At 43.9% G+C, this 72,089-nt stretch overlaps 1 protein-coding gene and 1 pseudogene across 1 annotated transcript; both read right to left on the reverse strand.

Moving 5' to 3' along the window:
• Positions 1–17,856: 17,856 nt before the first annotated feature.
• Positions 17,857–26,316, reverse strand: LOC147998700 (igE-binding protein-like; annotated as a pseudogene).
• Positions 26,317–33,292: 6,976 nt separating this feature from the next.
• Positions 33,293–33,823, reverse strand: LOC147998701 (double homeobox protein 1-like). Its single transcript, XM_087598784.1, has one exon. It carries the CDS (start codon positions 33,821–33,823, stop codon positions 33,293–33,295), a length of 531 nt encoding a protein of 176 aa, XP_087454910.1.
• Positions 33,824–72,089: the final 38,266 nt, after the last annotated feature.

A 72,089-nucleotide genomic window follows, 5' to 3' on the forward strand; every position in this document is an offset into this window, starting at 1 on the left:
TCTCTGCCTTTCCTCCTGCTTTAATCCCTGGCCCAACATCCATTAATGAAGGCATTGATCACCACAGGTAAGACAAATATAAATAAAATCTTTAGGCCCCCCATTGATGTTTATCATGATGTACAGATAAAGACAAACAATACCAGTCTCAATTTGGGAATCCTGTGCTCCAACATATGAGTGCTGGTTTACAGCTATATACTATAGCACTACATATATAAATAGAAATCTGAAGATGAAATAGATGTCCTGGTGAAAAATTAAGGTAAGTCAATTTCTTGGGAGAAAAGATTTATAGGGTGAGTATGCTTCTTTATTTCCGTGCATTTTTATTTATATCCTGATGTTTGTTTTCCCTCCCTCTTCTCCTCTCAATCTTACTTCCAAAATCCCTTCTTACCATGCCTACACACATTCTGTTTCTCTCCAGAAAAGGCCTGCTTTCCTGTATCAACCTGCCATGACAGGTTTTTGGCACTCCAGACAGAGTCACAGGTGAGCTCCCCCTCAGAGCATGGATTTTAAGGTGAACCAGTCAAGGGTTGTTCATTCCCACAATATCTTTACCAACTTTAACCAGCACATTCTTGTAAGCAAGACAAATTGAAGATTGAAGGTTTTATGGCTGGCTTGGTGTTCAATACCTCCACTGCAAATTTTGGCTGGTTACTGGAGATAACCAGTTCAGGGTTTACATACTCATTCCTAAGACTCTTAGACAGAGTTACCCTCATGGATACCTGAGAGTTTCCATTGCCCTAGGATTCAAAATTGTCTCAGAGGTGAGCAAAGCTCCCATTCCAATGATCTCTTTCAGTAATCTCTCCCTCAGTCCTCCCCACACCTGATCCTTCCTGTTCCAGTCCCCAAACCTATACATACGCAGCTCACTTTCCTCATGGACCTGGTCTGTCTATTTTGGTTCCTCTTCTTAGTGAGAATCATGTGTCCCCAGTGGTGTCATCCTTGTTACTTAGGTCCTTTGGGTATTTGGATAATAATATGGTTATTACTTTAAGGATAATATAAACTTACAAGTGACTAATACCTTCTTTATTAGTGTTCATTCTTTTGCTGGCAAGTTTCATGTTGGTGTTGTTTTTAACAGTTGACTTATGCATCATTCTGTAAATTTAAAATATTTCATTCATCCATCTTTCCATTGAGGGGAAATATAAGTAGTTTCCAGTTTCGGGGTATTATGAATAAAACTGCTTTGAACAAGGTGAACAAGTGTCCTGATGGTATTATAGAGTGTTATTTGTGTATATACATAGTAATGGTATACCTGGTCTTGAGGTAAATAAATTCCCAATTTTTTGAGAACATGCCATATTGATTTCCAAAGCGACAATCACTAACATATATAGGATCCAATTTCTCTTAATATCTATTAGATGGTTTGCCAGAGATTATTATCTTATCCTTATTTTGACCCTGTCCTCTTCCTCCAACCATTTTGAATCTTTATGCCCATGAATTTATGGTTTGTTACAAGTGTTCATATTGAAAATTTTGTGAAACCAGTTTCTCCTTATTTGTATTGATATGTGCTATCTCTGACCTTCAAGTTATAACTAATGCCAGATGAACTTTGATTGTTTCAATTCCTCATACCAGTTGTGACTGCTACTATCCGTAAGACTATCATCCATAAGTTGCTGACTGATGGACCATTTGCTTTTAACCTCACCTCTTTGATTTATCAGCTTTCTGCACAAGGCAGTGTTTCTACACTTAGGTTATTTATAAGAATACTTTCCCATGTTTTTTTTGCTTCAAAATTAAGTGAAAATTCATTTTTAGATTGAGAGGATGCTTGTTACAATAAAAACTTTGATTTAAATATGGAAATGCTCTCAGGTATATTTATTTCCTTCTATTTTAGAAATTGGTAATTATTTGTGTTAATGTATTTGTGATATATCACATATTTAATTGGAGTATGAATTCTTGATAAGGCATTTTACTCAAAGCAAAATTATACTATGCCCTTAGTATTGTTTTGAAATGTTTCATGTACTTGAGAATTTGGCAGCTTGCTTTGGATACTTTTGAATTTTTTTTCCTAAAAGACACAGAGATAATATTTGTCTCTGATATAGTTGCATCACAATGAATGCAAAATGGAAGATGCAGCAGTACAAGAGTCTCTGTCAGAAAATACAAAAATAAAGCAGACACAAATGTTGCAGAATAGAAGTGTAGTGGTACAGATGAACTTGGGTAGATCTTACAAGGCAATGGACTATCAACATTTTCTGAGTCTACTTGGAGAATAAATATGAACTAAATATCATGAAGATGCATCTATGTATGAACACATTCAGGCTTATGTTTCCCCTGTGAGAATGAAGGAATATCTTCCCCCACTGTACCTTTCTTCCCTTAGGAAAGATATAAGATTCTGACAGATTTGACTGTGAATATCTGCAGTTGAATACTGACATAAAAACTTTAATACATACATTTTAAAATCCATCTTGAAAAAATTGAAGTTATTTAAATCACTCTTTTAGCAAAGTCTTCCAATCCATTTGCGGTGTTTCTAAAGTCTGATGCTTCATCAACAAGAGCCTATTAGTATGCAAGAATAAGCAGCACTCAAAACAATACACTACCTTTCAAACATTTAATTAGAAGTCTACTTTAGACAAGATAGTTCCTGTCCAGAAGGCTTAAGCTCATACAAGCTTTATAAATAATAGCCAGAAATTGGAAAAAGCCTACATTTCCCCTCAATGGAAAGATGGATAAAGAAAATGTGCCAAATTTATAGAAAGAAGCATAAGTCAACTGTGAAAAACAACAACAACAAATTTGCCAGCAAAAGAATGGACACAGATAAAGAACATATTAGTCATTTATAAATGGATATTACCCTTAAAGAAAAGCACAACCATGATTTGTGTGTAGCAGAGAGGGGGCAGACTTCGCCATTTAAGTGTAAATGAATTTGCCATTAATGGAAGGACTATATTGCTATATGTGATAGGTAGTGCGGTTTGCAGGTGTGTGTTTTACCTATATGGAGGCGATACCAAACCAGTACTCACAACTCCAAACCTAAAGACATATCCCTCAAATACATATATGACTAAGAGTAAGATGTACTAGATAAATCATCCATTACTCTCATCTAGAGTGAGATGCAGCTTGGGTATTGTGTCCATTTGCTACCTTGTATCTTCCAGATCCAAAGGACTGGGGCATGCTTCTCAACTTGGACTTCAGTCAGCAGCTGAACAGGGAGGGTTGAGGAGGGCCACTGTTGCTTGCTTGAGTGAGAGGCTGTGCTTAGCCTGGTCTTTTTGACTGTGCTGACACTATCTGCAGAAAGTGGATGGGTCGCTTGAACTTGAGGTTTCCATGGCCACACAATCCTGGGCAGACAGTTACAAAAGATTTCCTGACACCCTTGTGCTCCTTGCCACCAGAACTTCCATCCAGATCCAGAGAGAGAGGCTCATGATCCTCCACTTGGCCTACTTCCATCAGTTCATAAAGGAGGAGCTCTGGAGGGACTGAGCTTGTTGCTTGAGTATATGTCTCTGCTTGGCAAGTTCTTCTGGCTGTGCCATTGGGGATGGTGGGATTCTTTGCAGAAGGTGGGTAGTTCACTAGAGCTCGAGTACTCCATGTCCATAATCCTGCAGCAGCAAGTGGAAACAAGATATCCTGGATTGCCTCATGATCCCTGCTACTGAGAACTCCACTTGCCATATCCGGCACTGGTGAAGCAGGCACATCTTGATCTGGAGCGCGGGCTCGCCTAACTCTTCTGTTCTGAAACAATATGGGATCGTGTCCTCGGGCAAACCTGTACTCTGGCCCAGCTCCTCCCTGGTAGCAAAGCCTGGCAACCGGTTCCTCTCAAAGGCTTGCACTAGGATCCTGCGCTGTTGCAAGTTGAGTCAAGTGTGAGGCCTTCTGCTGTCCGAGGGCATGCTGCTACCTTGTGACATGGAGCCAAACCCTTCCTCGAGCTGTTGGGAGGCTAGCAGAATGGAACCTCTGCTGGACCGCTTTGGGCCGTGCCTCACCTCTCCATTGCAACTTCTTCGGTTCTGAAACCACACTCGGATGCGGGACACAGGGAGCTGTATTTGTCTGGCCAATTCCTGCCTGTCCCAGAAGCTCGGGTATTGGTTCTTGCTGAAAGCTGACAGCAGGGCCTACTTTTGCCAGGCCTGCCAAACCGTGTTCCTGAGCCAGGATTCCCACAGCACACAGCTGCTAACCACATGGCTTCCAGCTTCCCTGCTCCTAAAGATGCGATGCCAGGAGTCCTCAAGCTGGAGAATATAGTAAGGACCGCTACAGAACAAGCGCAAGCATCACCAAATGCCAGCCGTAGTGTTGGAACACCTGCCCTTAAATAACTCTGCCTCTGCTTCCGGAGCTACGCCCACTCGAGAGGAGCCTTGGGCTACAGTCGACCTCCAGACCCTTGAATCAAGGTCAAGCCATGAAGCTCTACACCTGCCACGCCTCACACCTGAGAACAGGAGACCCAGAACAAGAACTCAAGAAACCTATCAGACTCAGCAAACTCTCTCCCAAAGTCTCGCAGTCCCTTGCATGCCATTCTGGACACAGAACAAGGAAGCACAAAAAGTGTCCTAGGAATCAACGACCCAGCAGACAGATCGTCCAAGGACGGAGCACCATAGGTCCTTCCTGGCTTTGGGCAGATTTCCAGGAAATCGTGGAGGTGGTAAGCAGGCTTGAGAAGAGAAAGGGAGAATGGAGTCTGACTTAGGTGGTATCACTAGCCAATTGGAATCCGTTCAGATCTCATCCCATCTGGATCTACACAGGTTGGAAAGAGAAGACACCCAACTGAAGATCCCAACCACTTGTCCTGAGACCCAAGGACATCACTTCCAGGGCTCATGCAAGTCATGGCACTTCGTTCCTGCTTGTAGGGCTAGGTGGTAGTTGGGAGCAACAGAACTCTATTGAACCGAGAGAAGAGAATAGCACATGCAGAAAGAAAGTCTTTTACACAGGCAAATATGTGAAAGCCACAAAAGTTTATGTAGAGATTCGGGAATGCGTATTCCTGCATTTCCTGTCAAAGCAGTTGGGCAAGAATTTCAGGAATTCTGACAATTAACATGTTCCATGCAAACACAGGCACGAACACACACACACACACACACACACACACACACACACACAGACACGCACACACAAACACACACACATACACACACACAAATAACACAAATACAAATAACACACACACAACACAACCATACACACAGAGACACTCACACACGCACATGCAAAAACACACACACAAATAGCACCAATACAAATAACACACACACACAACATAAGCACACACACACAAACACACACACACACACAAGCACACACACAAACAGGGCCAGCAAATCTTACATGTGAATGTGTAACAAAAGACCAAGAACCTGTGCTGAAAGAACTGTATAAGCCCTATGCTCCTTGACGCATTGTGGCTGCATGCGGCCAAGGACAACTGACTACTTCTAGGCAATTGCAGTCTTCAGGTGGGTATGGAGGGACCTCACATTAGGGATTGCAGGGCCATGCTAGGCTAGGGAAACTCAAGGTTAAAAGACAGATACGGGAGATTGTTGGAGACACCTCACAGTGGGAGGAGGAAGGTAATCCGCTTGTCAGATTGAACCTGTGTCAATCCAGGAATGAGTTGTTCATGATACTTTGGTTGCACTCCATTTCCAGGATGATGTTTATTTACAGTTTTGTGGCCTTGCACACATTCTTCTTTAAGTTGACATTTTCCCCGCTTGTTTGCTTTAGCAAACAGTGCCATGTCTGCATTTAACACTGATCACCTTTCCTTGTTCTTTCCCTTTCAGACATCTCATTCCCTCCTCAGTGCCTTCCCAAGTCTTACCACACTTTGAATTGGGAAGCTCATGCCTAAACCAAACAGCCCATTCAAGCACCCATACAAACACACAAGCAAACAAGCAAGTAAACAAACAAAGAAACAATGCAAACCTTTATTGGATGCAGTGGGAAGTAGAACAAAGCAAGACAAAACAAAACAAAAGTAAACTAAACAAATGTGCCAGGAGTACATATAGAATGGGTGGTTTGTTAGTCATCTCACAGCTAAGCCTAAGGCATTGGTAAGAAGTGCAGCAGTTCTTAGTCCCAATGAAGAAGTCTTCATAACTCCTTCTGGTTTAGTGTCCTCAGATGTGTAGCCTATACCTGGTGACCCATGAGATTTCCTGGAGTCTGATGGAGCCAGTCCAATGGTGTTTCTGTCAGTTGGGCTTTTCATTAGGCCTCCGTGTTGTTTTAGGAGTCCCTGGTGACCTTGCCATCTGCCCCTTCAGCACAATCCCATTCTCAGAGCCCATTTCCTAGTCTCAGGGCCCTCAGGTAGGCACTCCACATGGAAAACCCACCTGCATTTCCTCCTTCTAGTAAGCAAGATGCCTTCCATCGAAAGCAGCCACTGTAATAGGGGTTTTGATGAATATACTTTTTGGGCTGTCTACATTCTCAAGTGTGGAATGCGGGTGTCTTCTGGATAGGAGCTTCCAGGCTGGGACTAGAGATTATCCAGCAGAGCCTCATATTCTTCTTGAAAGAGAGGAAGCTCAGGTGTTGTGTCCATTTGCTACCCTGCACCTTCCAGATATACAGGGCCTGGGGAGAGCGTCTCCACTCGAACTTCCATCAGCAGTTGATCCAGGAAGAGTTCCAGAGGGCCAGTGTTGCATCCTTGAGTGAGAGCCCGTTCTTGGCCTTGTCCTTCAGGCTCTGCCCACTGTGGGAGCTGAGACTCTGTGCAGAAAGTGGTTGGGTCTCTATAACGCGAGTATTCCTTGGAAACACAGTCTGTGGCAGCCAGTTGCAAGATGGTTTACTGGACACCCTCGTGCTCCTTGCCACCAGAATTTCCATCCAGATCCAGAGGGAATGACCCATGACCCTCCACTTGGTCTTCTTCCAGCAGTTCATCAAGGAGGAGTTCCAGAGGTCCTGCCTCGTATGTTTGAGTGGCTGTCTGTGATTGACCGGGTTCTTCGGGCAGTGCCACTTGGGGATGCTGGGACTCTTTGTGGAAGTGGGGCTGGTCACTGGAGCTGGAGTTCTCCATGGCCACACCTCGTGCAGCAGCCAGCGGTAACAGGATGTCCTGTGCTGCCTCATCCCTGCCACTGAGACCTCCAGTTGCCACATCCTGCACTTGTGAAGCAGGCACATCTTGATTTGGAGCGCGGGCTCGCCACGCTCTTCTGTTCTGAAACCATATGTGGTTCGTGTCCTCAGGCAAACCTGTCCTCTGGCCCAGCTCCTCCCTGGTAGCAAAGCCTGGCAAACGGTTGCTCTCAAAGGCTCGCACTAGGATCCTGCGCTGTTGCAAGTTGAGTGGAGTGCGAGGCCTTCTGCTGTCCGAGGGCATGCTGCTCCCTTGTGACCTGGAGACAAACCCTTCATCGACCTGTTGGGAGGCTAGCAGAATGGAGCCTCTGCTGGACCGCTTTGGGCGGTGCCTCACCTCTCCGGTGTGACTTCTTAAGTTCTGAAACCACACTCTGAGGCGGGACGCAGGGAGCTGTATTTGCCTGGCCAGTTCCTGCCTGTCCCAGAAGCTCGGGTTTTGGTTCTTGCTGAAAGTTGATAGCAGGGCTTTCTTTTGCCAGGCCTGCCAAACCGTCTTCCTCAGCCGGGATTCCCGCAGCACACAGCTGCTATCCACATTGCTTCCAGCTTCCATGCTCCTAAGGATTCGATGCCAGGAGTCCTCAAGCTGGAGAATATAGTCAGGACCGCTCCAGAGCAAGCACAAGCTTCAGCAATTGCCAGCCGTAGGGCTGGGACCCCTGCCCTTAAATACCTCTCTCTCTGCTCCCGGAGCTCCGCCCACTCGAGAGGAGCCGTGGGCTACAGTCGACCTTCAGACCCTTGAATCAAGGTCATGCCATGAAGCTCTACACCTGCCACGCCTCCCACCTGAGAACAGGAGACATGAAACAAGACCTCAAGAAACCTATGAGACTCAGCAAAGTCTCTCCCAAAGTCTTGCAGTCCCTTGCATGCCATTCTGGGCACAGAACAAGGAAGCACAAAAAATGTCCTAGGAATCAACCATCCAGCAGACAGATCGTCCAAGGACAGAGCACCATAGGTCCTTCCTGGCTCTGGGCAGAGTTTCCAGAAAATCCTGGAGGTGGTAGCAGGCTTCAGAAGAGGAAGGCAGAGTGGAGTCTGCCTTAGGTGGTATCACTAGCCAATTGGAATCTGTGCTGATCTCATCCCATCTGGATCCACATAGGTTGGAAAGTGAAGATACCCAACTGAGGATCCCAACTACTTTTCCTGATACACAAGGACATCACTTCAAGGGGTCATGCAATTCCTGGCACATCGTTCCTGCTTGTAGGGCTAGGTTGTTGTAGGGAGCAACAAAACTCTATTGAACAGAGAGAAGAGAATAGAACATGCAGAAACAAAGTCTTTTACACAGGCAAATAGGCCGAAAACCACAAAAGTTCATGTAGAGATTAGGGAATGCACATTCATGCATTTCCTGTCAGACCAGTTGGGCCAGAATTTCAGGATTTCTCACAATTAACATGTTCCATGCAAACACAGGCCCAAACAAACACACACAAACACACACACACACACACACACACACAAATAACACAAATACAAATAACACACACACACACAACAGAAGCAAACACAGACACACAGACACACACACTAGCACATGCAAACACACACACAAATAACACCAATACAAATAACACAGACACACACACAAACACACACACACAAACACACACACACACACACAAGCACACAAGCACACTCACAACCAGGGCCAGCAAATCATATATTTGAATGAGGAACAAAAGCCCAAGAACCTGTGGTGAAGGAACTGTATAAGCCCGATGCTCGTTAAAGCATTGTGGCTGCATGCACCCAAGGACAACTGCCTACTTCTAGGCAATTGCAGTCTTCAGGTGGGTACAGAGGGACCTCACATTAGGGATTGCAGGGCCATGCTAGGCTTGGGAAACTCAAGGTTAAAAGACGGATACAGGAGAGTGTTGGAGACACCTCACGTTGGGAGGAGGAAGGTACTCGGCTTGTCAGATTGAATCTGTGTCAATCCTGGAATGAGTTGTTCATGATACTTTGGTTGCACTCCATTTCCAGGATGATGTTTATTTACATATTTGTGGCCTTACACACATTCTTCTTTAAGTTGACATTTCCCCCGCTTGTTTGCTTTAGCAAACAGTGCCATGTCTGCATTGAACACTGATCAGCTTTCCTTGTTATTTCCCTTTCAGACCTCTCATCCCTCCTCACTGCCTTCCCAAGTCTTACCACCCTTTGAATTGGAAAGCTCATGCCTAAACCAAACAGCCAATTCTAGCACCCATTGAAACAAACAAGCAAACAAGCAAACAAACAAACAATGCAAATCTTTATTGGATTCAATGGGAAGTAGAACAAAGCAAGACAAAACAAAACAAAAGTAAACTAAACAAATGTGCCAGGAGTACATATAGAATGGGTGGTTTGTTAGTCATCTCACAGCTAAGCCTAAGGCATTGGTAAGAAGTGCAGCAGTTCTTAGTCCCAATGAAGAAGTCTTCATAACTCCTTCTGGTTTAGTGTCCTCAGATGTGTAGCCTATACCTGGTGACCCATGAGATTTCCTGGAGTCTGATGGAGCCAGTCCAATGGTGTTTCTGTCAGTTGGGCTTTTCATTAGGCCTCCGTGTTGTTTTAGGAGTCCCTGGTGACCTTGCCATCTGCCCCTTCAGCACAATCCCATTCTCAGAGCCCATTTCCTAGTCTCAGGGCCCTCATGTAGGCACTCCACATGGAAAACCCACCTGCATTTCCTCCTTCTAGTAAGCAAGATGCCTTCCATCGAAAGCAGCCACTGTAATAGGGGTTTTGATGAATATACTTTTTGGGCTGTCTACATTCTCAAGTGTGGAATGCGGGTGTCTTCTGGATAGGAGCTTCCAGGCTGGGACTAGAGATTATCCAGCAGAGCCTCATATTCTTCTTGAAAGAGAGGAAGCTCAGGTGTTGTGTCCATTTGCTACCCTGCACCTTCCAGATATACAGGGCCTGGGGAGAGCGTCTCCACTCGAACTTCCATCAGCAGTTGATCCAGGAAGAGTTCCAGAGGGCCAGTGTTGCATCCTTGAGTGAGAGCCCGTTCTTGGCCTTGTCCTTCAGGCTCTGCCCACTGTGGGAGCTGAGACTCTGTGCAGAAAGTGGTTGGGTCTCTATAACGCGAGTATTCCTTGGAAACACAGTCTGTGGCAGCCAGTTGCAAGATGGTTTACTGGACACCCTCGTGCTCCTTGCCACCAGAATTTCCATCCAGATCCAGAGGGAATGACCCATGACCCTCCCCTTGGTCTTCTTCCAGCAGTTCATCAAGGAGGAGTTCCAGAGGTCCTGCCTCGTATGTTTGAGTGGCTGTCTGTGATTGACCGGGTTCTTCGGGCAGTGCCAATTGGGGATGCTGGGACTCTTTGTGGAAGTGGGGCTGGTCGCTGGAGCTGGAGTTCTCCATGGCCACACCTCGTGCAGCAGCCAGCGGTAACAGGATGTCCTGTGCTGCCTCATCCCTGCCACTGAGACCTCCAGTTGCCACATCCTGCACTTGTGAAGCAGGCACATCTTGATTTGGAGCGCGGGCTCGCCACGCTCTTCTGTTCTGAAACCATATGTGGTTCGTGTCCTCAGGCAAACCTGTCCTCTGGCCCAGCTCCTCCCTGGTAGCAAAGCCTGGCAAACGGTTGCTCTCAAAGGCTCGCACTAGGATCCTGCGCTGTTGCAAGTTGAGTGGAGTGCGAGGCCTTCTGCTGTCCGAGGGCATGCTGCTCCCTTGTGACCTGGAGACAAACCCTTCATCGACCTGTTGGGAGGCTAGCAGAATGGAGCCTCTGCTGGACCGCTTTGGGCGGTGCCTCACCTCTCCGGTGTGACTTCTTAAGTTCTGAAACCACACTCTGAGGCGGGACGCAGGGAGCTGTATTTGCCTGGCCAGTTCCTGCCTGTCCCAGAAGCTCGGGTTTTGGTTCTTGCTGAAAGTTGATAGCAGGGCTTTCTTTTGCCAGGCCTGCCAAACCGTCTTCCTCAGCCGGGATTCCCGCAGCACACAGCTGCTATCCACATTGCTTCCAGCTTCCATGCTCCTAAGGATTCGATGCCAGGAGTCCTCAAGCTGGAGAATATAGTCAGGACCGCTCCAGAGCAAGCACAAGCTTCAGCAATTGCCAGCCGTAGGGCTGGGACCCCTGCCCTTAAATACCTCTCTCTCTGCTCCCGGAGCTCCGCCCACTCGAGAGGAGCCGTGGGCTACAGTCGACCTTCAGACCCTTGAATCAAGGTCATGCCATGAAGCTCTACACCTGCCACGCCTCCCACCTGAGAACAGGAGACATGAAACAAGACCTCAAGAAACCTATGAGACTCAGCAAAGTCTCTCCCAAAGTCTTGCAGTCCCTTGCATGCCATTCTGGGCACAGAACAAGGAAGCACAAAAAATGTCCTAGGAATCAACCATCCAGCAGACAGATCGTCCAAGGACAGAGCACCATAGGTCCTTCCTGGCTCTGGGCAGAGTTTCCAGAAAATCCTGGAGGTGGTAGCAGGCTTCAGAAGAGGAAGGCAGAGTGGAGTCTGCCTTAGGTGGTATCACTAGCCAATTGGAATCTGTGCTGATCTCATCCCATCTGGATCCACATAGGTTGGAAAGTGAAGATACCCAACTGAGGATCCCAACTACTTTTCCTGATACACAAGGACATCACTTCAAGGGGTCATGCAATTCCTGGCACATCGTTCCTGCTTGTAGGGCTAGGTTGTTGTAGGGAGCAACAAAACTCTATTGAACAGAGAGAAGAGAATAGAACATGCAGAAACAAAGTCTTTTACACAGGCAAATAGGCCGAAAACCACAAAAGTTCATGTAGAGATTAGGGAATGCACATTCATGCATTTCCTGTCAGACCAGTTGGGCCAGAATTTCAGGATTTCTCACAATTAACATGTTCCATGCAAACACAGGCCCAAACAAACACACACAAACACACACACACACACACACACACACAAATAACACAAATACAAATAACACACACACACAACAGAAGCAAACACAGACACACAGACACACACACTAGCACATGCAAACACACACACAAATAACACCAATACAAATAACACAGACACACACACAAACACACACACACAAACACACACACACACACACAAGCACACAAGCACACTCACAACCAGGGCCAGCAAATCATATATTTGAATGAGGAACAAAAGCCCAAGAACCTGTGGTGAAGGAACTGTATAAGCCCGATGCTCGTTAAAGCATTGTGGCTGCATGCACCCAAGGACAACTGCCTACTTCTAGGCAATTGCAGTCTTCAGGTGGGTACAGAGGGACCTCACATTAGGGATTGCAGGGCCATGCTAGGCTTGGGAAACTCAAGGTTAAAAGACGGATACAGGAGAGTGTTGGAGACACCTCACGTTGGGAGGAGGAAGGTACTCGGCTTGTCAGATTGAATCTGTGTCAATCCTGGAATGAGTTGTTCATGATACTTTGGTTGCACTCCATTTCCAGGATGATGTTTATTTACATATTTGTGGCCTTACACACATTCTTCTTTAAGTTGACATTTCCCCCGCTTGTTTGCTTTAGCAAACAGTGCCATGTCTGCATTGAACACTGATCAGCTTTCCTTGTTATTTCCCTTTCAGACCTCTCATCCCTCCTCACTGCCTTCCCAAGTCTTACCACCCTTTGAATTGGAAAGCTCATGCCTAAACCAAACAGCCAATTCTAGCACCCATTGAAACAAACAAGCAAACAAGCAAACAAACAAACAATGCAAATCTTTATTGGATTCAATGGGAAGTAGAACAAAGCAAGACAAAACAAAACAAAAGTAAACTAAACAAATGTGCCAGGAGTACATATAGAATGGGTGGTTTGTTAGTCATCTCACAGCTAAGCCTAAGGCATTGGTAAGAAGTGCAGCAGTTCTTAGTCCCAATGAAGAAGTCTTCATAACTCCTTCTGGTTTAGTGTCCTCAGATGTGTAGCCTATACCTGGTGACCCATGAGATTTCCTGGAGTCTGATGGAGCCAGTCCAATGGTGTTTCTGTCAGTTGGGCTTTTCATTAGGCCTCCGTGTTGTTTTAGGAGTCCCTGGTGACCTTGCCATCTGCCCCTTCAGCACAATCCCATTCTCAGAGCCCATTTCCTAGTCTCAGGGCCCTCATGTAGGCACTCCACATGGAAAACCCACCTGCATTTCCTCCTTCTAGTAAGCAAGATGCCTTCCATCGAAAGCAGCCACTGTAATAGGGGTTTTGATGAATATACTTTTTGGGCTGTCTACATTCTCAAGTGTGGAATGCGGGTGTCTTCTGGATAGGAGCTTCCAGGCTGGGACTAGAGATTATCCAGCAGAGCCTCATATTCTTCTTGAAAGAGAGGAAGCTCAGGTGTTGTGTCCATTTGCTACCCTGCACCTTCCAGATATACAGGGCCTGGGGAGAGCGTCTCCACTCGAACTTCCATCAGCAGTTGATCCAGGAAGAGTTCCAGAGGGCCAGTGTTGCATCCTTGAGTGAGAGCCCGTTCTTGGCCTTGTCCTTCAGGCTCTGCCCACTGTGGGAGCTGAGACTCTGTGCAGAAAGTGGTTGGGTCTCTATAACGCGAGTATTCCTTGGAAACACAGTCTGTGGCAGCCAGTTGCAAGATGGTTTACTGGACACCCTCGTGCTCCTTGCCACCAGAATTTCCATCCAGATCCAGAGGGAATGACCCATGACCCTCCCCTTGGTCTTCTTCCAGCAGTTCATCAAGGAGGAGTTCCAGAGGTCCTGCCTCGTATGTTTGAGTGGCTGTCTGTGATTGACCGGGTTCTTCGGGCAGTGCCAATTGGGGATGCTGGGACTCTTTGTGGAAGTGGGGCTGGTCGCTGGAGCTGGAGTTCTCCATGGCCACACCTCGTGCAGCAGCCAGCGGTAACAGGATGTCCTGTGCTGCCTCATCCCTGCCACTGAGACCTCCAGTTGCCACATCCTGCACTTGTGAAGCAGGCACATCTTGATTTGGAGCGCGGGCTCGCCACGCTCTTCTGTTCTGAAACCATATGTGGTTCGTGTCCTCAGGCAAACCTGTCCTCTGGCCCAGCTCCTCCCTGGTAGCAAAGCCTGGCAAACGGTTGCTCTCAAAGGCTCGCACTAGGATCCTGCGCTGTTGCAAGTTGAGTGGAGTGCGAGGCCTTCTGCTGTCCGAGGGCATGCTGCTCCCTTGTGACCTGGAGACAAACCCTTCATCGACCTGTTGGGAGGCTAGCAGAATGGAGCCTCTGCTGGACCGCTTTGGGCGGTGCCTCACCTCTCCGGTGTGACTTCTTAAGTTCTGAAACCACACTCTGAGGCGGGACGCAGGGAGCTGTATTTGCCTGGCCAGTTCCTGCCTGTCCCAGAAGCTCGGGTTTTGGTTCTTGCTGAAAGTTGATAGCAGGGCTTTCTTTTGCCAGGCCTGCCAAACCGTCTTCCTCAGCCGGGATTCCCGCAGCACACAGCTGCTATCCACATTGCTTCCAGCTTCCATGCTCCTAAGGATTCGATGCCAGGAGTCCTCAAGCTGGAGAATATAGTCAGGACCGCTCCAGAGCAAGCACAAGCTTCAGCAATTGCCAGCCGTAGGGCTGGGACCCCTGCCCTTAAATACCTCTCTCTCTGCTCCCGGAGCTCCGCCCACTCGAGAGGAGCCGTGGGCTACAGTCGACCTTCAGACCCTTGAATCAAGGTCATGCCATGAAGCTCTACACCTGCCACGCCTCCCACCTGAGAACAGGAGACATGAAACAAGACCTCAAGAAACCTATGAGACTCAGCAAAGTCTCTCCCAAAGTCTTGCAGTCCCTTGCATGCCATTCTGGGCACAGAACAAGGAAGCACAAAAAATGTCCTAGGAATCAACCATCCAGCAGACAGATCGTCCAAGGACAGAGCACCATAGGTCCTTCCTGGCTCTGGGCAGAGTTTCCAGAAAATCCTGGAGGTGGTAGCAGGCTTCAGAAGAGGAAGGCAGAGTGGAGTCTGCCTTAGGTGGTATCACTAGCCAATTGGAATCTGTGCTGATCTCATCCCATCTGGATCCACATAGGTTGGAAAGTGAAGATACCCAACTGAGGATCCCAACTACTTTTCCTGATACACAAGGACATCACTTCAAGGGGTCATGCAATTCCTGGCACATCGTTCCTGCTTGTAGGGCTAGGTTGTTGTAGGGAGCAACAAAACTCTATTGAACAGAGAGAAGAGAATAGAACATGCAGAAACAAAGTCTTTTACACAGGCAAATAGGCCGAAAACCACAAAAGTTCATGTAGAGATTAGGGAATGCACATTCATGCATTTCCTGTCAGACCAGTTGGGCCAGAATTTCAGGATTTCTCACAATTAACATGTTCCATGCAAACACAGGCCCAAACAAACACACACACACACACACACACACACACAAATAACACAAATACAAATAACACACACACACACAACAGAAGCAAACACAGACACACAGACACACACACTAGCACATGCAAACACACACACAAATAACACCAATACAAATAACACAGACACACACACAAACACACACACACAAACACACACACACACACACACAAGCACACAAGCACACTCACAACCAGGGCCAGCAAATCATATATTTGAATGAGGAACAAAAGCCCAAGAACCTGTGGTGAAGGAACTGTATAAGCCCGATGCTCGTTGAGGCATTGTGGCTGCATGCACCCAAGGACAACTGCCTACTTCTAGGCAATTGCAGTCTTCAGGTGGGTACAGAGGGACCTCACATTAGGGATTGCAGGGCCATGCTAGGCTTGGGAAACTCAAGGTTAAAAGACGGATACAGGAGAGTGTTGGAGACACCTCACGTTGGGAGGAGGAAGGTACTCGGCTTGTCAGATTGAATCTGTGTCAATCCTGGAATGAGTTGTTCATGATACTTTGGTTGCACTCCATTTCCAGGATGATGTTTATTTACATATTTGTGGCCTTACACACATTCTTCTTTAAGTTGACATTTCCCCCGCTTGTTTGCTTTAGCAAACAGTGCCATGTCTGCATTGAACACTGATCAGCTTTCCTTGTTATTTCCCTTTCAGACCTCTCATCCCTCCTCACTGCCTTCCCAAGTCTTACCACCCTTTGAATTGGAAAGCTCATGCCTAAACCAAACAGCCAATTCTAGCACCCATTGAAACAAACAAGCAAACAAGCAAACAAACAAACAATGCAAATCTTTATTGGATTCAATGGGAAGTAGAACAAAGCAAGACAAAACAAAACAAAAGTAAACTAAACAAATGTGCCAGGAGTACATATAGAATGGGTGGTTTGTTAGTCATCTCACAGCTAAGCCTAAGGCACTGGTAAGAAGTGCAGCAGTTCTTAGTCCCAAGGAAGAAGTGTTCATAACTCCTTCCTGGTTTAGTGTTCTGAGATGTGTAGCCTATACCTGGTGACCCATGAGATTTCCTGGAGTCTGATGGAGCCAGTCCAATGGTGTGTTCTGTCAGTTGGGCTTTTCATTAGGCCTCCTTGTTGTTTTAGGAGTCCCTGGTGACCTTGCCCTCTGCCCCTTCAGCACAATCCCATTCTCAGAGCCAATTTCCTAGTCTCAGGGCCCTCAGGTAGGCACTCCACATGGAAAACCCACCTGCATTTCCTCCTTCTAGTAAGCAAGATGCCTTCCATCGAAAGCAGCCACTGTAAAAGGGTTTTGATGTATATACGTTTTGGGCTGTCTACATTCTCAAGTGTGGAATGCGGGTGTCTTCTGGATATGAGCTTCCAGGCTGCGACTCAGAGAATATCCAGCAGAGCCTCATATTCTTCTTGAGAGAGAGGCAGCTCAAGTGTTGCGTCCATTTGCTGCCCTGCACCTTCCAGATGTACAGGGCCTGGGGAGAGCGTCTCCACTTGAACTTCCATCAGCAGTTGATCCAGGAAGAGATCCAGAGGGCCAGTGTTGCATCCTTGAGTGAGAGCCTGTTCTTGGCCTTGTCCTTCAGGCTGTGCCCATTGTGGTAGCTGAGACTCTCTGCAGAAATTGGTTGGGTCGCTATAACTCGAGGATTCCTTGGAAACACAGTCCGTGGCAGCCAGTTGCAAGATGATTTCCTGGACACCCTCGTGCTCCTTGCCACCAGAATTTCCATCCAGATCCAGATGGAATGACCCATGACCCTCCACTTGGTCTTCTTCCAGCAGTTCATCAAGGAGGAGTTCCACAGGTGCTGCCTCGTATGTTTGAGTGGCTGTCTGTGATTGGCCTGGTCCTTCGGGCAGTGCCACTTGGGGATGCTGGGACTCTTTGTGGAAGTGGGGCTGGTCGCTGGAGCTGGAGTTCTCCATGGCCACACCTCTTGCAGCAGCCAGCGGTAACAGGTTGCCCTGTGCTGCCTCATCCCTGCCACTGAGACCTCCAGTTGCCACATCCTGCACTTGTGTAGCAGGCACATCTTGATCTGGAGCGCGGGCTTGCCGCGCTCTTCTGTTCTGAAACCATATGTGGATGGTGTCCTCGGGCAAGCCTGTCCTCTGGCCAAACTCCTCCCCGGTAGCAAAGCCTGGCAAACGGTTGCTCTCAAAGGCTCGCACTAGGATCCTGCGCTGTTGCAAGTTGAGTGGAGTGCGAGGCTTTCTGCTGTCCGAGGGCATGCTCCTTCCTTGTGACCTGGAGACAAACCCTTCATCGAGCTGTTGGGAGGCTAGCAGAATGGAACCTCTGCTGGACTGCTTTTGGCCGTGCCTAACCTCTCCAGTGCAACTTCTTCGGTTCTGAAACCACACTCGGATGCGGGACGCAGGGAACTGTATTTGCCTGGCCAGTTCCTGCCTGTCCAGAAGCTCGGGTATTGGTTCTTGCTGAAAGCTGATAGCAGAGCCTTCTTTTGCCAGGCCTGCCAAACCGTCTTCCTGCGCCGGGATTCCCGCAGCACACAGCTGCTATCCACATTGCTTCCAATCCTTGCTCCTAAGGAATCGATGCCAGGAGTCCTCAAGCTGGAGAATATAGTCAGGACCCCTCCAGAACAAGAGCAAATTTCAGCAAATGCCAGCCTTAGGGCTGGGACCCCTGCCCTTAAATACCTCTCCCTCTGCTCCGGGAGCTCCGCCCACTGGAGAGGAGCCGTGGGCTACCGTCGACCTCCAGACCCTTGAATCAAGGTCATGCCACGAAGCTCTACACCTGCCACGCCTCCCACCAGAGACAGGAGACCGGGAACAAGACCTCAAGTAACCTATGAGACTCAGCACAGTCTCACCCAAGGTCTCGCAGTCCCTTGCATGCCATTCTGGACACAGAACAAGGAAGTACCAAAAATGTCCTAGGAATCAACCATCCAGCACACAGATCGTCCAAAGACGGAGCACCATAGGTCCTTCCTGGCTTTGGGCAGAGTTTCCAGGAAATCGTGGAGATGGCAAGCAGGCTTCAGAAGAGGAAGGCAGAGTGGATTCTGACTTAGGTGGTATCACTAGCCAATTGTAATCCATGCTGACCTCATCCCATCTGGATCCACACAGTTTGGAAAGAGAAGACACCCAACTGAAGATCCCAACCACTTGTCCTGAGTCCCAAGGACATCACTTCCAGGGGTCCTGCAAGTCATGGCACTTCGTTCCTGCTTGTAGGTCTAGGTGGTAGTTGGGAGCAACAAACTCTGTTCTCTATTGAACAGAGAGAAGAGAATAGCACATGAAGAAAGAAAGTCTTTTACACAGGCAAATATGCGAAAGCCACAAAAGTTCATGTAGAGATTCGGGAATGCGCATTCATGCATTTCCTGTCAGACCAGTTGGGCCAGAATTTCAGGAATTCTCACAATTAACATGTTCCATGCAAACACAGGCACAAACACACACACACACACACACACACACACACACACACACGCACAAAGACACACACACTTTCACCACACAAATAACACAAATACAAATAACACACACACAACAGAAGCACACACAGACACACAGACACTCACACATGCACATGCAAACACACACACAAATAACACAAATACAAATAACACACACACACACACACACACACACAGGTTTAAAAGAGAAGACAGTGCCCCACCCTACGTCTTGCCAGCAAGAACATGCCCGGGACACAAAGGATCCTTCTGCAGAAAAATCTTTTAATCCATCCTGAGAGCGAGAGCATAAGCTTACAATACGGAGACGCTGAGTGAGGGGAAAAACACCCCTCATATAGGAAACTATACTCGCCTAGGACGTGTCATTCTCTGGCTGATGCTGCCAAACATGTCAGATGATGTACCACAGCATACACGTCCCCCTGATTGAGGAATTTACCAGGCGCTTGCGTATTGCCCTATTACTAGGTGCATTCTGCCGGTTATCGGCGCCATCATACAATGGAGAATGTGAGGGCGGCCCTCCACATCTCCCCCTTTTCTGTTTTTAAGCAAATAGGACACCCATAAATAGGAGGGTGAAGGCTGGAGACATATCCTCGCACAAAGTTGGCGAACCTGTACAAGAGAGATACTCTTAAGCTGTTGTTGAGACCCAGGGCACTCCAGACCCGTCGCACTGCCTTTTTTTGAGGGAGGGAAAACTGGGGCACATACCCTCATGTAATATGACATGCCTTCCAGGGAGCGTGTTTGGTAGAACTTCCCTGTGCGATGCTAAGCTCATCATCCCTCATGGGCTGTTCAAGCCGGACACTCTAATCCTGTGCAATGAACCGAGGTTCTAGGAGTGCAAGAGCTGTCCAGCCGGCGACTTATGACTTGAGCATGGTCAACCAAATATCGGCTGACGGTCCTTGTTCAAGGGCTACAAGCGCCTGGGCGATCATAATTTTGTCCCTCTTTGTTTGAAATCTCAATTTGCAAAGCAACCAGAGGAGTAACACTAACCCGCAGCAGAGGACTGCTCCAAAATGTCCCACCCCCACCCATTCCTTAAAATAAGAGACTGCTGAGGTGATACAGGATGGCAATCCTTCTGTCAAAGACAGATCCAGTCGGGTGGAATTTACTGGAATGATGGCCGCTCTCAGTTCCCTAAGCATCTGCTCAAAATCTGAGGTCCAATTCTGTAACAAATGCTGTGAAAGGGTTTTAGACAAATTGGCAGCTATGGTAAATTGTTCATACTGTATAGATGTGACACAAAGGCCCGGGAGCTTTTGTTCACAGCCAAGCTGGGCCAGTTGCCATAGGATGTCTAGCTGCTCTTGGACCAGATCTATACGTTGGTTAACAAGCATGAGGCCTCCTTGTATCTGAGGATTAGCCGAGGCCTGTCTGTCCAGAGCCACAGAGATGGTAGCCGATAAATCATTGATAGTTTGGGTTGTCTGTACTGAGTTTGACAAGGCCAATGCCGAGGCAGTAACCGAGGCAGCAACTGCAGTTGTAGCAATAATGCCAACAATAATTGCAGAGATGCCAAAATCTCTCTTTCCTATAAATAAGGTCAGGGTCCCCGGAGTCTCAACAGGGACGGGGATAAAGCAAGGCATGCGGGTAACTACCGCTATGGAATATTGGCTAGCATACCAGCACAGGGCATAAAAACATGAACTGTCTGTACAATTCAATTTAGAAACTTTAGTGGTATTACTTATAATCCACACAAATGGCGGCCAGACACAAACTGGAGCAGGGTTAACCCCCGTGCTCCAGTAAGGTTTATATTTTATGTGAGTAGCTGTCCAGACAGAGGCTGAAGGGTGGATATTCCCCGTCCAGGAAAATGATAACCGTCCCTTTTCGCCCTTTCCTCCAAGTAGCATCGCCATGGGCCTAAGATCAGTGCAGCTACCATTAACGCCACAAAGCACCCATTGATCAAAGGGACTATTATTGGACTGTCTAGCATCAATGGTGGTGAAGTTCACTCCGCCTCCCAAATCAGGGGAGAAGGAAAAAAAAATTCTGGACTGCCCAGGCAGAGTCCCGGGACTGGCAACCAGTCCAAGGCAAAGTAAGTTCTTCATCCTGGGTTCCTCTACAAAAGGGTGACGGAGAGGGCAGGTGGAGGAGTTAATGTAAGGCCACCAACCATAGAGAACTTTGGCATTAGCCACAATGTCTTCCTCACCAGTTCCCCATGTGGCCTCCCTTAACCAAGAAGATAATGCAACATAATGCAAGGGAGATCAAAAGATGTTTTGTTCAATATGCCAAAACAAAGGCTGCCCTTAAGGGGAATAGTCCTATTTTCTTTTACTTGCTCTATATGGGAATCTAATGGTAAATAGGCTAGTCCCAATTCTTTGTTGGTAGTAAAGAAACGTGGAAACACTTGGGCATTATATCGGGAGGGGGAAGGTTGACATTATTCCCCACCATAGTTCATTCTGCCTTTCTATTGGCACTCCCTGTATCAGTATGAGGATCACCAGAGTTGTCATCTTCTTGGTCCTCTGTCTTGATATTCCGAGTAAGTCGTCCCAGAACCCAAACTGGATTTTCATTATCCTGTGGAAAAACACAAACAGCTCCCCTGGATCTTATCAAAACAGGATCTGGGCCCTTCCATTCATTTGTCAATACGTCCTTCCATTTGACTAATTCTTTTGTCCTTTTGGGCTCTGAGCAATGTCGCTCAGCCGCTGTTTGCCCAGCTTCATCAAGATTTTAAAAATTTAAGGTAAAAAGGGCCAAAGCAGTGGCCACTCGGGGTGTTGGGGGGAGTTCTATCATAATTCCCCCTCTTTGTTTTATTAAATATGATTTGAGCGTCCGATGAGCACGCTCTATGATTCCCTGTCCTTGAGTATTGTAGGGCAGGGCCATCAGATGGGTAACCTGCATCTGAGCACAAAACTGACGGAACTTTTGAGATGTATACACAGGGGCATTGTCAGTTTTTACACATCTTGGCTTTCCCCAAGCACTCCATGCTTCAAGGCAGTGCTGAATGACATGTGTTGTTTTTTCTCCTGTAAGTGGGGTGGCATGTAGAATGCCAGAACATGTATCTATAGATACATGCACATACTGTAATTTTCCAAAAGTAGAATTATGAGTAACATCCATTTGCCAGATTTGCAATGGCTGTATTCCTCTCGGGTTGACCCCGATGTGAGTAACTGGGAGGAACTGGCAGCACTGTTGATATTGGGTGACTATATCACGTGCCTCTTTTCTAGTTATAGAGAAGCGGCAGCATAAAGTTTCCGAGGTAACATGGAAATTGCCATGAAAGGTTTTAGCGGCCTCTAGAGGAGAGGTCAAGGCCACAGCTATAATTTTTGTGACTTTGTCAGCCATATCATTCCCTGAACTCATTGGACCAGGGAGTCCAGAATGGGCCCGTATATGAGTAATATAAACAGGGAATCTCCTATTTATTAAAATAATTTGGATTTTTTGGAAAATCTCTGCTACCTTGCTAGTTGTTTTAATTACGCTGGCGGTTTCAAGAATATTAACAGCATTGACCACATAGGAGGAATCTGAAACAATATTTAGAGGCATCTGGAATTTTTCATGGACCTCCATGACCACTAGGCATTCTACCACTTGGGGTGAGGTTTCAAAATATTGTCGTGAGAACACTTGGGAATTTACCACATATGCTCCCACCCCTGTTGTTGACCCATCCGTATACATTGTTATCCCTTCTTTTAACGGTCTGTGGGATGTGACGTGAGGGAAAACAACAGGTTGTGATCTAGCAAAACATAATAGAGGGTGTTTAGGATAATGATTATCTATCTTCCCTGTAAAGGATTTGAGCAACACTGCCCAATCATTGGAGGTAGTGGCTAGAGTTTGGACCTGATAGGGTGTATATGGGATAATCAAGGATTGGGGTAGAGTACCAAAATGACAGATGGCAGCTTTTAGGCCCTTAATAGCCAGATGTGCTACTGCGGCTGGATACCAAACAATAGTCTTCACAGGGGAAGCATGTGGATGGATCCATAATAGTGGACCTTGTTGCCATAAAACTGCAGTGGGCAAATCTTTGGTATCTAATACACAGAGTGAAAAAGGTAGAGACCAATCAATGCGTTGCAATTGGGCCTGTTTTATGGCATCTTCTACTTTTAGTAAGGCCTTGGTTGCAGCGGGAGTTAGCGCACAAGGGGAGGTAATGTGGCCGTCCCCTTCCAATATTTCAAACAAGGGTTTTAATTCCGCGGAGGGAATTTTTAAAAATGGTCTCAACCAGTTGATATCCCCCAAGAGCTTCTGAAAATCATTGAGAGTATGGAGGTGGTCTCTATGAATTTCCAATTTCTGGGGTATAACCTTATCAGGGAGAATGATGGATCCTAAAAAATGGCCTGTATCAGCAATTTGGACCTTCTCTGTAGCAATATGTGAATACCATTGTTTAAGGGTTTTTTGTAATAAGGGATAGGCTTGTTTAAGTAATTCTAAATCTTTATGACACATCAAGATGTCATCCATGAAATGAACCAACAATAAATTTTGATAGGTCTCCTTGACTGGTTTGAGGGCTTCCTGAACACATAATTGACACATTGTGGGGCTGTTGGTCATGCCCTGAGATAGGACCTTCCACTGGTATCTTTTATCAGGTTCAGTATGATTAATTGATGGGACAGTAAACGCAAATCTGGGCCTATCAGGGGGGTGAAGTGGAATAGAGAAAAAACAATCCTTAATATCTATTATTACCAAATTCCAATCTTTTGGTAGGGCTGAGAGTATAGGAAGGCCCGGCTGAATGGGTCCAAGGGATTCCATCTGATCGTTAATGGCCCTCAAATCATGGAGTAATCGCCATTTTCCTGTTTTTTTTTCTTATTACAAAAATTGGGGTGTTCCAAGGAGAGGTGGAGGGTTCCAAATGTCCCAATCTTAGATGCTCATCCACCAGTTCTACAGTGGCCCGTAGCTTCTCAGAGGTAAGTGGCCATTGAGGAACCCACTCCACATCCTCCATCTTCCAGGGTATGGGTCGTGCATGCCCCAATGGTGCCTAAGAAAAACCCAGGCCTTGTTTATGGGGGTTGGCGATCGGTTCAATGGGCATGAGACAGCCCTGTTCTAATCGCCCTAGGCCTTTCCCTTCCTTTTAGCCCATCCTTGACATCATGTGGGCCACTTGTGGGGGGTATTCATTAGATAAGGTTAGTCCCATGGTCTGCATAACATCTCTCCCCCAAAGATTAACAGGTAGGGGAAGTACATAGGGAACAAATTGTCCCTGTCGGCCATCGACAGTCATCCAAGTTAGAGTGGCAGAGCTGATCATAGGGCACGACTGGTAGCCTAAGCCTTGTAGCGAGTGAGAAGATCTTATGGTAGGCCATGATTGAGGCCACCATTTTGAGGAAATTATACTTTTATCAGCCTCAGTATCCAGTATGCCTTCAAATTTCTTTCCATTAATTTCTAAGCTCAATTTTTGGCGGTTGTTAAGATGAACTACCAAATATGCCGAATCATTACCAGTGGACCCCATGGGCCCCTTGGTATCCTGTATTGTGGCTTGGGAGCACAGAAGGAGTAATAACTGTGCTATTCTATCTCCTTCACTTATGGAAAAAACCCCATCGGGACTTGAACAAAGAATCTGAATATCAAGAGAGTGCTGAGCTTCAACAAGGCCTGGATGGACTATCAGTCCCTGTAGGGCGAGAGATCCTCTCCCAAGGACAAGGCCTATGGTTCCCGGGGGTAGAGGCCCCACAGTCTGATCAGGAATTGGCTGAATGCCCTTCTGGAGCATTAGAAAGAAGTCGGAGGTGGCACACAAGTCCAATTTTGTGTCACCTCTTGGGGAGCCTCCTCTGTCAGGGTCATGGCTTTCTGAAAGCGGTTCCCATATCTTTGAGGGCCCTGGGACCGGGGGCCCAACGATCCGTTTTTTGACATCTCATTAGGCTGAGCTTCTAAAGGAGGGAGCAGTTTGCCCTTAATATCCCTCACTGGTCAGGCCTATGGCAGCCCTTGCCACATCGGACACAGATAGTTGCAGGCCTCCTGTCTCCCTTGGTTATCCTACAGTCTCTTTTTAAATGGCCCACTTTTCCACATTGAAAACATGATCTTGTATCTGTCCCTTTAAAGGGGCGTCGCCGGGACTGGAGGATGGCGGCTGCCAGGCCTGCGTTAGTAAGGGGCCCGCCGAGTTCTCTGCAGACTCTGAGCCAATCCTGTAACCCTTTATTTTTTCTGGGGGCTATGGCTGCTCGGCACTCCTGGGTCGCTTGCTCAAAAGCGAGCTGTTCTATAAGCGGCTCCGCTTGCTCAGTGTCACCACATATTCGTCCTGCAGTCTCTGTCATTCTGGCTACAAAGCCTGAGAACGGTCCTTGGGGCCCCTGGATGATTCTAGTAAGTTGATTATCGACTCCTCCTCTCCTAGTGAGTGCTTTCCAGGTCTTAATGGCCGAGCTGGAGACTTGAACATAAGCTCCCCAATGGTAATTAGCTTGGTCCGCTGCGAAGCGGTCCTGTCCTGTCAAGAGTTCAAACATCCATTCCTGCTGCTCAAGCGTTAAAGCCGTGGCATTACCTCTGGCCTGTGTTTGAGCCGCCTCATACCAAAGCACCTTCCATTCCATATATTGGCCCATGTTAACGAGGGCCGCCTTTGCAATCATCTGCCAATCGGCGGGTGTCAAATAATTTAGGGCCAGGCTTTCAAGAATGGTTAGGGTGAAATTGGCTATAACTCCGTACTTTCTGACAGACTCCGCCAGCTCTTTTATTTGATTATATTCGACTGGGGCATGAACCTGCTCACCCTCCTGTGTGTCAAAGACAGGGAACGTCATGCGCAGCTTCCTTCTCACTCTTTCGGGGACTAAAGAGAATGCGCAAGAGCGCGCCTCATACGGAGGGGGCGCTGTTGGCGACTGCCATGGCAGGAGCTTTCTATTACTTCCCTTTCGTTCCTCGAGGTGTTATCTCTCTTCCATATCTAGCTGCTTCCTCATCTAACTCGGCCTCCTCCTCTGAATCTAAGATTCCATTCTCAGAGCTATCAGAACTGTTGAGGTTCAGCGCTTCTAGCTCTTTCACAGGGTATATGCTGGCTCCCCCTCCCGGTTGCTGTGTAGAGAGGGAAGTGCCGGAATCTGAAAGCTTTAACACTCCCTTGTCCGAGGACTTACCAGGAGGGCTCTTTTTCTTTCTCAGGACGTCCTTTCTCTTGCGCGCTCCCAACCTCTCACTACATTCGGTTTCTGACATGCTGTCTTGGACTACCTCAAGAACGGTCTGTCCTCCTACAACTGCTGCCTTACACACTTCACCTGCTAAGCAATTTTTGACTAGTTTCCATATGGCTTTAGTTCCTAGCCGCAGATCTTTATCCGCCAATTTTCTGTCTAGGTCCCTTTCAAGTTTGTCCCATGAGGTGATTGTAAACGAGCCTGAACAGGCAAACCAGGAAGCCACCCTGTCCACCTCCTTCACAAAGTTTTTAAGTGTTCTTCCTCCGATTTTAATGTCCCTCTACTTTAGCACCGTTTCCAAGGTCGTGATCACAGACTGTGAGGATCCCATGAGGGACCAAGAATGCCCGGCGGCTTATCTACGTCCGTCTGACAAGGCATGAGTAGAAACAGACACGCTGCTCTCTTATGTATGGGAGTCTTATGCGCACTTCCCGGACGGTGCCGCTTATTTACGGCGGCCTTATCGCGTCCCTGCTCCTCAACAGTAAAAGGGAGCTGTGCGAGAGACTGAGACGTGCCTCCTCCTGCTGTCATGTATTCATAACAGACCAACCACACCAAAATCTTCCTTTTAGCAGTGGAAATGGTGAAAACAGAACATAATAATAAGAAAGAGTAGGGTGGCTCCGAGAACAAATACCATAGCCTCAACAAATCCTTCCCAAGGTGGCGACAACCCCAGACCAAAGTCCAAGAAAGGCCTGCCTCTCCGAACGTGTTTACCTGCAGTTCTGAATCCTACTTGTCACCAAGGGGTCTCTGAAGGTGCTGACGATGACGAGGTCTTCTTCCTGGGTTTCAGCACCAATTGCCTCACACTACATCTCACCAGCAAGAACAAGAGCGGGACACGAAGGATCCCTCTGCAGAAAAAGTTTTAATGCACCTTGAGAGAGAGAGCATAAGATTACAATATGGAGACCCCCAGTGAGGGAAAAACCATCCCTTATATAGGAAACTATCCTCGCCTAGGATATGTCACTCTCTGGCTGGTCCCTGCCAAACAGGCCAGATGACTTACCACAGCATACGTGTCCCCCTGAGTGAGGAATTTACCAGGCGGTTGCGTATTGCCCATTTACTAGGTGCATCATGTCGGATATCGGCGCCATCACACAATGGAGAATGTGAGGGCGGCCCTCCACAAAGACACCCAACTGAGGATCCCAACCACTTGTCCTGAGACAAAAGGACATCACTTCCAGGGGTCATGCAAGTTATGGCACTTGTACCTGCTTGTAGGGCTAGGTGGAAGTTGGGAGCAACAGAACTCTATTGAACCGAGAGAAGAGAATAGCACATGCAGAAAGAAAGTCTTTTACACAGGCAAATAGGCCGAAAGCCACAAAAGTTCATGTAGAGATTCAGAAATACGCATTCATGCATTTCCTGTCAATCCAGATGGGCCAAAATTTCTGGAATTCACACAATTAACATGTCCCATGCAAACACAGGTGCAAACATACACGCACACACACACACACACACACACACACACGCAGGCACGCACGCGCACACACACACACACACATACACACACAAATAACACAAATACAAATAACACACACACAAGAGAAGCACACACAGACACACACGCACATGCAAACACACACACAAATAACACAAATACAAATAACACACACACACAAACACACACACACACACACACACACAAACACAAGCACACACACAATCAGGGCCAGCAAATCATACATGTGAATGTTCAACAAAAGACCAAGAATCTGTGCTGAAAGAAATGTATAAGCCCAAAGGTCGTTGAGGCATTCTGGCTGCATGCACCCAAGGACAACTGCCTAATTCTAGGCAATTACAGTCTTCAGGTGGGTACAGAGGGACCTCACATTAGGGACTGCAGGGCCGTGCTAGGCTTGGGAAACTCAAGGTTAAAAGACGGATACAGGAGAGTGTGGTAGACACCTCACAGTGGGAGGAGGAAGGTACTCGGCTTGTCAGATTGAATCTGTGTCAATCCTGGAATGAGTTGTTCATGATACTTTGGTTGCACTCCATTTCCAGGATGATGTTTATTTACAGTTTTGTGGCCTTACACACATTCTTCTTTAAGTTGACATTTCCCCCCCTTGTTTGCTTTAGCAAACAGTGCCATATCTGCATTGAACACTGATCAGCTTTCCTTGTTCTTTCCCTTTCAGACCTCTCATCCCTCCTCACTGCCTTCCCAAGTCTTACCACCCTTTAAATTGGAAAGCTCATGCCTAAACCAAACAGCCAATTCGAGTACCCATAGAAACAAACAAGCACAAAAGTAAACAAACTAACAAACAATGCAAATCTTTATTGGATTCAATGGGAAGTAGAACAAAGCAAGACAAAACAAAACAAAAGTAAACTAAACAAATGTGCCATGATTACATATAGAATGGGTGGGTTGTTAGTCATCTCACAGCTAAGCATAAGTCATTGGTAAGAAGAACAGCGGTTCTTAGTCCCAAGGAAGAAGTCTCAATACTCCTCCTGGTTTAGTGTTCTGAGATGTGTAGCCTATACCTGGTGACCCATGAGATTTCCTGGAGTCTGATGGAGCCAGTCCAGTGGTGTGTTCTGTCAGTTGGGCTTTTCATTAGGCCTCCTTGTTGTTTTAGGAGTCCCTGGTGACCTTGCCCTCTGCCCCTTCAGCACAATCCCATTCTCAGAGCCCATTTCCTAGTCTCAGGACCCTCACGTAGGCACTCCACATGGAAAACCCACCTGCATTTCCTTCTTCTAGTAAGCAAGATGCCTTCCATCGAAAGCAGCCACTGTAATAGGGGTTTTGATGCATATAATTTTTGGGCTGTCTACATTCTCAAGTGTGGATTGCAGGTGTCTTCTGGATAGGAGCTTCCAGGCTGAGACTCAGAGAATATCCAGCAGAGCCTCATATTCTTCTAGAGAGAGAGGCAGCTCAGGTTTTGTGTCCATTTGCTGCCCTGAACCTTCCAGATGCACAGGGCCTGGGGAGTGCGTCTCCCCTCGAACTTCCATCAGCAGTTGATCCAGAAAGAGTTCCAGAGGGCCCGTGTTGCATCCCTGAGTGAGAGCCTGTTCTTGGCCTTGTCCTTCAGGCTGTGCCCATTGTGGTAGCTGAGACTCTCTGCAGAAATTGGTTGGGTCGCTATAACTCGAGGATTCCTTGGAAACACAGTCCGTGGCAGCCAGTTGCAAGATGGTTTCCTGGACACCCTCGTGCTCCTTGCCACCTTAATTTCCATCCAGATGCAGAGGGAATGGCCCGTGATCCTCCACTTGGTCTTCTTCCAGCAGTTCATCAAGGAGGAGTTACAGAGGTCCTGCCTCATATGTTTGAGTGGCTGTCTGTGATTGGCCTGGTCCTTCGGGCAGTGCCACTTGGGGATGCTGGGACTCTTTGTGGAAGTGGGGCTGGTCGCTGGAGCTCGAGTTCTCCGTGCCCACACCTCCTGCAGCAGCCAGCGTTAACAAGATGTCCTGTCCTGCCTCATTCCTGCAACTGAGACCTCCAGGTGCCACATCCTGCACTTGTGAAGCAGGCACATCTTGATCTGGATCGCGGGCTCGCCGCACTCTTCTGTTCTGAAAACATATGTGGATCGTGTCCTCGGGCAAACCTGTCCTCTGGCCCAGCTCCTCCCTGGTAGCAAAGCCTGGCGACGGGTTCCTCTCAAAGGCTTGAACTAGGATCCTGTGCTGTTGCAAGTTGAGTCGAGTGTGAGGCCTTCTGCTGTCCGAGGGCATGCTGCTCCCTTGTGACCTGGAGCCAAACCCTTCCTCGAGCTGTTGGGAGGCTAGCGGAATGGAGCCTCTACTGGACTGCTTTGGGCCGTGCTTCACCTCTCCAGTGTGAATTCTTCGGTTCTGAAACCACACTCGGATGCGGGACGCAGGGAGCTGTATTTGCCTGGCCAGTTCCTGCCTGTCCCAGAAGCTAGGGTATTGGTTCTTGCTGAAAGCTGATAGCAGGGCCTTCTTTTGCTAGGCCTGTCAAACCGTCTTCCTGCGCCGTGATTCCCGCAGCACACAGCTGTTATCCACATTGCTTCCAGCTGCCATGTTCCTAAGGATTCGATGCCAGGAGTCCTCAAGCTGGAGAATATAGTCACGACCGCTCCAGAACAAGCGCAAGCTTCAGCAAATGCCAGCCGTAGGGCTGAGAACCCTGCCCTTAAATACCTCTGCCTCTGCTCCGGGAGCTCTGCCCACTCGAGAGGAGCCTTGGGCTACAGTCGACCTCCAGACCCTTGAATCAAGGTCATTCCACGAAGCTCTACACCTGTCATGCCTCCTACCTGAGAACAGGAGACCCGGAACAAGACCTCAAGAAACCTATCAGACTCAGCAAAGTCTCTCCCAAAGTCTTGCAGTCCCTTGCATGACATTCTGGACACAGAACAAGGAAGCACAAAAAATGTCCTAAGAATCAACCATCCAGCAGACAGATCGACCAAGGACGGAGCACCATAGGTCCTTCCTGGCTTTGGGCAGAGTTTCCAGGAAATCGTGGAGGTGGTAAGCAGGCTTCAGAAGAGAAAGGCAGAGTAGAGTCTGCATTAGGTGGTATCACTAGCCAATTGGAATCCGTGCTGATCTCATCCCATCTGGATCCACACAGGTTGGAAAGAGAAGACACCCAACTGAGGATCCCAACCACTTGTCCTGAGACCCAAGGACATCTCTTCCAGGGGTCATGCAAGTCATGGAACTTTGTTCCTGCTTGTAGGGCTAGGTGGTAGTTGGGAGAAACAAAACTCTATTGAACCGAGAGAAGAGAATAGCACATGCAGAAAGAAAAGTCTTTTACACAGGCAAATAGGCCGAAAACCACAAAAGTTCATGTAGAGATTCGGGAATGCGCATTCATGCATTTCCTGTCAATCCAGTTGGGCAGATTTTCAGGAATTCTCACAATTAACATGTTCCATGCAAACACAGGCGCAAACACACACACACACACACACACACACACACACACACGCAGGCACGCACGCACACACACAAACACACATAAACACACACAAATAACACAAATACAAAAAACACACACACAAAACAGAAGCACACACAGACACACAGACACTCACACACGCACATTCAAACACACACACCCAAATAACACAAATACAAATAACACAAACACACACACACACACACACACAAGCACACACACAACCAGGGCCAGTAAATCATACATGTGAATGTGTAACAAAAGACCAAGAACCTGTGCTGAAAGCACTGTATAAGCCCTATGCTCATTGAGGCATTGTGGCTGCATGCACCCAAGGACAACTATCTACTTCTAGGCAATTGCAGTCTTCAGGTGGGTACGGAGGGACCTCACATTAGGGATTGCAGGGCCGTGCTAGGCTTGGGAAACTCAAGGTTAAAAGACGGATACGGGAGAGTGTTGGAGACACCTCACAGTGGGAGGAGGAAGGTATTCGGCTTGTCAGATTGAATCTGTGTCAATCCTGGAATGAGTTGTTCATGATACTTTGGTTGCACTCCATTTCCAGGATGATGTTTATTTACAGTTTTGTGGCCTTACACACATTCTTCTTTAAGTTGACATTTCCCCCCCTTGTTTGCTTTAGCAAACAGTGCCATGTCTGCATTGAACACTGATCAGCTTTCCTTGTTCTTTCCCTTTCAGACCTCTCATCCCGACTCACTGCCTTCCCAAGTCTTACCACCCTTTGAATTGGAAAGCTCATGCCTAAACCAAACAGCCAATTCAAGCACCCATAGAAACACACAAGCAAACAAGCAAACAAACAAACAATGCAAATCTTTATTGGCTGAAATGGGAAGTACAACAAAGCAAGACAAAACAAAACAAAAGTAAACTAAACAAATGTGCCAGGATTACATATAGAATGGGTGGTTTGTTAGTCATCTCACAGCTAAGCATAAGGCATTGGTAAGAAGTGCAGCAGTTCTTAGTCCCAAGGAAGAAGTGTTCATAACTCCTTCCTGGTTTAGTGTTCTGAGATGTGTAGCCTATACCTGGTGACCCATGAGATTTCCTGGAGTCTGATGGAGCCAGTCCAATGGTGTGTTCTGTCAGTTGGGCTTTTCATTAGGCCTCCTTGTTGTTTTAGGAGTCCCTGGTGACCTTGCCCTCTGCCCCTTCAGCACAATCCCATTCTCAGAGCCAATTTCCTAGTCTCAGGGCCCTCAGGTAGGCACTCCACATGGAAAACCCACCTGCATTTCCTCCTTCTAGTAAGCAAGATGCCTTCCATCGAAAGCAGCCACTGTAAAAGGGTTTTGATGTATATACGTTTTGGGCTGTCTACATTCTCAAGTGTGGAATGCGGGTGTCTTCTGGATATGAGCTTCCAGGCTGGGACTCAGAGAATATCCAGCAGAGCCTCATATTCTTCTTGAGAGAGAGGCAGCTCAAGTGTTGCGTCCATTTGCTGCCCTGCACCTTCCAGATGTACAGGGCCTGGGGAGAGCGTCTCCACTCGAACTTCCATCAGCAGTTGATCCAGGAAGAGATCCAGAGGGCCAGTGTTGCATCCTTGAGTGAGAGCCTGTTCTTGGCCTTGTCCTTCAGGCTGTGCCCATTGTGGTAGCTGAGACTCTCTGCAGAAATTGGTTGGGTCGCTATAACTCGAGGATTCCTTGGAAACACAGTCCGTGGCAGCCAGTTGCAAGATGATTTCCTGGACACCCTCGTGCTCCTTGCCACCAGAATTTCCATCCAGATCCAGATGGAATGACCCATGACCCTCCACTTGGTCTTCTTCCAGCAGTTCATCAAGGAGGAGTTCCACAGGTGCTGCCTCGTATGTTTGAGTGGCTGTCTGTGATTGGCCTGGTCCTTCGGGCAGTGCCACTTGGGGATGCTGGGACTCTTTGTGGAAGTGGGGCTTGTCGCTGGAGCTCGAGTTCTCCATGCCAACACCTCTTGCAGCAGCCAGCGGTAACAAGATGTCCTGTGCTGCCTCATCCCTGCCACTGAGACCTCCAGTTGCCACATCCTGCACTTATGGAGCAGGCACATGTTGATCTGGAGCGCGGGCTTGCCGCGCTCTCCTGTTCTGAAACCATATGTGGATCGTGTCCTCGGGCAAACCTGTCCTCTGGCCCAGCTCCTCCCTGATAGCAAAGCCTGGTGGCGGGTTCCTCTCAAAGGCTCGCACTAGGATCCTGCGCTGTTGCAAGTTGAGTCGAATGCGAGGCCTTCTGCTGTCCGAGGGCATGCTGCTCCCTTGTGACCTGGAGCCAAACCCTTCCTCGAGCTGTTGGGATTCTAGCGAAATGGAGCCTCTACTGGACCGCTTTGGGCCGTGCCTCACCTCTCCAGTTCGTCTTCTTCGATTCTGAAACCACACTCGGATGCGGGAAGCAGGGAGCTGTATTTGCCTGGCCAGTTCCTGCCAGTCCCAGAAGCTAGGGTATTGGTTCTTGCTGAAAGCTGATAGCAGGGCCTTCTTTTGCCAGGCCTGCCAAACCGTCTTCCTGTGCCGGGATTCCCTCAGCACACAGCTGCTATCCACATTGCTTCCAGCTTCCATGCTCCTAAGCATTCGATGCCAGGAGTCCTCAAGCTGGAGAATATAGTCAGGACAGCTACAGAACAAGTGCAAGCTTCAGCAAATGCCAGCCGTAGCGCTGGGTCCCCTGCCCTTAAGTACCTCTACCTCTGCTCTGAGAGCTCTGCCCACTCGAGAGGAGCCGTGGGCTACAGTCGTCCTCCAGACTCTTGAATCAAGGTCATGACAGGAAGCTCTACACCTGCCATGCCTCCTACCTGAGAACAGGAGACCCGGAACAAGACCTCAAGAAACCGATCAGACTCAGCAAAGTCTCTCCCAAAGTCTCGCAGTCCCTTGCATGCCATTCTGGACACAGAACAAGGAAGCACAAAAAGTGTCCTAGGAATCAACCATCCAGCAGACAGATCGTCCAAAGACGGAGCACCATAGGTCTTTCCTGGCTTTGGGCAGAGTTTCCAGGAAATCGTGGAGGTGGTAAGCATGCTTCAGAAGAGGAAGGCAGAGTGGAGTCTGCCTTAGGTGGTATCAGTAGCCAATTGGAGTCCGTGCTGATCTCATCCCATCTGGATCCACACAGGTTGGTAAGAGAAGACACCCAACTGAGGATCCCAACCACTTGTCCTGAGACCCAAGGACATCACTTCCAGGGGTCATGCAAGTCATGGCACTTCGTTCCTGCTTGTAGGGCTTGGTGTAGTTGGGAGCAACAAAACTCTATTGAACCGAGAGAAGAGAATAGCACATGCAGAAAGAAAGTCTTTTACACAGGCAAATAGGTCGAAAGCCACAAATGTTCATGTAGAGATTTGGTAATGTGCATTCATGCATTTCCTGTCAAACCAGTTGGGCCAGGATTTCAGGAATTCTCACAATTAATATGTTCCATGCAAACATAGGCGCGCGCACGCACACACACACACACACACACACACACACACACACACACACCTACACACACCCACAAGCACACACACAAACAGGGCCAGCAATTCTTTCATATGAATGTGGAACAAAAGACCAAGAACCTGTCCTGACAGAACTGTATAAGCCCTATGCTCTTTGAGGCATTTTGGCTGCATGCACCCAAGGCCAACTGCCTAACTCTAGTCAACTGCACTGTTCAGGTGGGAATGGAGGTACCTCACATTTGGCATTTCAGGGTCGTGGTAGGCTCAGGAACTCAAGGTTTAATAGACCAATATGGGAGGATGCTGTGGACACCTCACAGTGGGAGGAGGAAGTTACTTGGATTGGCAGAATGATTCTGAGTCCGTTCTGAAATGCGTTGTTCATGATACCATGGTTGCACTCTATTTCCAGGATGATGTTTATTTCGAATTGTATGGCCTTACATATATTCTTCTTTAAGTTGACATTTTCCCTGCTTGTTTTTTTTAGCAAACAATGCCATCTCTGCTTTGAACACTGACCATCTTTCCTTGTTCTCTCCCTTTCAAACTTTCATCCCTCCTCATTCTCTTCCCACTTCTTACCACCCTTTTAATTGGAAAACTCATGCCTAAACTAAACAGCCAATCACCTACCCATTGATAAAACAACAAACAACAAACAAATTCACAGTGCAAATCTTAATTGAATGCCATGGGAAATAGAACAAAGCAAAACAAAACAAAACAAAAGTAAACTAAACCAAATGTCCTAGGAGTAGATATAGAAAGGGTGATGTGTTTATCATCTCACAGCTAAGCATAAGGCATTGGTAAGAAGAAGAGCTGTTCTTAAACCCAAGGAAGAAGGCTTCATTCCTCCTTCCCTCTGGTAGTGTCCTGTGATGTGTATACCTGGTTTTCCATGAGATTTCCTGGTGTCTGTTGGGGCTAGTCTAATGGTGTGTTCTGTCGTTTGGGCTTTTCATTAGGCCTCCTTGTTGTTTTAGGATTCCCTGGTGACCTTGCCCTCTGCCTCTGTAGCAGAAATGCATTCTCAGAGCCCATTTATTAGTCTCAGGGCCCTCAGGTAGGCACTCCACATGGAAAACCCACAGGCATCCCTCCTTCTATTAAGCAAGATGCCTTCTTTTGAAAGCAGCCACTGTAATAGGGGTTTGGTTGCATATACTTTCCTTGCTCTGTACATTCTCAAGTCTATAATCCTCAACTTCTGTATATGTGCCTCCATACTGGGATTCAGAGAATATCCAGCAGAACCTCATATTATTCTTGAGTGTTGTGTCCATTTGCTACCCTACACCTTCCAGATTCACAGGGCTTGGGGCACGTGTCTCCCTTCATATTTCCATCAGCACTTGACCAAGGAAGAATTCTAGAGGGCCTTTGTTGCTAGCTTGAGTGTGAGCCTGTCTTTGGCCTGTTCCTTTGGGTGGTGCCCATTGCAGTAACTGAGATTCTTTGCAGAAGCTGTATGGGTAGCTAGAACTCGAAGTTTGCATGCCATCACATTCATCAGAAACATGTTGCTAGAAAAATTTTTGACCCCCGCATGCTCTTTGCCACTAGATCTTTCATCTAGGTCTAGAGAGACTGGCTCTTGTTTCTCCGCTTGATCTTTCTCCAGCTTTTTATCAACAGACAGTCCAAAGGTCATGTGCTACTTTCTTGAGTGGTTGTCCCTGCTTTGTCTGGTCCAGAAGGCTGTGCCACTTGGGGCTGCTGGGACTCTTGGGGAAGGTGGGCTGGTTGCTAGAGTTTAGTTCTCCATGTCCATATCTCCTGCAGCACACAGTATAAGCAATCTGGCCTGTGCTGCCTTATGAGCCCTGACCTCCAATGGCCGATTCCTCTCCATAAGAATCCATCACCTCTTGTCCTTGAGGTTTGGTCCTGAACATTTGGGTTTGCCACTTTCTTCTGTCCTGAATCCAAATATGGGTCTTGTCTTCAGGGAAACCTATCCCCTTGTCCAGCTCCTCCCTTTTTGCAAAGCCTGGCAACGGGTGCCACTCAATGGTTTGCACTAGGATTCTGTGCTATTGCAGGCTGGGTCAAGTGTGTTGCCTTCTGCTGTGTGAGGGTATGCCTCTACTTTGTGCCCTGGAGCAGTTGGGAGGCTACTGGACTGGAGCCTCTGCTGTACAGCTTTGGGGCATGCCCCACCTGAATAGTGGGACTTCTTCGGTTCTGAAACCACACTTTTATTCAGAACTCAGGGAGCTCTATTTTCCTGGCTAGCTCCTGCCTGTCCCAGAAGCTCAGTTATTGGTTCTTGGTGAAAACTGATAGCAGGCCCCTCTTTTGGCATTCCTGCCATACTGTCCTCCTGTGGCAGGATTCCTGCAGCATGCAGCTGCCATCCACATTGCTTACATCTTCCATGCAGCCAAGGATGGGATGCCAGAATTCCTCAACCTAGTATCTCCTTATGTCAGCTCCAGTACTATTACAAGCTTCAGCAAGTGCCAGCAGTTGTGCTGTAATCCCGGCCCTTAAATACCTCTGCCTCTGCTCTGGGAGCTCTGCCCACTAGATACGAGCCATGGGCTTCAGCCTATTTTCAGACCCTCCAATTAATGTTATACCATGAAGTTACATTCCATCCAAGCCTGGCATCTGAGAACAGGAGACCCCAATGCAGACCTCAATCAATCTTTCAGACTCAGCATAGTCTCCACAATATTGTCCAGTCCCTTGAACACCATTCTTTATCCAGACCAGGAAGCAAAAAAATTTCCTAGGGATCAACCATCCCAGCAGTCATACCATTGAATGATGGAGCATGATAGGTCCTGGCATGTGGCAGAGTTACCAGGAAATCATGGAGGTGGTGAGCAGGCTTCAGAAGAGGAAGACAGATTGGAGTCTGCCTTAGGTGGTATCTCTAGCCAATTGGAATCCATGCTGATTTCATCCCATCTGCATCCACACAGGTTGGAAAGAGAAGACACCTAACTGAGGATCCCAACCACTTGTTCTGATACCCAAAGACTTCTCTTCTATGGGCCATACCTGAGATTCCACTTCTTTCCTGCTTGTCCAACTGGGTGGAATTTTGGAGCATCAAAATTCTATTGAACCAAGAGAAGAGAATACTGCATGGAGAAAGAAAGACTTTTACACAGGCAAATAGGTATAAACCCACATGAGTTCCAATAGTGATTCATGATGCACATTCATGTATTTCCATTATTACCAGTTAGGTCAAACTTTCTGGCAGTCTTTTACACACACACACAATTATCTTTTTACACACACACACATGCATTCACAGACACACACACACACACACACACACACAGAGAGAGAGAGAGAGAGAGAGAGAGAGAGAGAGAGAGAGAGACTCTTACATAGGCATATGGAACAAAAGACCAAGCACCTGTGTAGAACTCACTCATTCTAGATGAAAAAATGAGCTTAAATCTTTATTGCATAAAGAAAGAAATAGTTTGTAACAATTTAATGCTAAATTAATGCAACCCAAATTCATAAGAAAACACTTTGCTCCTTTTAATAAGACTTAGCCTGCCTTGTATTTGAGTCAGAAAGGAAAAATTCTGTTCAATTGAAAGTATAAGCATGCCTGCTCCTTCTGCTCTCTGCAATTCTTCCTTTTTGCCCCTTCCTCACTGCATTCTATGCATTGCTTTCTTAGATATTTTTGCTATTTCCTATAGGTTCTGAATTATTCCACTCTGTATTCTACTTCAAATCTTGCTCTCTCCTCCTGTTGTGAAGTCACAACAATGTTCTTATTCTCAACAACTTTTTACCCCATACTATGCCTCTACCACTACATTCTGGAGTTCCCTTCTGTCTCAAAGGGTTCTGTCTGAAATCTTCACCTCAGCTCAGTTCCTCATTCAACATGGTTCTTCTCAGCTCAGTTTTTACTCTTCTCTTTGTCCTCAGCACTTAAACACTTTTCAGCATTCATGATCACATGTTAAAAAGTTCATCACATGTTCATACCAAAAAAATGAAATCATAAACTTGAATATAAGTTTGCAATAGAAATTGTTTACATCCATGTGCATATCCATTAGGAGTAATCATCTCTCAAATATCCATCACCTATCACAGATCCTCAGGTTCTCGGAAGTTTCCAAACCATAACTAAGTGATTAGTGAAGGTTTGAATAGAGAAACCCAGTCAATACTTTGTCTTCTGTCCCAGAACCTATAATAAATCATCAGTTTCCTTCTTATGGCCTTTGGTTAATTGTTTTACAACCTCTTAGAATATGCTCTGAGAAGGAGAAGGTCTGTTTACTATCTCAGAGCAATTAACTGGTGACACTTGGGAGGTGAGAAGAGTTCTCATTGTGCTTTTGATGATCAAAAGAGGACCCATTATAACAGAGCTTAATAATCACTGATATAAATTCAGGCATTCCTATTGGATCATCATGAAGATTTAAGAAGTCATCTACCTGTCTTTCTAGCATCACTTCAAGACAGTACATCTTTGTGGATCTGCAGAAATCTGCTGCAAACAGGTGTGCTCATACATAGTCTGGCTATGCTATGAGGACAAGACATAGCTTCACCTGTTCTTGGATCAAAATTCAACACCAAACAACCCCTGAGACCCTAGAAGTACAAAGAGCCTATTGTGAATTGGCATAGCATCCTACTAGAAAGATATACCAAATCATGAGGAAGGGAGTAAGTCAGTACCGGGATCGGGGTGAGTGGTCAGAGAGAAAGAGGGAGATAGGTAAAGAGGGAGAGAGAAGGAAATGCAAACAGAGAGAGAGACACAGAGAGAGAGAGACAGAGAGACAGAGAGAGAGAGAGAGAGAGAGAGAGAGAGAGAGAGAGAGAGAGGCAGGAGTTGCTTACCAGGGTTTTTCTCACAGACTCTTTGAGAATGGACCTGGAAGCTTGAGATACCTGTAACATGTTAGTTTAATAGGTAGCATGGTTTTATAAAAGGGATGATCAACTTTTTATCTTTTTCTGAAGGTATGATCTGTGCAATTAGATATATACAACAAGCCTTGAAGAGAGGACATTCTTTAATTAGCTTTTCTTTGGTGAGGACACACAAACTAGAGATTGCTATTTTCTGGGTGACATACCATAAGTATCACTGTTGTAATGTAGGTCATTGTTAAATGATAAACATTCTGTGTTCTTCCACTGTGGGTCAATGTTGAACTTGAACTTCCATGCAAACCCAATGCTCATTTAGGCATTAGGGCTGCATGCACCAAAGACCAACTGCCTGCCTCTAGTCAATTACAACCTTACAGATTGATATGTCTGGACCTCACACTAGGGAATGCAGGGATGTGCTAGGATTGGGAAACTCAAGATTAAAGAGGAATATGGGACAGTGTTGGTGACACCTCACAGTGGGAGGAGGAAAATATCCAGATTGTTTCATAGATTCTGTGTTAAGGCTGGAATGAGTTTTTCATGATACTTTGGTTGCACTCCATTTCCGGGATGATGTTTATTTACAATTTTGTGGCCTCACACACATTCTTCTTTAAGTTAACATTTCCCCTGTTTTTTGTTTTAGCAAACAATGCCATCTCTCTATGGTATACTGCCCATCTTGTCCTCTCTCTTTCCTACCTTTTATCCCCCCTTACTCCCTTATCAAGTCTAACCAACCTTTTAATTGGAAAGCTCATGCCTAAACTTCTGTTGGAACAATTCAACTACACATTGTCCAATTCAACTACCCATTGGACAAAACAACAAAGAAACAAAAAGCAAGCAAACACACAATGCAAATCTTAACTGGATGCCATGGGAACCAGAACAGAACAAAACAAAACAAAACAAAATGTCCTAGGTATAGATACAGAATGAGTGGTTTGTAAATCATCTCACAGCTAAGCACAAGGCATTGGTAAGAAAAGTAGTTGTTCTTAAACCCAAGGAAGAAGTTTTCACTCCTCCTTCCCTCAGGTACTGTCCTGTGATATATAGCCTATTCCTGATGCCCCATGAGATTTCCTGGAGTCTGATGGAGCCAGTGCTATGGTGTGTTCTCTCGGTTCGGCTTTTCTTTAGGCCTCTTTGTTGTTTGAGGAGTCCCTAGTGATCATGTCCTCTGCCGCTCTAGTAGAGTCCCTTTCTCAGAGCCCATTTCCTAATCCCAGGGCCATGAAGAAGGCCATTCACAAGTAAAACCCACTTTCAAGCCCTCCTTATAGTAAGCTAGACGCCTTTCCTTGAAAACAGCCACTGTACTAGGGGTTCTGATGCATATCCTTCCTGAGTTAGTAACCTTCTCCATTCTGAAGTCCAGGTTTCTTCTGGATATGAGCTTCCAGGCTGGGATCCAGCAGAGCCCCATATTATTCTTGAGTGAGAGGCAGTTCAGGTGTTGTATCCATGTGCTGCCCTGTATCTTCCAGATTCACAGGGGTTGTAGCATACTTCTGCACTAAGAGTTCAGTCAGCATTTGACCAAAGAAGAGTTGCAGAGGGACTGTGTTGCTTCCTTGAGTGAGAGCCTATGCTTGACCTGGTCCATTGGGCTTTGTCAAGTTTGGTGTCTGATACTCTCTGTAGAAGGTAGATGGTTCGATAGAACTGGAGGTTCCATACCAATATAATCTGGGGTAGCCAGTTGCAAGATTTTCTGGGCACCCTTGTCCTCCCAGCCACCAGATCCTCCATCTAAATTCAGAGGAGCTGGTTCATTATCTTCCAATTGGTCTTCAGATACCATTTTATCAAGGAGGAACTACAGGGGACTAGTGCTTCTTGCTTGAGTGGTTGTCTCTGCTTGGCCTGGCCCAGAAAACTGTGCCACGTGGGGCTGCTGGGCCTCTTTTGAGAAGTTGGGCCAGTTGCATGGGCTAGAGGTCTCCATGCCTGCATCTCCTGCAGCAGTCAGAGGTAACAAGTTCTCCTGGGCAGCCTCATAATCCTTCCCACTGAGACTTCCAGATGCCCCATCCTGCACATGTGAAGCCTGCACAACTTAATATTGAGCTGTGTGCCTTCACATGCAGGGTTGCTGTACTCTTCTGTTCAGAAACATTTGTGGATTGTGTCCTTGGGCAAACCTGTCCTCTGGCCCAGCTCCTCCCTGGTAGCAAATCCTGGCAATGGGTTCCTCTCAAAGGCTTGTACCAGGATTCTGTGCTGTTGAGAGGTGAGTCAAGTGCGAGGCTGTCCAAGGGCATGCCTCTACCTTGTTCCCTGGAGCCAAACCCTTCCTGGAGCTGGTGGAAGGATAGCAGACTGGAGCCTCTGGTGGACATTTTTGTGGCATGCCTCACCTCTCCAGTGCAACTTCTTTGGTTCTGAATACACACTCAGATGTATTGTGAAATGAGAAAGACCAAGGAAGTTTGGAATTTAAGATCTTCTAGCACATGATAGCAGAAAAGTTATCTTACGATACAGTTAGCCAAGACTTTATGTTACCCTAAAGATATTAAAAGTGTAAGTTTCCATAAGAACCTTGAGGAAACATTTCAGGTTCAAGTAGTTGCTGCTTTATTGTTTATAATCCTCAGTAGTCAAGTTACTCTTTAATTTAAATATGTATACATTTTTAAAGCCAGTATTGAACAGTAACACTTTCCATTTTAGTTCCTGCTACTTTGTACAACCTATTTTTAAGCAGAAGGAAAAATATATTCACATAAACATAGAACCTAGTTGTGGCAAAACGTGGATATAGTGTAACATTCCAGCATTGATATCCATGTATTTACTTATGTTGGACACAGCATTGGTTATACCAGAAGCTGACAAATCTGGCAATTCAACCCTGGTGGTGTCAGCAAAGGGTTAAGAAAAAGGACCTAGTTACTGTCATGGTTTGAATAAGCTTGGCCCAGAGAGAGACACCATTTGGAACTCTGGCCTTGTTGGAATAGGTGTGTCACTGTGGGTGTGGGCTTTAAGACCCTCACCCTAGCTGCCTAGAAGGCAATACTCTCTTAGCAACCTTCTGATGAAGATGTAGAACTCTCAGCTCCCCATAAAATATGCCTGTTTCTATGCTGCCATGTTTCTTTCAGTGATGATAATGGACTGAACTTCTGAAACTGTAAGTCAGACCCAATTAAATGTTGTCCTTCATAAGACTAGCATTGGTTATGGTGTCTATCCACAGCAGAAAAGCCTTAAGATAGAAGTTGCTACCAGAAGTGGGGTATTGTGGTGATGTGCCTGACCATGAATTTGTTGGAAGAGTATGGATTTGGGGACTTTAGATTTAAAAAGCAGTGGAATTCTTTAAGTGGGGCTTACTGTGGATCCTAGCAGGAATATAAAAGACTTTATTACTGAAAGTGATTTCCACTGTGCAGACTTAAGACTAGAAGTTCCACTGGAAAATGTCAGTATGTGGCCTAGAGACTTTTTGTGAAATTTTGGTTAAGAATGTGCCTGCTTTTTGCCCTTGTCTGAAGAGTCTAGCTAAGGCTAAGGTACAGAGATTTATATCAATTAGTTTGAGAAAGGAAATCTCAAAAAATCTCAGCAGAGACATTGTTTTCTAGTTAAGTTTCATGAGGAGTGTTTAGAACAAGTCTAGAAAGTCAAGAAAAGGAAAGATGTAAAGTATATGGTGCACATATTAAAGTGGCACCAGGAAGTGAAATGGAACTAAATTCTATGTTCTAGAATACAATAGATTAAGGGATTTGGGGGCAAGATCCTACCCAGCTGATTTTAGATCCAGGCCTGGATCTAAACATCTTTAATCCCAGAAGACAAAGCCAAACATATCTCAGAGTTCGGGGCCAGACTGGGACAAAGCATATTCGAGGTAAAGGAAAGCTTAAATCCAGGCATGGTTATACATAACTTTAATCCCAGCATTAAAGGAGATGGAGTCAAGTACATCTCTTAGCTCAAAATCAATCTACAGAGCAAATTTCAGGAAAGCCAAGCTTAGGCTGGGAGAGAGGTGGAAAATGGAAAGCTGGTAGTAGAATAAGGGAGTCACTATTCCAGACTCAGAAAGCACCAGAACAGCTTCGGACATGTGGGTCTGGTTTTAGAGTGAAAAATAGAAGGGACTACTTGTTGATTGATCTTGTTGAGCTGGAGCTAACCAAGAAATTAGTGGTGATTAAGAAGAAACCAGAATCACTGAGGTGAAATCTTCTGGAAAGTGTTTTCTGAGAGCACAAAGAAGCTGTGTAGTGTGTAAGAGACACTCAGGTGATATTGTTTTTGAAGGCATTAAAGGGACATAAAGAACAGCTGAGAATTGGCACTGTGAGAGACCATGGAAGGTGAACGTACCGTGATAGTTGTAGTTGACAGTCCAGGACTGAAGGGGTCATGCAAAGGAGTTGAGGATTGGCACCATTAAGAGAACTTATGAAAGACTACAGGTGAAGCCTAGTTGCAACAGAAGACCCCAGTGTATTGGAGATGTGAGTACCACAGGCTGATCACCAAGAACAACAGTGGCAGTAGAGTGGATCAATCTTAGTTTAGAATGTTACAGAGGGCAGAGCTGGAGAAGTGACGCCAACCCTTTGGAGGAGACCAGAAAATCATGTGTAGATCCCAGACACAGAAACAAGAGTTTGTAACATTGAAGTTTCCTTGTAGACCCCAAGATTTCTGAGATGCCAGAATCACAAGATGCCTCCTGAAAAATCCTGCTAACAGGGAATGGAACTAACCCAGGAAAAGAGGTTTGTTATAATCAACACAGTTAAAAAGGAATTGGAGGTTTGAAAACTGCTTTGACATGGAGATTCAGAGTTTAGAATTTGCCCAGCTGTTTTCCTGTATTGATTAGAGGATTACAATTAAGTGATTGAATAGATTTCAGAAAAGACTTTGAACTTTGGACTTACATTGTTGAGACTTCTATAGACTATGACGACTTTGGAGATTGGACTAATGTACTTTTTATTATGTTCTGGCTAGATATGGCCCCCATATACTCATGTGTTTGAACAAGCCTGTGAGGAACAGGAAGTGAAATGACATGGTTTGCATATGCTTGGCCCAGAAAGTGATACTATTTGGAGGTGTGGCCATGCTGGAATAAGTGTGTCACTGAAGGTGTGGACTTTAAGAGCCTCATCAGACCTGTCTGGAAGTCAGTATTCGGTTGTCAGCCTTCAGATGAAGATATAGAACTCTCCTCTCTGCCTGAAACATGCTTGCCTTGGACACTGCCATGCTCCAACCTTGATGGTAATAGACTGAAACTCTGAAACTGTAAGCTAGCCCCAATTAAATGTTGTCCTTTATAAGACTTGTAATTGTCAGCAGTAAAACCCTAACTAAGACAGTTACTTAGACTCTTTAGTGTTTCCGTCGTGGACCTCTCAATGCCTAGGCAAGATGCTTCAGGTTCATTAACAAAGTCATGACCACAATCCCATACATACAAGTACACTCATTGAAACAGAAAAGAGCTTCTTCATTGGAAAGGGGGCTTCTTCACCACTTTACTATTGTTCTTAGTTTTTGCATCTTCTCAGAAAAAAAGTTACCTCATTGTCATAAGAGCAATAATTAGGTAAAACCACTACAGCAAGATAATCGATTATATAGTTTTGTAAATTCTTTTACATTTGATAAGTTCATAGGAAGTTTAAAATAGTAGTTCAAATCATAGATCAATAGTGTAAGAAATTACAGCAGAACTGTTTACACATCTTCCCATAAGACTAGTACCTGACTGAACATTCCTTATTTATTATTTTGCTCCACAAGTTCATAATAAATAGCAATAGTTTATATGTCACCAGTCAGCAAGATTTTATCAAGACACAAGTCTGCCTTGTGCCTTACTATTTCAAAATCTTATAGAGATAAACCAATCAATCATTTATTTTAGGTCCTTGCAACTGCAATAAATTACCAATCTCTAGTTTATGACCTTTAGTTACTTAGATTAGTAACCTCCTTAGCACAAGGAATGTTTTCTTCTACTGTAAATTTTTTCAAGCCTACCTCATCTTTCTTGGTTAATTATCTCACAACACATAACTCCTTGCAGCTTTAAATTCTATGGAGGCAATAAAATTACTGGAATCAATTCAGGAGTTTGACGAAATCATTATCAGAAATTATGAAATCATTAGCACATCTAAAAAGCATTATTATATCAAAGCACACTTTCATGTTGGTCTGCAGGAAATTTGCTTAACAGAGTTGTCTGATACCAAGGATTCATTAATCTGTATTATAGTGGCAGAGAAAGCAAAGCAACAGCAAGACACAATTTTAGCATAAAATCTCTGGGATCCATGCCTCTCAGAGTTTACCCATAGCAGCCAGGAAATACAGTTGGCCATCTCCAGAAAGCTCACTTGTTTGCAATATCCTTTCCTGTATGGCTACTGTAAGTCGAATATTCTAATTTAAATGTCATGAAAACACATTAAACATTAAAGTAGTCTTTAGTAGAGACACTTTAGCAAGGAATTCATTTACATTTTGTTCACAATGGTAAAAGTACCACTTAAGATTGAGAACCTATTTCTAAACAGAACACAACAAAACAGAATAACTAGAAGAAGGGGTTAGTAGTATGAATACAAGTGACAAAATTAAACCAGCAAGAAACACCTGCTTTAAAGGTTCTAGTAGTATTTTCAAGAGCTAAACTTTCAACATGATGCTGATGCATATGCTGATGCTGATAATGAAGATGATGATGGCGATGATGATGGCGATGGTAGTGGTGATGATGGTGGTGGTGTTGGTGATGAAGATTATCTCTAGATTAATTATAGCTGGAATAAATGAAAATAACATGTTTGATATACAAATGATAAATATAAAAACCAAAAGTATTGACTTCCGGTTTCTGGCTGTGGCCCTAACCACAGCTCCCTGCTCCCAAATCCTTTGGGAGAGAGAGCTGATCACCCAGAAGGGCAGGCAATCCTGAGATTGCAAGGCAGGACTGAGTGCCACTTCTGCCCACCTTTGCCCACATCCCTGGCCCAAGAGGAAACTGCATAGTGCTCTAGACACAGGAATATAGGAGCAGTCCTCTGCATGAGTCCCACAGTGCAGAACGGCACCCAGATCTGAACTGAACAGGTCAAACAGCTCCCTTCACTCAAATGCCATAGTGTGGGGAGTGTTAGACTCTCAGAGGTGCAGACACCCCTGAGAACTGAGGGAGACTACTCTCTGCTCACATTCCCGACTCAAGAGGAAAACGCCTAGTGCTATCTCTGGCCCCTGGGCACAGGGACCTAGGACAATTAGGAACAGGACCCTTCTGCTTGCTGCCCTCATGGAGAGCTGAAAGCCAGCCACCAGGAGCAAATAAACAACTGAAAGCACAACACTCTATTTCCACAATTGGCTGAAAGTAAACAGTAAGACAGGTCTACAGGAGACCTGGCACACAGGCCCACAGGAAGGTCAGGCTACTATTAGAAACAGTGAGAATGGCTAACACCAGAGACAACCTGAAGGTGAGAGGCAAGCACAGGAAACCAAGAAACAGAAACCAAGATTACCTGGCATCATCAGAGCCCAGTTCTCCTACCAAAGCAAACACTGGATACCCAAACACACAAGGAAGGCAAGATTTAGATTTAAAATCACATTTTATCATGATGATGGAGGACTTTTAGAAGGTCATAAGTAACTCCCTTAAGGAAGTACAGGACAACACAAGTAAACAAGTAGGAGCCCTTAAAGAGGAAACACAAAAATCCCTTAAAGAATTGCTGGAAAAAACAACCAAACAGGAGAAGAAAATGAAGAAAAATTATCAACTACTTAAAAATGAAAACAGAAAGAATAAAGAAAGTACAAAGGGAGACAACCCAAGAAATAGAAAACCTAGGGAAAAGACCAGGAGATGTGGATGCGAGCATCAGAAACAGAATACAAGAGATAGAAGAGAGAACCTCAGGAGCAGAAGATTCCATACAAATCATCAACTCAGCTGTCAAAGATAATGTAAAGCAGAAAAAGCTACTGGTCCAAAACATACAGGAAATCCAGGACTCAATGAGAAGATCAAACCTAAGGATAATAGGTATAGAAGAGAGTGAAGACTCCCAACTCAAAGGACCAGTAAATATCTTCAACAAAATCATAGAAGAAAACTTCCCTAACCTCAAAAAAAAAAGATGCCTATAAACATACGAGAAGCCTACAGAACTCCAAATGGATTGGGCCAGAAAAGAAATTCCTCCCACCACATAATAGTCAAAATACCAAATGCACAAAACAAAGAAAGAATATTAAAAGCAGTAAGGAAAAAACATCAAGTAACATATACAGGCAGACCTATCAGAATTACTCCAGACTTCTCACCAGACACTATGAAAGTCAGAAGATCCTGGATAGATATCATACAGACCCTAAGAAACACAAATGCCAGCACAGGCTACTATATCCAGCAAAACTATCAATTAACGTTGAGGGAGAAACCAAGATATTCCATGATAAAATCAAATTTGCACAATATCTTTCTACAAATCCAGCCTTACGAGGGATAATATATGGAAAATTCCAACACAAGGAGGGAAACTACACCCTAGAAAAAGCAAGAAAGTAATCTCCTTGGAAAAAACAAAACAAAATAACAACAACAAAAAAAAACAAGAGAAGCATACAAACACAACCCCACCTCCAAATATAAAAGTAACAGGAAGTACCAATCACTATCCCTTAATATCTATCAACATCAATGGAATCAATTCCCTCCAAAAAAGACACCAATTAACAGACTGGATATGTAAAGAGGACTCAGCATTTTGCTGCTTACAGGAAACACATCTCAGATACAAAGACAGACACTACCCCAGAATAAAAGGCTTGAAAACCACTTTCCAATCAAATAGTCTGAAGAAGCAAACTAGAGTAGTCATTCTAATAATGAAAAAAATCAACTTTCAACAAAAGTCATCAAAAAAGATAAGGAAAACCACTTCATATTCATCAAAGGAAAAATCCACCAAAATGAACTCTCAATTCTAAACATCTATGCTCCAAATATAAGGACACCTACATACATAAAAGAAACCTTACTAAAGTTCAAAGCACACATTGCACCTCACACAATAATAGTAGAAAATTTCAACACCCCACTCCCATCAATGGACAGATCATGGAAAGAGAAATTAAACAGAGACATAGAGAGACTAACAAAAGTTACAAACCAAATGGACTTAATGGGTAATTATAGAACAATCCATCCTAAAAAAAGGGATATATCTTCTTCTCACCACCTCATGGTACCTTCTTCAAAATTGACGATGTAATCAGTCACAAAACAGCCCTCAACAGTACAAAAATAGAAACAATCCGATGCATCCTATCAGATCACCACAAACTAGGGCTGGTCATTATTAAAAATGAGGAAAGAACCCCCACATATACATAGAAGTTGAACAATCATCTACTCAATGATAACCTGGTCAAGGAAGAAATGAAGAAATTAAAGACTTCTTAGAATTTAGTGAAAATGAAGGTACAACATACCCAAACTTATGGGACACAATGAAAGCTGTGCTAAGAGGAAAACTCATACCTCTGAGTGCCTGCATAAAGAAACAGGAGAGAGCAAAAATGAGCAGCTTGACAGCACACATAAAAGCTCTAGAACAAAAAGAAGGAAATATACACAAGAAGAGCAGAGGGAGGAAATAATCATACTCAGGGCAGTAATCAAACAAGTAGAAACAAAAAGGATCAACAGAAAAAGAATCAACAGAGCCAAAAGCTGGTTCTTTGAGAAAATCAGCAAGATAGATAAACCATTAGCCTGACTAACCAGAGAGTACAGAGAGTGTGTCCAAGTTAACAAAATCAGAAATGAAAAGGGAGATATAAAAACAGGAACAGAGGAAATTTAAAAAAATCATCAGATTGTAATATAAAAGCCTATATTCAACAAAACTCAAAACTTCGGAGGAAATAGACAATTTTCTAGACAAATACTAGGTATCAAAGTTAAATCAGGAACAGAAAAACCATGGAAACAACCCCATAACTCCTAAAAAAAATAGAAGCAGACATTAAAAGTCTCCCAACCAAAAGGAGCCCAGGACGAAATGGGTTTAGTGCAGATTTCTATCAGACCTTCATAGAAGACCTCATAGAAGTACTATCCAAACTATTCCACAAAATTGAAACAGACAGAGCACTACCAAATTCTTTCTGTGAAGCCACAATTACTCTTTTTTTATTTCTTATTTTTCTCCATCTTTATTAAATTGGGTATTTCTTATTTACATTTTAATTTTTATTACCTTTCACAGTTTCCAGGCATACATCCCCCTATCCTCTACCCCTTCTCTTCTATATAGGTGTTCTCCTCCCCCTCCTCCTCTGATTACCGCCCTCCATCCAAGAATCCCATTCACTGGGGGTTCAGTCTTGGCAGGACCAAGGGCTTTCCCTTCCACTGGTGACTTTACCAGGCTATTCATTGCTACCTATTCATTTGGAGTTGAGGGTCAGTACATGTACAGTCTTTGGGTAGTGACTTAGTCCCTGGAAGCTCTGGTTGTTGGCATTATTCTTCATATGGGGTCTCAAACCCCTTCAAGCTCTTTCAGTCCTTCATCTGATTCCTTCAACGGGGGTCCCATTCTCAGTTCAGTGGTTTGCTGCTGACATTCGTCTATGTATTTGCCATATTCTGGCTGTATCTCTCAGGAGAGATCTACCTCCGGTTCCTGTCAGTCTTCACTTCTTTGCTTCATCCATCTTATCTAGTTTGGTGGCTGTATATATATGGGCCACATATGGGCAGGCTATGAATGGGCATTCCTTCAGCCTCTGTCCTAAACTTTGCCTCCCTATTCCCTCCCTAGGGTATTCTTGTTCCCCTTTTAAAGAAGGAGTGAAGAATTTGAATTTTGGTCATCCTTCTTGAATTCCATGTGTTCTGTGCATCTAGGGTAATTTGAGCATTTGGGCTAATAACCACTTATCAATGAGTGCATACCATGTGTGTTTTTCAGTGATTGGGTTACCTCACTTAGGATGATATTTTCCAGTTCGATACATTTGTCTATGAATTTCATAAAATCATTGTTTTTGATAGCAGAGTTGTATTCCATTGTGTATATGTACCATAATTTCTGTATCTATTCCTTTGTTGAAGGGCAGCTGGGTTCTTTCTAACTTCTGGCTATTATAAATAAGGCTTCAATGAACATAGTGGAGCATCTGTCCTTGTTATTTGTTGGATGATCTGTTGGGGATATGCCCAAGAGAGGTAGAGCTGGGTTGTCAGGTTGTGCAATGTCCAATTTTCTGAGGAACCACCAGACTGATTTCCAGAATGGTTGTACCAGTCTGAAATCCCACCAATAATGGAGGAGTGTTCCTCTTTCTCCATATCCTTGCCAGCATCTGCTGCCATAAGAGTTTTTATTTTAGCCATCCTCACTGGTGTGAGATGGAATCTCAGGGTAATTTTGATTTGCATTGTCCTTATGACTAAAGATGTTGAACATTTCTTTAGGTGCTTCTCAGCCATACGGCATTTGTCAGCTGTGAATTCTTTGTTTAGCTCTGAACCCCATTTTTAGTAGGGTTATTTGTGTCCCTGCAGTGTAACTTCATGAGTTCTTTGTATATTTTGGATATGAGTCCTCTATCAATTGTAGGATTGGTAAAGGTCTTTTCCCAATCTGTTGGTTGCCATTTTCTCCTAACAACAGTGTCCTTTGCCCTACAGAAGCTTTGTGGTTTTATGAGATTCCATTTATCAATTCTTGATCTTAGAGCATAAACCATTGGTGTTCTGTTCATGAAATTTTCTCCAGTGCCCATGTGTTCGAGATTCTTCCCCACTTTTTCTTCTATTAGTTTTAGTGTGTCTGGTAAAATGTGGAGGTCCTTGATCCACTTGGACTTAAGCTTTGTACAGCATGGTAAGAATGGATCAATCTGCATTTTTCTACATGCTGACCTCCAGTTGAACAACCATTTGCTGAAAATGCTATCTTTTTTCCATTGAATGGTTTTGGCTCCTTTGTCAAAAATCAAGTGACCATAGGTGTGTGGGTTCATTTCTGCATCTTCAATTCTATTCCACTGGTCTATCTGTCTGTCTCTGTACAGTTGTTATCACTATTGCTCTGTAATACTGCTTGAGTTCAGGGATATTGATTCCCCCAGAAGTCCTTTTATCATTGAGGATAGTTTTAGCTATCCTGGGTTTTTTCTTATTCCAGATGAATTTGCAAATTGTTCAGTCTAACTCTCTGAAGAATTGGATTGGATTGAATTTCGATGGGGATTGCATTGAATCTGTAGATCCCTTTTGGTAAAATGGCCATTTTTCCTATATTAATCCTGCCAGTCCATGAGCATGGGAGATCTTTCCATCTTCTGAGATCTTCTTCAATGTCTTTCTTCAGAGGCTTGAAGTTCTTATCACACAGATCTTTCACTTGTTTGGTTAAAGTCACACCGAGGTATTTTATATTATTTGGGACTATTATGAAGGGTGTCATTTCCCTAATTTCTTTCTTGGCTTGTTTCTCTTTTGGCTACTGATTTATTTGAATTAATTTTATACACAGCCGCTTTGCTGAAGGTGTTTATCAAGTTTAGTAGTTCCCTGGTGGAACTTTTGGGATCACTTAAATATGCTATCATATCATCTGCAAATAGTGATATTTTGACTTCTTCCTTTCCAATCTGTATCCCTTTGATCTCCTTTTGTTCTCTGATTGCTCTGGCTAGAGCTTCAAGAACTATATTGAATAAGTATGGAGAGAGTGGATAGCCTTGTCTAGTCCCTGATTTTAGTGGGAATGCTTTAAGTTTCTCTCCATTTAGTTTATTATTAGCTGCTGGTTTGCTGTATATACCTTTTACTATGTTTAGGTATGGGCCTTGATTTCCTGTTCTTTCCAGGACTTTTATCATGAAGGGGTGTTGAATTTTGTGAAATGTTTTCTCATTTCTAATGAAATGATCATGTGGTTTTTATCTTTCAGTTTGTTTATATATTGGATTACGTTGATGGTTTTCTATATATTAAACCATCCCTGCATCCCTGGAATGAAGTCTACTTGATCATGAGGGATGATTGTTTTGATGTGCTCTTGGATTTGGTTTGCAAGAATATTATTGCATATCTGCATTGATATTCATAAGGGAATTTGTTCTGAAGTTCTCTTTCTTTGTTGGGTCTTTGTGTGGTTTAGGTATAAGAGTAATTGTGTCTTCGTAGAAGGAATTCGGTAGTGCTCCATCTGTTTCAATTTTGTGGAATAGTTTGTATAGTATTGATGAGGTTTTCTATGAAAGTCTGATAGAATTCTGCACTGAACCTATCTGGACCTGGGCTCTTTTTGGTTGGGAGACTTTTAATGACTGCTTCTATTTCTTTAGGAGTTGTGGGGTTATTTAAATGGTTTATCTGTTCCTTATTTAACTTCGGCACCTGGTATATGTCTAGGAAATTGTCCATTTCCTCCAGATTTTCAAGTTTTGTTGATTATATGCTTTAGTAGTAGGATCTAATGATTTATTTTTTAATTTCCTCTGATTTTGTAGTTATGTCTCCCTTTTCATTTCTGATTTTGTTAATTTGGTTACACTTTCTGTGTCCTCTGGTTAGTCTGGCTAATGGTTTATCTATCTTGTTGATTTTCTCAAAGAACCAGCTTTTGGTTCTGTTGATTTTTTTGTATAGTCCTTTTTCTTTCTACTTGGTTGATTTCATCTCTGAGTTTGATTATTTCCTGCCTTCTACTCCTCCTGGGTGTATTTGCTTCTTTTTGTTCTAGAGCTTTTAGGTGTGCTGTCAAGCTGCTGATATATGCTCTTTCCTGTTTCTTTATGCAGGCACTCAGAGCTATGAGTTTTCCTCTTAGCACAGCTTTCATTGTGTCCCATAAGTTTGGGTATGTTGTACCTTCATTTTCATTAAATTCTAAGAAGTCTTTAATTTCTTTTATTTCTTCCTTGACCAGGTTATAATTGAGTAGAACATTGTTCAACTTCCATGTATATGTGAGCGTTCGTCCCTTATTGTTATTGAAGACCAGTTTTAGCCTGGGGTGGTCTGATAGGATGCATGGGATTATTCCTATCTTTCTGTATCTTTTGAGGCCTGTTTTATGACCAACTATATGATCAATTTTGGAGAAAGTACTATAAGGTGGTGAGAAGGTATATCCTGTTGTTTTAGGATAGAATATTCTATAAATATCTGTTAAGTCCATTTGATTCATGACTTCTCTTAGTCTGTCTATGTCTCTGTTTAATTTCTGTTTCCATGATCTGTCCATTGAAGAGAGGGAAGTGTTGAAACTATTATTATGTATGAGGTGCAATGTGTGCTTTGAGCTTTAGTTAAGGTTTCTTTCATGTATGTACGTGCCCTTGTATTGGAAGCATAGACATTTAGGATTTTTCCTTTGATGAATATTAAGTGTCCTTCCTTATTTTTTTTTGATGACTCTTGGTTGTAAATCAATTTTATTCGAATGGCTACTCCAGCTTGCTTCTTCAGACCATTTGCTTGGAAAGTTGTTTTCCAGTCTTTTACTCTGAGGTAGTGTCTGTCTTTGTCTCTGAAGTATGTTTCCTGTAGGCAGCAAAATTCTGGGTCCTGATTGCATATCTAGTTTGTTAATCTGTGTCTTTATATTGGGGAAATGAGTCCATTGATGTTGAGAGATATTAAGGAATAGTGATTGTTGCTTCCTGTTATATTCGTATTAGGATGTGACATTATGATTGTGTGCCTGTCTTCTCTTTGTTTTGTTGCAAAATGATTAGTTTCTTGCTTTTTCTAGGGTGTAGCTTGCCTCCTTGTGTTGGGCTTTACCATTTATTTTCCTTTGTAGGGCTGGATTTGTAGAAAGGTATTGTGTAAATTTGGTTTTGTCATGGAATATCTTGGTTTCTCCATCTATGTTAATTGAAAGTTTTGCAGGATACAGTAACCTGGGCTGTCATTTGTGTTCTCTTAGGGTTTATATGACATCTGTCCAGGATCTTCTGGCTTTCACAGTCTCTGGTGAGAAGTCTGGTGTAATTCTGATAGGTCTGTCTTTGTATATTACTTGACCTTTTTCCCTTACTGCTTTTAATATTCTTTCTTTGTTTTGTGCATTTGATGTTTTGACTATTATGTGACAGGAGGAGTTTCTTTTCTGTTCCAATCTATTTGCAGTTCTGTAGGCTTCTTGTATATTTATGGGTATTTCTTTCTTTAGATTAGGGAAGTTTTCTTCTATGATTTTGTTGAAGATATTTACTGGTCCTTTGAGCTGGCATTCTTCACTCTATTCTTATCTACTATCTGTAGATTTGATCTTTTCATTGTGTCCTGGATATCCTGTATGTTTTGAGCCAGTAGCTTTTTCTGTTTTACATTATCTTTGATGGTTGGGTCGGTGATTTCTATGGAATCTTCTGCTCCTGCGATTCTCTCTTCTATCTCTTGTATTCTGTTGGTGATGCTTGTATCTACGGCTCCTTGCCTCTTCCTTTAGTTTTCTATATCCAGGGTTGTCACTCTTTGTTCTTTCTTTATTGCTTCTATTTCCATTTTAATGCCTTAACCTGTTTGATTGTGTTTTCCTGTAATTCTCTCAGGGATTTTTGTGATTCCTTTCCACAGGCTTCTACTTGTTTATTTATGTTTTCCTGCATTTCTCTAAGGGAGTTCTTTATGTCTTTCCTTAAGTCCTCCATCACCATGATCAAGTGTGATGTAAAATCTAGATCTTGCTTTTCCGTTGTGTTTGGATATTCAATGTTTGCTTTGGTGGGAGAATTGAGCTCTGATGATGCCATGCCATCTTGGTTTCTGTTGCTTGGGTTCCTGTGCTTTCCTCTCAGCATCAGGTTGTCTCTGGTGTTACCTTGATCTGCTATTTCTGACAGTGGTTAGACCGTCCTGTAGGCCTGTTTGTCAGGAGTGCTGTAGACCTGTTTTCCTGTTTTCTTTCAGCCAGATATGGGAACAGAGTGTTCTGCTTTCAATCGTGTAGTCTTTTCTGTCTACTGGTCTTCAGCTGTTCCTGTGGGCATGTGTCCTGAGTCCAACAGGCAGGTCACTTGGAGCAGAAAAGTTGGACTTACCTCTGGTCTCTGGCCTGAAGTCGCTCCCTGGGGAGTGGGTTTCAGCTCTCTGTGAGGGCAGCAACCACAAGGGCCTGCCCCGCCTTTTTTCAGGTCCCTGTGCACAGAGGACCCAGATGGCGCTTGGCATTTTCCTCTAGAGTCAGAAATGTGTGCAGAGAGTAGTCTCCTCTGGCTTCTCAGGCATGTCTGCCCCTCTGAAGGTCTAGCTCTCCCCCCCCCCACGTGATTTGTGTGCAGGGAATTGTTTGAGCACGTTCCTTCTGTTCCGGGCAAGGTCTGGACCACAGGGGACCTGCAGCTTGAGTGCCCCTATCTTCCTGTTCCCAGAGGCCATATACAGTTTCCTCTTGGACCAGGGAAGTGGACAATGGTGGGCAGTACTGGGGGTCTCTCCTGTCCTGCAATCTCAGGAGTGCCCACCTGTCTGGGCAAGGGGCTGTCTCTCCCCCAGGGTTTGGGAGCAGGGAGCTGTGAGCCGGGATCAGCGAGAAACTGGAGTGTCCACAATTACTTTTATACTAAACCACACAAAGAACCAACAAAGAAAGAGAACTACAGACCAATTTCCCTTATGAATATCGATGCAAAAGCATTCAATAAAATTCTTGCAAACTGAATCCAAGAACATATAAAAATGATAGTCCATCATGATCAAGCAGGCTTCATGCCAGGTATGCAAAACCATCAATGCAATCCACTATATGAACAAACTCAAAGATAAAAACCCTTGATCATTTCACTAGATGATTAGAAAGCATTGACAAAATTCACACCGCTTCATGAAGAAAGTCTTAGAAAAAACAGAAATTCAAGGTCCATAAATAACCATAGTAAAAGCCATATACAGCAAACTAGTAGCTAACATTAAACTAAATGGAGAGAAACTTGAAACAACCCCTCTAAAATCAAAGACTAGACAAGGCTGTCCACTCTCTCCCTACTTACTCAATATAGTTCTCGAAGTCCTAGCCAGAGCAATAAAACAATGAAATGAGGTCAAAGGGATAAAAATTGAAAAGGAAGAAGTCACAAATATCACCATTTGCAGATGATATGATAGTATAATTAAGTGAACCCAAAGATTCCAGCAGAGAAATACTAAGCCTGATAAACAACTTCAGAAAAGTGGCTTTTCTGGTATAAAATTAACTCAAACAAATCAGTAGCCTTCCTCTACACAAAAGATAAACAGGCTGAGAAAGAAATTAGTTACAGGACACCCTTCATAATGGTCCCAAATAATATAAAATATCTTGGTGTGACTTTAACCAAGCAAGTAAAAGATCTGTATGATAAGAACTTCAAGCCTCTGAAGAAAGAAATTGAAGATCACAGAAGATGGAAAGATCTCCCATGCTTATGGATTGGCAGGATTAATATAGTAAAAATGGTTATTTTACCAAAAGTAATCTACAGATTAAATGCAATCCTTATCAGAATTCCAATGCAATTTTTCATAGGGATAGAAAGAAAAATTTGCAAATTCATTTAGAATAACAAAAAACCCAGGATAGCTAAAACTATCCTCAAAAATAAAAGGACTTCTGGGAGAAGCACAATCTCTGACCTCAAGCAGTATTACAGAGCAATAGTGATTAAAAAACTGTATAATATTGGTACAGAGGCAGTCTGATAGACCAGTAGAATAGAACTGAAGATGCAGAAATGAACCCACACGGTCACTTAATTCTTGCCAAAGAAGCCAAAACCATTCAATAGAAAAAAAATATAGCATTTCCAACAAAAGGTGCTGGTTCAACTGTAGGTCAGCATGAAGAAGAATGCAAATCGATCGATTCTTATCACCTTGTACAAAGCTTAAGTCCATATGGATCAAGGACCTCCACATCAAATCAGCCACACTCAAACTAATAGAAGAAAAAGTGGGGAAGAGTCTCGAACACCTGGGCATTGGAGAAAATTTCGTGAACAGAACACCAATGGTTTGTGCTCTAAGATCAAGAATAGACAAATTGGATCTCATAAAACTACAAAGCTTCTGTAAGGCAAAGAACACTGTTGTTAAGACAAAACGGCAACCAACAGATTGGCAAAAGATCTTTACCAATCGTATAACAGATAGAGGGCTTATAGCCAAAATATACAAAGAACTCACGAAGTTAGACTCCAGAGAACCAAATAACCCTGTTCAAAATGGGGTACAGAGCTAAACAAAGAATTCACATGTGAGGAATATCAAATAGCTTAGAAGCAACGAAAGAAATGTGCAACATCCTTAGTCATCAGGGAAATGCAAATCAAAACAACCCTGAGATTTCCCCTCACACCAGTGAGAATGGCTAAGATCAAAAACTCAGGTGACAGAAGATGCTGGCGAGGATGTAGAGAAAGAGGATCACTCCTCCATTGTTGGTGGGATTTCAAACTGATACAACCTCTCTGGAAATCAGTCTGGAGGTTCCTCTGAAAGTTGGACATTGCACTACCTGAGGACCCAGATATACCTTTCCTGGGCATATAACCAAAAGATGCTCCAACATACAAAAAATACACATGCTCCACTATGTTCATAGTAGCCTTATTAATAATTGTCAGAAGCTGGAAAGAACCCAGATGCCCTTCAACAGAGGAATGGATACAGAAAATGTGGTACAGATACATAATGGGGTACTAATCAGCTATCAAAACAATGACTTCACGAAAGTCATAGGCAAATGGATGGAACTAGAAAATGTCATCCTGAGTGAGGTAGTACAATCACACACACAAAAAAGACACTTGGTATGCACTCATTGATAAGAGGATATTAGCCCAAATGCTCTAATTACCCAAGATGCACAGACCACATGAAACTCAAGAAGGATGACCAAAATGTGGATGCTTCATTCCTTTTTTAAAAGTGGAACAAAATTATCCATAGGAGGGAATAAGGAGGCAAAGTTTAGAGCAGAGTCTGTAGGAATAGCCATTCAGATACTACCCCTCCTATGGCCCATTTATACAGCCACCAAAACTAGATAAGATGGATGAAGCTAAGCAGTGCATGCTGACAGGAACCGAAGATAGATCTCTCCTGAGAGCACAGCCAGAACATGTCAAATACAGAGGCAAATGCCAGCACCAAACCACTGAACTGAGAACAGGATACTCATTGGAGGAATTAGAGAAAGGTCTGAAGAAGCTGAGAGGGCTTTTGACCCCATAATAACAACAATGCCAACCAACCAGAACTTCCAGGGACTAAACCACTACCCAAAAACTATACATGGATGGACCCTGGGTCCAACTTCATATGTAGAAGTGAATAGACTTGTTGGAGCACTAGTGGAAGGGGAAGCCCTTGGTTATGCCATGATTGGACCCTGAGTGTAGGGGATTGTTGGGGGGGGGAGGAGAGGTTTGATCAGGAGGGGAACACCAATATAGAAGGGGAGGGGGAGGGTTTAAGAAGCTGATGGACAGGAAACAGGAAACGGGAATAACATTTGAAATGTAAACAAGAAATACTCAATTTTTTAAAAAATGGAAGGAAAAAACAAAATATCATTAATTAAAATTAGATATTAGAGATATGCATAAATCTAGTAAAGAAGAAAGGCAGTTATTGACTTACCTGCTTCATAAATGTATCAGAAGCTATAAGTAAAATCGGCCATAATTGTGAAGTTCCATACATCTCAGATGATATCATTACAATACTGGAATATAATAGTATCCTTGGTGAAGACATGCTGGGCATGGACATAGACACTGTTGGCTTTTCTCCAAAATACTCTAAGAAAGAATTAAACATTTTGTCCTATATAGCCCCAAGTAGTTTGGAGCTTGTCATGCAGTCTATGCTACCTTTCCATTCACAAATTTCTTTTTCCCCTGCCTCTCCATCCTAAATGATATGGATTACTTTTGTGTCTCAATAAGAGTTGAAGAAACAATTCTCTATCTTTGTCCCTCAATCAGCTTCATTGTTTCTATTTTCCACATTGAATATGCACAGCAAAGAAACCATAGGCCAGTATCAAATGATCTTGTGGCTAAAAAAAATAGAGGGAGACAATAAAAAGTGTTATAAATGCAGAGGTTGTTTTTATTGTCTTAAGATAAATTGCATAATGTGTGTAAAACAATGGATGAGAGAAACTCAGACCCCTAGACATATAACCATACTCAAGTCAAGGTATCCTCCTAGAGAGAAGGAAGAAAATGTAGTCCAGGAGGAAGTGCACTATTGTATCTAAAGCATAATGACTTTGCTAAATCACTCAAACTGAAGTTTGGTGAATATGTGTTGGAGTGGATTTGAAAGGTATAGGGTAAGAGAGAAAGTACCTGAAACTGAATCAGGCTTAGTTGATTGATATGGGCCATTTGACTGGAGACCCTGGGTTTAAGATTTGTCATTAAACAGGGTGTCAACTATTAGTATGAAAGGTTGACTGAAGCATGTGTCAAAGATGGCTCACTGAAAAGAGTTGGAGATGGCCTGATATCGCTTGAAATAGTGGGCAACTGCAGTGTTATAGTAGGTACACAATTGAAAACCTACTCCTCCATGATGGGAAGGTCCAGAAGACTGCTATGCCCTTCACTAATCTTAGAAGTAGCATAATGCAGAATGGGGCATCAGCACATTTGAACAGCTTTATTGTTTCCCATTTTTCTTGTTTCCCTTTTTTTTTATTAACTTGAGTATTTCTTATTTACATTTCGAGTATTATTCCCTTTCCCGGTTTCCGGGCAAACATCCCCCTAATCCCCCCCTCCCCTTCTTTATGGGTGTTCCCCTCCCCATCCTCCCCCCATTGCCGCCCTCCCCTCAACAATCATGTTCACTGTGTTTCCCTTTTTCTTTCCAGTACTATTAGGGCTTGAAATGCTGCTGCTCAGGTGGCTACATTAAATTTAAAGAGTTTATCTTGGCCCTGAGATAACAGAAGCCAAGTGGCAGCACTGGATAGCTAAAGGACAACAATACCCATGTTTATCTTAATGGGCAGCACAGACAAAGCAATGTCCACCATTTTCTATATTATACTGGCCAGCACAGGTAAAATAAATTTTAGGTTGCCATCACTAATATGAAACTTTTATATTGGCCAATAAACATGGTGTTTCCAATCACGAAATAGACAAGAAACCAACTGAATTTTCCTTCCAGCTACATTGTATCATAGCAAAAGAGAAGCTTGGCCCCTGAATAATTTCCCAAACTTGAGCCAGTTTCCATACCCCTTGAATGAAGGGACAATCATCTGCCTCTGAGGAAGAGCCTGAATAAAGTACATAAATGTTTTACTGTTAGCCTTTCTCCTATCCTCCTCCTGTGGAAGCTCTAACATTTTACAAAGGAAAAAGTACACTGAGGGAAAGGAAACAATTAGACTTTCAAGGTTCTGTTGGATATTAATTCTACTTATTACAGATTCTGGAAATCTCAAGAAACATTTTGGCCATACAATTAAATTAGAGGCTTGTAGAGGCCAGGAAAAAAATGGATTGTGAGTGGCATCCAGTGCACAGTATGTCCAGTGTATCCCTGAGTATGTCTTGTTATCTCACCAGCTCCAGCATGTATAATTGGGATAGATCTACTTAGAAGTTGGAAGAAATCTCTTACTGGATTCCCTTACCTGAGGCTTGAGGCCTATTGTGGTTATAAAGGTTAAATAGAAGCCTTTAGTGCTAAATTGACCAAGAATGTTAATGACCCAGGGAAAACATCACATCAATGGAGGAAATGGGAAAGCTAGTGCCACTGTCAGGAACTTGAAAGATGCAGAGGTTCCCATCACCTCTCCCTTTCATTCTCCTATCTGACCAGTGAAGAAAAGAGATATGTCTTAGATAATGGTAATGGACTATCCAAACCAAAGTCAAGTAATAACTCTGAAGGAACAAATTTCTGGAAACCTACTTTTAATTAGGGTTCAAACTCTCTTCTAGCCCACCATTCAGCAGAGGTAATGGAAAAGAAATGTTATTATGTATGATATGGGAGAAGTGGATATGTTCATCAATAGTTCTTTGGGGGTGAGCATAATCTTTTTTTAGCAACAGTCCAGTCCTACAGCAAACACCAAATATGTCTAAGCAGCTTCAGACCAGTCTCCTAGGCACTCAGATACCACCCACGAACTGGAAGTTACAGTCCAATCCTTACAGCAGGCAGACATCAGGCATGAAACAGCAGGTGTACTTCAATGTTGAGGAAACAGCAAAGCTTGCCAACCAGTCTGAGGCAAGGCCTGGGGAGTATCAGGCTGCTGTAGGGAACTCAGGACCAGTTCTTGGGTGGGTTTTTCTCAGTGGTGGCATTGCCACAAGTTGAGCTCAATAACATTATGTAAGGCATACCAATACATGTGTGTTGTTAGAAAAGAATGGTGAGGCAGAGGGAACCAAACCAATGCTCAGTGCCTGTCTCCCACTGTCTGTGGAGTCAAATTTATACACCTTCATCAAGCATCCTTTCACATGTCAGTTCCTTCAAAACTTGGTTTCACCTGTGTTTGCTTCAGGAAAATATTTTTTCACATGGTATCTGCTTTAGCAAGATATACTTTCACCTGTGGCCCCCAACAAAACATTTGCCATAACTAACTTTCCAAAGACAGTATAAAGCTTTCACATTGTGACTCTGATAGCAATTTCTTGAGCAGACTAACACATATCCTGGTGCTCAGTTGTTAATCTAGAAATGTCTTTTGCTTAATACCTGTCCATAAGAAACACCAGAAGAAATGTACTTTGATTTGGAAATGTCACAGTATACCTTTTAAGGTTTACTTTGAAAATATACTAATTCTGTAGCACTGTGTCACATTTTTTATTAGAAGATCTAATAAGGTTCCTCTGTCTCTTCCAAGAATACCTCATCAGTGCAATCTATTGATTACATGAGGCTGTGGGGATTCTAGTGAGAAGGACTTGGCACTTTAGACTCATTGGTAAAATGCATATGCATTAGAGGATGGGGTTAAACAAACAAAACCAAAACTGAAAGGTCTTCTGCCTCAGTGAAGTTTTTAAGAGTCCAGTGGTGTGGGGCATGCAGACACATCCCTTCCATCGTGAAAGGTAAAATACTTCCCCTGGCCCCACCTACCATCGAGAAAGAACCACAACATTTGTGACCTGTTTGTATTCTGCAGATAGCATTTTTCTCAATTCTGTGTACTACTCCTGCTCTCATACCAAGTGACTCAGAAAGCTGTTAGCTTTGTATTGGGCCTGGAACATAAAATCTGCAATGGTCCAGCTTTCAAAAGGTGGTACAAGATGCTCCACCACCTGCACTCCATAGGATGCAGAAGATGGGATTATGTTTGAGGTTTCAGTGACAGACAGGATTTTTTTAAATTCTGTGTAGGCCTCTACAGATGACTCATAGAATATAAAGTGTTGGGATTATGGAACAAGGCTCAACCATCATACATAAACAACTCTTATCACCTTTAAAGATCCTTCTGTGTCATTTTGCTTTAGTGGAAAGTGAATGTATGACCATGGACTTCCAAGTTACCATGTTACCTGAGCTGTCCACGATGAGTTGTTGTTATCTAACACACCAAGGTATAAAATAGGCAGTGGCACCAGCAATATACTATCACATGGCAACATACTATGACTACAAATATACATGATCATACAAAAAGAGGTCCTGAGGTCATAAACAAGTCACATGAAAAAGTTGCCCAAAGACCAATGGTTTTTATTTCTGTTAGGATGCCCACTACTGTCAAGCAGGCTCCTCTATCCTTATGTGATGTGATCTATCATGAGGTGACTGAAGAAGAGAAGACTAAGCCAGTCAGAGTCTGGCTTTCTGGTGCTATATGCATTATAAAGGCATCAACAAGATTTGGAGAACTATAGCACTACAACCCCTTGCTATGATGACCTTTAAAGTCACTAGCCAAAGAAAACATTCATAGTGGCAGGAGTCCATAAAGTATGTATGGTGATAAATTTTGTTTGGAGGGAGAAGTATCCAGAGGTGTGTAATTATTCACTGATTGATGAGTAGTAACCAGAGGATTCACTTGGTTGTCAGAGACTTGAAAAGAAAATATTTGGACAATTAATGATAAAGACATCGAGGGAAGAGTTATGTGGATAGATCTCTCCAAATTGTCAAAGGATATAAAGATACTAATGTCCCATATAAGTACATGGATAGGTCTCTCTAAAATGTCAAATAATGTTCTATTAAATACAGTTTCTCTTCCTGCACAAAACATCAACCAAGAAGCAAGTTGGGGAGGAAAGGATTCATTCAGCTTACAATTCCACATTGCTGTTCATCACCAATGGAAGTCAGGATTGAAACTCAAGCAGGTCGTGAAGCAGGAGTTGATACATAGGTAATAGATGGATGTTACTTACTGGCTTGCTTCCCCTGCCTTGCTCAGTTTGCTTTCTTGTGGAACCCAGGACAACCAGCCCAGGGATAGCACAATGGACAATAGGCTGGGCCTTCCCCACTTAATCACTATTTGAGAAAATGCCTTACAGCTGGATCTCATGGAGACATTTCCTCAATTGAGACTTTCTCTGTGATAATTCCATCTGGTGTCAAATCGACACATAAGACCAGAGAGTAAAGATGTGAAGATATTTATGGCCTATGCTCAACAAAGAAAAAAATCAGTTGAGAAAAAATTCAATAATTAAGTGGCAATGATGATCTGTTCTGTGGGGCAGACAGGCTTTTTTCAGAGTCATACTTCTCATTTTACAATGGGCCAATAATCAAAGTTGGCCACACTGACAGACATGGGGTTTTTACATAGGTACCACAGAGACTACCACACACCGAGCCTGACCTGTCTACATTTGCTGCTGAATGCCAGATCTATAAACAACAGAAACCAACACTGAACCCTAGATATAGATTGATAACCCAGTGATATGATGGCAGTTTGACTACACTGAAAAATTACTTCTCTGCAATGGACAAAGCTTCCTTCTCACTAGAATGGGTACTTATTATTATTATGAATTTGCCTCTCCGCTTCTGACAAAATCATCATCCAAGGGACATGCAGAAAGCCTTATCTACTGCACTCCACACAGTAGTGCTTCTGGCCAACAAACTTATTTCACAGCAGGGAAGAGAGGCAGGAGTCCATGATCGTGAGTTCTCTTGGTATTACCACATAAGTTCCTCAGCACACTGAAATGACAAATGCATACTCTGCTGAACTACAAAACCAGCACATAACTCCAGATACATTGTTTTGAAAAATTAGTACTAGAGCAATGTCTATGAAACACTACAGGGGAGATAACGCATGGCCTTGAATACATGCCAGGTGACTGTGAGCAGCGATGGAAACTGTATTGAGCCCTGTAATGGAGCCTACACAACAGTGCAGTGAAGGCTTTGATTATTCCTACAGCTCAAAAACCCCAATGGATTCAACCTATCAAACTCTAAACCTGCTGATAACAAGAGGCACTTTCTCACAGATGGCAGATGTGTATTATAGACAACCAATAATCAGAAGGACTGTGAGGCATGAGTATCTACCCATTCGTAGCAACTCATTTCCAAATGAGTTGTTCCTGAATGAAAGTAAAATGGTGAGACAGCGGCAAAAGGACACATCATCTTCCATAATTAACATTCTCCCTGTTACGTGTGAGTCTACCCTAGGAAGATTTGTGGAGTGGTGTAAGGATTAATTTACTCAAAGCATGCTACACAGCTCAGAATGGAGTAACAGGAGACAATCCCAAAAGAGACTAACAAGAAAAGATATTGTTTCCTAGACACACATTTCTGCTGAGTGAGCCAGCCCAACACTTTGAAGTGTGTTTTCCCTCTGACTGTGGCTGAAAGACCACTTAGATGACCAGGAATCCAAAGAGGACAGACATCCAGCTAAAAAGAATCTACATGACTCCAGCCTCTTATTCTGGCCCCAGATCTTACTTCATCTAGCAGCCAGTGAAGTGATGCAGCAGCTTTCCTGCCAGGTCCTTTTGTTGAATGACCATCCCTCTGTCTTAACAGGTACTTCAACCTTTTCTCCAATTTTTCCAGATTATGATGATGTTAGTGAACAGTTGTATACACAGGTGCATGTGCACACATACACTTTTAAACAAAATACATTACTTCCCATGTTTAGTGCCCAAATAATACTAATGTAGGAAGAGATAACCAAGGATACTTGAGAAGAAACTGAAATTTTGTGGAAAAAGAACACAGTTGGCAGGGGAGATAGCTCAGTGGAGTACTTGACTTGTAAATACAATGTGCTAACAACTAGACTCCTAAGGTCCTTGGCAGTAAGTCAAGCCTGTTAATCAAGTGATCAAGTATTGTGCCATAAATGGTTCACAAGCACACTGCATGTTTTCTAGTTATTCTAAGATGAGAAACTCTCCTCTGAAACAAATTTCCTAAACCATAGCCTGCCTTATTTTGTACCCACTACCATCTCCATTGAAAACAAAATAAGAATTGACAGTTACTGTTTATCAATATCTTTCAATGTCAATGGTCTCAATACCCCAATTAAAAAACACAGACTAATAGAATGGAAGTGAATAAAGGATGCATTCTTATTTTATTTTATTTTACTTTACTTTATTTATATTTAACTAGACAGTTCAGACTTTATCCCCCTCCCCGTAAATCCTCTGCTACCTCTTCCTCCATTGCCAAGATGATGTCCCCACACCCCACCCTCACCCCACTAGACCTCCCCATTCCCTGGGGCCTCAAGTTTATGGAGGGTTTGGTGCATCTTCTCTTACTGAGTCCAGATCCAGCAGTCCTGTGATAAATATATCCTCATATAAGCTGGTGTATGCTGCCTGGTTGGTGGCTCAGTGTCTGAGAGATTTCAGGATTCCCAGTTAGTTGAGACTGCTGGTCTTCCTATAGGGTCTCCTTCCTCCTCAACTTCTTCCAGCTTTTTGCTATTTCAGCCACAGTAGTCAGCAGCTTCTGTCCATTTGTTGGTTATCAATATCTGCATCTGACTCTTTCAACTGCTTGTTGGGCCTCTCAGAGGTCAGTCATGATAGGCCCCTGTTTGTAAGTACATCAGAGCATCTGTAATAGTGTCAGGACTTGAAGCCTCCCCTTGAACTAGATATCAATTTGGGCCTGTCACTGGACCTCCTCAGGCTCTTCTCCATTTTTGTCCCAGCAGTTCTTTCAGACAGGAGGTTTGGTTAAGAGTTTTTGACTGTGGGATGGCAACTTCATCCCTCCATTGATATTATCATTGAGTAGAGAGTTGTACAGTTTCCATGGTTTTATGAGTTTTCTGTTGTTTTTGTTGTTATTGAAGAACAACTTTAGGCCATGGTGATCTGATAGGAAGCAAGGGATTATTTCAATCTTCTTGTATTGATCGAGGCTTGTTTTGTGACTAATTATGCAGTCTATTTCAGAGAACGAAGCATGAGATGCTGAGAAGAAGGGATATTCTTTTGTTTCAATGTGAAATGTTCTGTACATATCTGCACATATCCATTTGATTCATAATCTCTCTCAGTTTCACTATGTCTCTTTCCAGTTTCTCTTTCAAAAACCTGTCCGTTAGTGAGAGTAGAGTGTTGAAGTCTCCCACTGTTGTTTTGTGGTTCAGTGTGTGTTTGAGCTTTAGTAAAGTTCCTTTTATGATGTGGGCTTATTTTCATCTGGGACATGGTCAGAATTGAGACCTTCTCTTGGTGGACTTTTCCTTTGTTGAATATGAAGTGTCCTTTCTTATCTTCCTTGATAACTTTTGGTTGAAAGTCTATTTTATTTGATATTAAAATGGCAACTGCAGCTTCTTTCTTAGGGCCATTTGTTTGGAAAATTATTTTTAGCCTTTTACTCTGAGATAGTGCCTGTCTTTTTTATTGAAGTGTGTTTTTGATATGCAGCAAGATGCTGGATCCTGTTTGCATATCCACTCTGTTAGCTTATGTCTTTTTAAAGGTGAGTTGAGTCTATAATATTGAGATATACTAAAGACAGATGATTGTTAGTTCATGTTATGTTTGTTTTTGTAGGTGATATTATGTGCATGTAATTCTGTCTTGTGAAATTACTATTATTTTGTCCTTTCTTTGGTGTAAGTATCCTCCTTGTTTTGGATTTTTTTTTCTAGAATACTCTGTAGAGTTAGGTTGGTAGAAAGATATTGTTTGAATTTGGTTTTGCCCTGAAATATTTTAGTTTCTCCATCTATTATGAATGATAGTTTTTCTAGGTATAGTAGCCTGAGCTGGCGTTTGTGTTCTGCATGAACTCTGTCCAGGCTATTCTGGGTTTTAGTGTCTCTATTGAGAAGATTACTGTAATTCTGATAGGTCTGCCTTTACATGTTATGTGGCCATTTACCCTTGCAGCTTCTGATATTCTTTATTTGTTCTATGTATTTACTGTTTTGATTCTTATGTGACAAGAGGATTTTCCATTCTGGTCCTATTTATTTGGTGTTCTACAGGTTTCTTGTACACATATGGCCATCTCTTTCTTTAGGTTGGGGAATATTTCTTCTTTGAATTTGTTGAAGATGTTTTCATGTCCATTAAGCTGAGAATATTCACTCTCCACTATGCCTATTATTCTTACATATGGTCTTCTCATTGTGTCCTGGGTTTCCTGGATATTTTGGTTTAGGAGTTTTTAATGTTTTGAATATTTTTGACAGTTTTGTAAGTATCTTCTAAGGTATCTTCTACACCTGAGATTCTCTCTTCTATACCTTGTATTCTGTTGGAGATGCTTACACCTGTAAATCCTGATCTCTTTTCTAGATTTTCCATTTCAATTATTTCTTCCATTTGTGTTTTTTTACTTCTACTTCCATTTTTCAGCCCGTGACCCCTTTGTTCAACTCCTGGAACTGTTTGATTGTATTTTCCTGTATTCTTTAAAGGTCTGATTTGTTTCCTCTTTAAGAGTTCTACCTGTTTACCTGTATTTTTCTATATTTCACTCAGTAAGTTATTTATATCTTACTTAAAGGACTCTAATATTTTCATGAGATAGAATTTTAAGTGAGTTTTCTGATTTTTAGGTATGTTGGTGTATCCAGGACTTGCTGTTGTAAACTGGGTTCTGATGATACCAAATATATTGGATTCAGTTACTTATAGTCTTGCACTTGCCTCTTGCCTTCTGGTTATCACTGGTGTTTGCTGGTCTGGGTGTCTCTCTCTCTGGAGCCTGCCTCTTGGGTACCTGGGCTGCTTCTCGTCTCCTGGTTGGCCTGTGGCCCTTGCTGTAGCAAACCTGCTGTAGGGCCTTCAGACTCTGATGTCTTCAGAATGATATGTACACTTGTGACCTGTTGATCTGGTTGCAGTGGCTTTTCTGAGAGGCCTTCTGGGAGGCATTCAGACTGTTGCCTGATGTGTAGTTGTTTTCCAGGGAGGCCTTCAGACTGTGGAGTCTGTTGTCCTGTGTCTATCGGAGCTCCAGTGAGGCTTTCAGACTATTGAGTCAGTTGCCATGAATTCAGAAGAACCCCTGGGAGGTCTTTAGACTGTGGTGTCAGTTGTCCAGTTCCCTTGCATGCAGCAAAACTCCTGGGATGCCTTCAGGCTGTGGTGTCTTCAGGGGAGCAGACAATCTCGAAGTCTGCCCCAGCAAAAGGCACCAGCCAGAAGGAGAGTAGAAATTGGGGTATTGGTGATTTAGGGGTGATGGTCCCAAGTCCATTGTGCTCCCAGAGGCTGTGGACTTTCAGAAGGGTCGCTTACCAGTTACCCTTCATACAGTGGAAATCGTGGGATGCCTTTAGGCTGTGGTGTCTTCAGTGGGCAGACAAGCTGGCAGTCTGCCCTGGAAGAAGGCACTGGTGAAAAGCAAAATGGAATTCATAGGGCAGCGTTTGGGGGAGCTAATGGGTCCCGAGTCCACTGGGTTGAGAACAATCATGTGTGTATGTGTGTAGACTGAAGGGTGGAGGGAAAGAATGAGGTGAATTGTGGGTGTTCGGGAACATTGTTGAAATACTCTGTAAAGGAAAATTCCGGCACAATATCCACACAGCTCATTTAACCTAGAGAGGTCAATGTGGTTCCTGCATGGAGTCTTTACCCTTACATTCTAGACATTTTGCAAAGGAAAGTAATTTCAGGCTATAGAAAGAGAAATGTGGACACCAATCTAACCACATAAACCTCAAACTACAATCTGTCTTAATGCAAGATGTGCTCGGGCAGTGTTAGGTCAGAATATGATAGAGAAGTCAACCAACATCAGCTTTAACTTGAGGCCCATATGAGGAGAGAAATAATGTGGATTATTTCTGATCCACAGAGAGCCTCAGAGTAGATCCAGAGTAGCCATGCAATCGTCACACAGAGGCAGACAAACACCAAAGACCAGACAAATTCCAAAATGATTCAAATTATTTCTGAAATCCTTTACACTACCTGTAGGCTATAAACTGGAAACCAAATAGCTCAGATACCTAGGGTAGAACCAAACATGGCTGACAAAAATAAAAAAATGAACAAAAAAAACAAATAAAATGTTTCTTAATGATACTCTGCTATACACAGACTAGCACTTATCCAGTTGTCATTAGAGGTATATCCTCTAGCAGCAGATGAGAATGAGTATAGAGACCCACAGCTAGGTTATATACAGAAAGGGCCTAAAGTGGAGATTTCCAGTGTTGGTGGGCTGTTAGACAAGTAGATAGATGGTTACATGGCTACATGTGTTTATGTTTATGATTGGATAGAATAGGCAGCCTGTCTCCACTACTGTGTCAGCCTACCTGATTCTGCCTGTCCCATGAGCCTCCAAACAGTGCCTCTTGGCCTCCTCCCAGGACTTGCAAAACATTCTGCTACCCCTGACGCTTTCTGTTCCCTTGTCTCAACATCTTCACTTTTTGTTTCAGATGAATTAAGGGGAACCTTCTGTAAAGGAGCAGGCTGAACAACCACAAGAGAAAGGTAAGCCTCAGAAAGTCTTCATCAGGCATCCCCACCTCCAAGTCCCACAATTCTGGCATAGGCACTAATCCACAAAGAGCCTCAGACCAGATCCAGAGTAACCATGCAAGCTTCATACAGAGGAAAGCAAACACCAGACACCAGACAAATTCCAAAATAATTCAAATTATTTCTGAAATCCTTTACATCTAAAGGATCAAAGAACATTCAAGAAACAGAATACAGCCCCTATCTGTGCTTACAGTCCATGGTATTTGGAAAACATCAGCAGGTAGAAGGCAATCATTCTCTGGGTGAGGAAAGAAGACCCAGCAGGAATAAATTCCATCTACAAGGCACATGGAAAGCCCCTACCAGAGCATGAGAGGCTTATGGATTCTCAACACCCCCAATCATGGTGCAGTTTTTCTATCTAGTGGTTCCTGGGGCTGCCAGGACAAGGCTGAAGATGGGAGGAGGGAGGAGTTCATAGATTTCATTCAGAACAAAATTGCTCCAAGAGGCCCAAGTCCAAGACCCAAACTGCAAGCTGCTTCCTAAGAGGCAGCCAGGCTAGAAAAAGAATCCTAACATTGGTTAAAGACAAAAAGGAAAAGTTGTCATTCCCAAATACTGGGGTCCCATCCAGGTCAGGCACTCAGCAGCATGAGATGGTTTATTCTGCCAGCTCCTTGCACTTGTCCAAAGACTGAATATTCTCCTTGGATAATGTATACAGGTCAGACATCACCTGCTGATGTTTGATCATCAGCCTCTCAAGGTCAGAAATTCATCCTTTGCTAAGGGAACTCCATGAATACAGGTCTGAACAATCAAAATATTTCAGCCTGTGCCCTGAACTACCCCAGTATAGTCAATGTCACATCCTGAATCTGTGAACTAGGACATCCTGGTGCTTATTGGACTTGCTATCCTGACTCTAGATTAGCAGAGGCAGGGGAAGGAGCCAGGACTGCTGAACCTGGAGAATGTTAAGAGCAGTCTTCCAAGTACTGAGGTTCAAGCCACTAGACTCTTTCTCTCTACGAAGTTCCCAGGAGTATGAACCACAGGTCTGGGCTCTTCAGGAACCTATAATAATGTTGTTCCTGTCTTCAGAATAGGGATGTTAGATCCTAGGTTCCTATTGTTACAGAGTTGCTCAGAGAGAAAAAAAATCAATAGTTTTATGGAAGAAACACAAGTTTAGGATAGATTTATAAACTCTCCAGAGGAGTAAAATAGGCCTCCAAGGTAAGCTCATAGTGGTGTTTCCTGACCTTATAACGAGCATCACCTGGAAACTGAGACAGGAAAACACTCAATTTTTGCCACAGACATCCAAGTTCCAGGATCTGGACATACATACATACACACACACACACACACACACACACACACACACACACACACACACACACACAGAGAGAGAGAGAGAGAGAGAGAGAGAGAGAGAGAGAGAGTGAGTTTAGGATGACAAATAAGGCAGGGAGGAGGTATTGTCT

The sequence above is a fragment of the Rattus norvegicus genome, chromosome 20 (genome assembly GCF_021556685.1).
Source record: "Rattus norvegicus strain SHRSP/BbbUtx chromosome 20, alternate assembly SHRSP_T2T, whole genome shotgun sequence".
Classification (NCBI taxonomy): Eukaryota; Metazoa; Chordata; class Mammalia; order Rodentia; family Muridae; genus Rattus; species Rattus norvegicus.

Coding starts and splice junctions, on each gene's coding strand:
- LOC147998701 (XM_087598784.1), bottom strand. CDS start 33,823: ATGGAAGCTGGAAGCAATGTGGATAGCAGCTGTGTGCTGAGGGAATCC.